Source organism: Struthio camelus, chromosome 9 (assembly GCF_040807025.1).
Source record: "Struthio camelus isolate bStrCam1 chromosome 9, bStrCam1.hap1, whole genome shotgun sequence".
Taxonomy (NCBI): domain Eukaryota; kingdom Metazoa; phylum Chordata; class Aves; order Struthioniformes; family Struthionidae; genus Struthio; species Struthio camelus.
In genome coordinates this window covers 17213030-17284050 of record NC_090950.1, presented here as the reverse complement: position 1 = coordinate 17284050, position 71021 = coordinate 17213030, and the positions used below count along the sequence as shown (strand labels likewise).

The window sequence follows — 71021 nt, the reverse complement described above, 5'->3', positions numbered from 1 at the left end:
TTATTATGTAATTTTTGCATGAGAAGAAAATATAAAGCACTGCCTCACAGGTGCAAATATGTTTTATTAAGGATCGTGTAATGACATGACTTGAAAGGATAACGGTATTTAAAAGTATGATATGAGAGAAACAGTCTAGTGATAATAGCTACAAATTTATTTTAGACCTGTATTTTCCACTCATTCATCTATCACTGACTTCAGCAGGGCCAAGAGTTCAACCCTGATGTCCTAATGATTTGGGAAAAATTGAGAGTACCTCAGCTTTAAAAATTTTTATTTTCCACCTATAAGCAGTACTTGAGATCAAGTATGTTTTCCCTGGTGAATCTGAAAAAAAGGCAATTCATGTATTTGCTGCCTTCTACAAGCAATTTTTCTATTTTCTTATCATTCTGTAACAATGAAAGATGCCACATTAGTGCATAGAGCCTTAATCTTAACCTGTCAGATGCATTCATTCCTATCACTATAAAAAATTGCATTTCACATTTTCTTTCCTTAGACCCCAAATTTGCAAACACTTAAGCATGTGCTTAATATTAAGTCTCATTTGATACAGAATGGGAAAGCAATGAACTGTACTTAAGAGACATCAGTGCTCTACAAATATATTTTATAGCTGTTTTTCTAGACTGCATTTAATTATTTTAATGCTAAATTGAACTGTTTCATCTCTTCTGCAATATACGAGAGAAATCTTGAAGCTGCTCTTTAGACTTCTTTTGATCTGGTGAATATTCTCTGTGTTTCTGAGAATTTCTTCGAACAACCCAGTGATTTAATTGCAGTCTTTTTCCTCTAGACTAGCAACTAAGCCAGAGTCATCCTACATTAAAGGCAAGGAAAATTGACTAGATTGATTTACAATAAAAATATTTATATTTAATATTAGTCTTCCTATAGTAGGTCACTAAAGGAATAATAAAAATGGTAGACTGTTGTTACTGCTTTAAAAAAGGGGATTTTTATTTAAGCAAATCATGTCAGCGTCTGAAGCCTACTGGATTATCTTCTAACATATGGTAAGTATTGGTTATGTGGTGTGCTGGCTTGCATTTCATTGTTGGAAAAGCATAGAAAACTGATTTTAGTATGCCTTTGCTCTTAGCAGCAGGGTATAATCATTTTTAAAAGAAATTATGGAATCAAGCATTAGCATACTGTGTAAATTTAGGATTTATGGAAGGATGTCATATATCACACACATATATTGCTTTGGGATGCTTAGGAAATCTCCGGTACCACATGTCACTGTTTTGTAGTTGTTTAAGATGGTAACTAAGCACATGCAAAGAGACAGCAGTCCTAGGACAGTCTTCTAAAAATTACATTGTTAAGTATTTAATAAACATACTGAAATGTTAATATATTATCCATTTTACAACCACTGAACTTTAAAGAATTTTCTTCTACTAATACGTCAGTTATTATTATCCCTGAGGGTATTAGTTAAGCTTCAGATATTTAGCACCTTGCAGCCTTGCCATTTTTAAAGGATTTTGTTCAGGTGACTAGAGGTGGGAGGTTCCGTCCAGGTGGAAGCAGGATCTCGCACCCACAGAAGAGAAAATTGGGTTCTCAAGAAGAACTACAGACAACTTAATTTTTTTTTTTCTGCACACAAAGCAAACAAACCTTTGCCTTTCCCGGCCTTCCTTCCCAATGATCCCTTCTTTTGTGCTCCCACTCTCTGGTACCGCTGTGAACGAGAATAAGCAGGGCCAGCCAACGCAGTCCGAGCTTCTTCCCATCCCCCTGGCATTAGCTCTCGGCTTCCTTCAGTAGCTCCTGCAAACTTTTCACCCTCCCAGCCCTTTGCCCCGCTACCGCTGCAGGCACCTCCTGCTGCCACCAACACAGGCGCTCACATCAGCTCTGGAGTGCAGTGGGAAATTTCCCATGGGCTTTGGATCAGGGCATTGTGTTACTCCTCTGCCAATGGCCTCATGCCTTTTCTTTCATGTCACCCCCCAAATTGACCATGTTTCAGGAAGTGACATTGTCTTGGTGGCTACCTTCACGCACCTCCTGCCGCCCTCAGCTGCACGTGGTGCAGAGCAAATACTTAGGCCTTCTACCCAGCAAAGCACTGGAAAACATCAGCGGGTTCTGGCCAGATCCTCTAAGACACATGCAACAGAGTAAATAGCTTGCAAATTTTCATTCTAAATAGAGAATGAAATTTGTAGTTAAAAAGTGAGAGAAAAGTACACGTTAGATACTTGTGAGCTTACATTTACTGCTAATGATAGTAATGGTTCATTTTAGATTTCAGGGGCATAATTAATCCACTAATATCAAAACAGAAAAAAAATCTATTTCAAGCATCCATTCTAAATACTTGGTATATACTTGTGGGTGCTCTGAAACTTTGTTTCAAAATCCGTCTCACCTCTATCAAAACAATTCAGAAGACAGACAAAAAAGAACTCTATCTTGTAGCCTTTCGCTGCTGCACCTTTTGGTCCATTGACTCTTTATAACTTATCACCTCCCGTTCGATCATTGCTATTTATTCTGCACTTATATCCAAATTAGGCTGTAAGTGTGTTCTTTATCCACACAGTGGGAGCTGGGCCACAAAACCCCAAAATTAAGAGGATTTATGATACACTGTTGGATTATGGCTATATGGAGGTTTGTAATGAAGCTACGGTGGTGAAAGATCCTGGCAGCAGGCTGCGAAGGGAGGGTAGAAAGTCAGGATATGCCCCTCTTTGCTCATTGCATTGTGGCCCATGCTGTGCTAATGACAACGAGCTGCCTGTTTTAGACACTTAGCAGTGAGAGACCAAAGTCCTTTGAGATATGAGACTAACACACCCCTTGGTTGTCAAGTGATAGGCAGAAAACAACACTGTAAGAAAAATAAACACTATCAATGCCTGGAGAACAGGCCACAAATGCTGAGGAGCTAGGATGAGAGAGCGGGAGATTTGGTCCGCATGAGGCTGCTCCATTTGGAGACAGAAAAGGGGTGGGAGACATTATTGATGCCAATGATGGCAAACAGCCATAATATAGGAAAGGCCATGAGCTGTTGTGTTCAGATAATGATTGCACAAAGGTGATTGCTTAGGGATAAGGGCATTTCACTGTGCATCAGCCCTAGTCTTCTGCCCTCAGCTAAGCCCTTGCTTGCCATAAGATAGAAAGGTAAATCAAGAACCAAAATGCTGTCCTGTTGAATCTCTTAAACTTTAAATTGCTAACTGCTTGTGGAAGAAACTAGCACAGCCAGAAGCAGTATGAATTATTTTAAATTATAACATATAATACCAGAATCAGCAATTACATCTGCAACTGGTCTGAGCTGCTTGAAATCCCAGAGGTAAATGTTTAAGGGTGAAATCTTCTCTAGTGTCTCATCATGTGCAGTACTAGCCCACCACATTTACAGTGAGTGTAGCTCAAATTTGCAGACATTTCCTGAGCAGTGATCAGCAGACTTACACATTTAAAATATTATTAGCATCAGGATATTAAAAACCCATGGACCTTCTGGAGCACTAAAAGGTGTTTTTACCTATAATCTTGTAGGCAGTGAAAAGGGAAAAAATCTGTTTGCGGTAACTGTTCTTTTGCTGAATTCCATTTTTGCTGCTTCATAGACAGTTATCTTTGTATGTGTTCAGTAGGTACCAAATCTAAGGATTTGGATTAGCCCTTAGATATAAGCCATCAGATGACAGAATCACCAGGTGTTGCATAAAGGCTGGTCTAGTGAAATTCCCTACTGGGCTAGAGAGGCAACTTGTAGTTCTCTAACTGCCTTCACTCTTATTCCCCATTGCTGTCTCTCTCCTTTTCTGTGTCCAGGCATGGATCTTGTGGCCTGCACAGAGTTTTCTGCTTGGGAATCAGAAGGGAACATTTAGTCTTCTAACCGCCAAACTCAACTGATGGTGTCCAATAATTACTGGAGTTAACCCTAAGGATAACCACCGATAAGAAATCCTGTAAACACGTATGATATGTGAGCTATCTGCATACATTACATCTAATTGTTACACAAAATAATTATTCCATTCAGTAATATTTTCTGGAATGGTAATTTCTCTACTGTGGTCTTCCAATGAAAGACGATACTTTCATCTGTGGTCTCTGCAGATGCCATGGAGGTAGATACATTTCTTTGCGTTAAATACGGTATTTTGTTCCTGTTACTCCACATATCTTTCTAGAGTTTTTGACTAACATCATCTAATTGTTACACTTTGTTAATTAGGTCTGATTTTGGCACTCCAGTGTCTATTTCAAGTCTTTATCTGACTTTTCTGTGGTGTATGTGCAAATGAATTTCATTTACTCCATTTTGTTAGGTGACACCAATATTAGACAGTTGGGTATCTCATGAAAAGGAAGACTTGGCCTGCAAATTCACCCTTACAGACCGACAGATTTATATCTATGGTCAAAAAGAAAAAAGAAACATTACTAAACCATTTTGAATTCCACAATTATAAAGCCAAACTCAACAGGGCAGTGGAGGCAGCAAATATAAAAGCAGAGTGAAAACAGTCAAAGCCATTTCACAAATATGCATATGTTTTCAGTTTTTCTTTTACACATGCCATATTTTTTAAATAGTAAAGTGCCACAGCTGCCACAGAAGAGGTACAAGATCCTGTCTGTGGGGAAAAAGGGGAAAAAAAGGCCCAAAGCAGAGTCTGGATCAGATGGAGTCCATCATCTGCTCTTTTAAGATGTAAATTTCTGGCTGAATATCAAATGTTCTGCAGCCCTGACGTAGCCTGTGACCTACCACCCGGCAATGTCCCTGCATTGACATTATTGCATATGACATTAATCTGTAATAACCTAACAAAGTTCCAACCTCTGCTGTTGCTCCACAGCCCAGCATCACACCTCCCCTGCTGGCCCCCGAGCCGGGTTCCTGGATAACACAGCTCTCCAGACAGAGCTCTTAGAACGACCATGAAGGAAGTTAGCCCAGTTGCAAGAAAGGGGACCCCAACTTGCAGCTAACGGAAACCCACTTCTGGACCAGATGCGTGCCTCCAATGTCTGCTGCTCATGAGAAGGGGTTTCCTTTCTCCTTGTGTCCCTGAACTAACCTCAGTTCCTCAGGCACTTTTTGCAAAGTCCTGTTGGTTAGAGGGTATGTTGATGGTCTAAGAGGGCAGTGCCAGAGCATGGTTCCCTGATCCGTTAAATCATTTTGAAAATGCAATTATATCTAATTAGTGCTCAGCGTTGGCTGTCTTCAGTGTTTACACTGGTTTGTTTCCATGAAGTGAGATTTCAGGGTTATTTATTACTGCTAATATGTTATGTCCTGCATTGACAGTCACCTTATGTTCACCCTTTTTTTTTGGTCAATTATCCTAATTTCATATATGACTCCTGATCTTTATCTACACATTCACTTCACTGAGCCCTCTGGGAACAAGCGTTTGTCCTTGCTGCTGGATGGGTTATATGGGTTGGACCGTAGAATAACTGCACAAGAAATAAGGACTTTGTTTACAAACATCTCGACAGAATAAGTTTGCTCAAGCACACAAGCTGTCCAAACTTCACATAAAACAGACCTCTTACTCTGAGGGAGAGTAAAGAAAAGCTGCGGCTCATGGTTGAGTTCATAGTTGCGTTTTCCACCAAGGGGAATATTTGATCCTCTCGGCAGGGAGCATTTACTTGAAAGATGGGTCTCAGTCACAAAGTGTAATTCAATTTCACTCTTCCAAAAAGTTTAGGATTATTCAGAACTTCCAAGTTTTGATCCTAGTCCATTCTAAACTTAGTTTAGGGAACAAGAGCTATCTTCCTTTGCATTTCAGCTGTCTCTTTAATACATACTCCTCTCTTTCACTGTTAATCATATCTCAGCTTCTTGCTCACAAGCGACATCAGCTCAAGCATATGCAATAAACTCATAATTCAGAATTACTTGGCTCCACAACACGAGGTAACCCTTAGGAACAACAGCTGCAAATTAAATGCTGTAATGCAGTATTCATATATATGTTATCCAATGGTATGCACTCTGATTTAAATCCCACTACTGTCAAATTATTTGAATCCTGAAATACATTATAACCAATGGACAGCCTATTCATTTTCAAAATGTTTTAATATTTTGGGTCATAACAGTCTTCAGTGTGGTTAGTTAACATTTTTAGAAATTGTTTTATGGTATGCTACATCAGCTAAGGACACTTAATCAGTTAATGTGAATTCTTATTTTTAACTCAGGATTATGGAAGCATGTAAAAAATTGCATATTCGGCAGCGGAAGTTCTCTACAAAAGGATAACTTTCACAATTCATTAAAAACTAATGACAGTTGTATCTTGACATTATGGAAGGATGAGATATTATGATCCCAGCCTTTCTACAAAAAACTTTTTTTAATGTTAGAACAAAGTAAAAGAAACAGATTTGACTTCATGAAGCTACTACGGTTGTAGGCATTCCAGTGTTATGAATGGGCTATACAGCTGGATTAGATCAATTAGCACCAAAACAGAACATTAAATAAGCTTTTACTAATATTAGTGCATGCAGTTGCATTCTGTTACAAAAGCAACATTTTAAAGGTGAGCAGCAGCATGCGTTCAATTTCCTTGTAGACACTGAGTGCAAAGTCAGAATGTGGAATGTAACATCTTTAGTAGTGCAATCAGTTCATCCTGCTTATTTTCCTGAAGCTCTAGTAACACTCTATTTTTGCTTTTTTATATCCTTACCTAGTAATGGCTGCTTAAGTGCCTTTATATCATCTGCAGCCAACACTTCAGTGAAATGAGACGAGGAGGGGTATGAAAAAAATTGCAGTTTCACCATAGTTGTGTAGCTAACAATTGTCTTATCAAATATTTTCTTTATCCTTTTTATTAGAACACATTAATGGGCCAAACATTCATTCACCCATATATTATGAGTTCAGGGCCACCTCCCAAAAAACCTTTTTTTTTTTCAAATATAGGCTCATGGAGCCAGCTACTGTCTGGATCCTGCAGTCCACTTTTATTCACTTTGAAAGTGGCACAATAGGTTCTGCGTTACTTTCTTTGAAAATAAATGAGAACTAGACTGATGTAAATGGGAGCAGAACTGGATTGTGTAAAGCAAGCACAGTTGTCATCTGCAAAGATCGAGAAACAGGGATAGGGCGGTCCATATTCTGCGAGATAGACTATGGTTTCGACCACGTTCTGCTAAGGTTTAAATAGTCTTCTGTCTCAGTAAAACTCTGTTATACACCAGGGAGATATTTGTTTACAGGTAGACTTCAAGACTGAAGATTTTAATAGTAAAGGTTGTTTTTCAGGAAAAAACTGAGACAATACTGATGTTTTTATGGATATTCCTTTTTTTCCCATATATATTAACATTATGCCTCACATTTCAGTGACTTTTATTCAAACTTGCTACAGCTGAGTTGCAAAATGTTGTCTTTGTCCTTAAGACCATCATAGAGCACTATATCTGCATTCAGATGCCTCCTGGTTTGTGGTATTTCAATAATAAAACAGCAGGATTGAAGGCTCATGATGAGAAATCTGACTAATTACCTGTTAGATGATAGATGGTTGTAACTCGGCAGTGCCAGTCACTGAAAACAAAACACTTCTAGATATCAGTCAGCTTCCTGACAAATTCAATTTCCATCACATTCAGTGGACAATGAACGTGAATTTTACCTCAGCAGCTCTATGGCTTTGACTTTTAACTTTCCAATATGCGTAATAATATTTTAATAAAGTACAGATTTTTTAAATTAAATTAGAATTTAAATACCTGACATATTCATATTTCAGGCTTACAGCTGGTGGAAATAATTAATGTTTCAAATCTATCTGGTATTCTACTGCACCATATATAAAGGTGTATTTAGTAGCAGTTTTTCTATTTTCCCTATACATTTTTATTTAAGACCAATTATTTACAATGCTTGTAATGGGTGTATTCACCCTCTTTTTCCAGTATCTTTATCTGTACATCAGTGAGCTGCGAGCATATTCTACATACGATTCAAAAAGCAAAGTGTCCAGTTATCACTATGACATACCAGCATGTCAGCAAAGTTAAAACAAAGTGGGACTGAGGCATGGAAATTGAATACGGGCTTGAAGAAACACCTCGCTCTCATTCCACATTGGGACCAATTGCACTGTTAACGTCTGGAAGATATGGATAAGTTTGTCCAACTCAAAATGAATCTGAGTTCACTTACACTGTTATAAGCCAGGAGAGGTCAGTTACAGTGTGTTTAACATCCAGATCAACTACGTGAGATAAGAATTAGGCTTCAGATGTCCCCGACCCCTTTGTTACGTTAGACATAGTAAACTGAAAGCTAAGAGGAAACATTAGTGGTGTCCCACACTGTTGTTTGCATGCTAGTATCACCACAACAGATCACCCTGATCAGAGATCCTCTGCCCCATGCATCATACACACATCAAGCAGGCATGACAGGCTCTGTCCAAACATCAACAATCATCACATATTGGGAGATACGCATTCAAATTAAATCATTACTTCTGCTTTATGATGAGTGGCATCAACACAACAGAAAATGCAGCAAAATCCCTATTTTAGAGACTGTGGCTCCCCTATTCTATCTTACCCAATAAGAATCTGCAAAAAATTAAAAAAAAAAAAAATCATCGTGCAGTGGCTCTTCGTGGAGCTGGGGATGTTAGATGCAGTTTTAACATGCTACCTCCACTGCCAGTGGAGAAGCACGGTCCAAAGGAAGAGCCACAAAGGTGTCTCACCAGCCCTCAGTGCAGGGGCTGCAGGAGGCTTTGTGCTTGGGAAATAGAATAGTTGTTAACTAGGCAACATCTGGGACGTGCTCCTCTCAAAGAACATAGGGGAAAGATAACTGTGTTAAAGTAAATGCCTGCCGAGGGTTTCCAGGGCTGGCCGTTTGTCTGCATACCCCATTTGATTGATTGGTGGGCTCCAGAAGGAGCCTTGTCTGCTCATTTCCTCCTACCAGGAACAGCCTCATCCTTCATCCCGAGCTTCCATCACAAGTCCCAGCTCCGCACAGGAGCCCTGGATGGTTGTGGGGCCAGGTACCGCAGGGCAGGCAGCCACGGGCACAACCTCCCCCACACCCAAAATGGGTGGCTGGCTGGGATGGGTATGCTGGACACAGGCAGGATCAGGCTGCGGGGAGGCCCACGTTCGAGGTAAGCCTCACTGAAAGACAGGAAACAATGCAAACAGAGGAAACAGTTGACAATCACTGAAGTGAGAGTAATCAAGAAAGATCCCCCAGCAGAGCCACTGCTCCAGGGCACAGGTCTCCGTTGCTCTTCCAGGGCCGCCTCGCTGTGGTGCTGTGAGCACCCCATTCCTGAGCAGGTCCTGAGCCCTGGGAACTCACTGCAAAGGCAAAATTTCCTTTGACTTCAGTGGGCAAGGCCAGGGCGCCAGCCCTAGAGCCCATCCAAAGCACCGCCGCAACTTCTGGTTTCCCAGGACCTTGCAGGTTGCGCACATATGGTTCCGATTTGGCTGCCTGGTGATATGTTTGGTTTGAATGGTTTTACAGTGGAAGCTGTGGCCAATTTGCTCTCCAAACCACATCCCTCTCTGGAGTTCAGCCTGGCATTTTGCAAGTCACTGTTATTTTCCAATTTTCAGTAATGCATGTTGTTGTTTCTAAATATTCAAGAACCATTTATACTTTCTGTTGAGAAAAATCCTTATTAGTGCTATCAGTTTTCTCTTTTTCTACCTAATCTGGCTATTGCTGTAAAAGGCACCAATATATCTATTAAATACGAAATTTAGTACATCAGTGAGAAATAATATTCTCAAATAGAGATTACTAAAGATTATGCTACCAAACTGTATACTTCATACATACATATATATATATACATATATATATACACATATATATATATAGAGAGAGAGAGAGAGAGAGATACACACAGGTAATCCAATGGCCATAGCTTATAAAATATTTTTTTGGAAAGCAATGATGGCTGTATCAACAAACACCTCTGTTTCTTTAATAATAAATTAGTAGGTTCATGTTGATATACTACATTTAAGTATATATTTATAAAATACTTTCTAATGATTTTTTCTTAATCCAACTGCTTGACAGAGGAAGTCTACTTAGCTTAACATTAAAAGATTTCAAGAGGACAAATGCCAATCTAAAAAGCTAACGTAGTATTTATGATTTTAGACGGCTGAGATATCAGTTAGTCTGCTTTATTACAGATTTTACAAATGATGTTTCATATAAGAATATTATTCTCTCATTGCTCTCCAGGTAGAATTTCCACTGGCTTCATTAAAAGGCCTATATGTAAAACAGCTGCAGAACGATGAATTGGGTCTTGGCAGGTGAAATCACTGCATTTTTATATCATTTGATGTGAAGATGTGGCAGCTATCTAATTACAGACATACAAGAACAATAAATAAAAGTCACATGGCCTTTGTTTCAATATAATAAAATTCACTTATTCTCTTTAACTAAAATGTCATTTCCCATTTATTTTCCCTTGATACGGTTGCCAATGTCCAATTTTTAGGCTCAGTGCACAACAGCGATAAGGTCAAAACTGGAGACACCATGATGTGATTAGCCCTGTCCTAGGCTACCTCATAAAAATGTCTTCCACACAGCACATGCTCTGTCATGCAAGAAAAATTGTTTACCAAAGGGTTCAACTAAACAGACAGTAGTATGAAAACGCAGATAGTGCCACCCTTAGTTTTAACAGTTTCCTCTCAACTGGTTTATACAAGGGAGATGTGAGGAAAAAAGAAAAGGTTTTAAAATGGGTAAATAGAAAATAAAGCTAGCCTCTCAGAGAATCAAAAACTGAGGTGGGTGGTCTGCCAGCTCAAATAACAGTTGCAGATGACTTCACGAAGAAGAGGTGTGATTCATCAACCCCATAATGCTTGTGCTGCGCGATATATTCCCTACTTCAGAACAGGCACCAACCCAAACAAAACCTGACCTGATGAGGTTCGGTTCACAGAGGTCCCATCTCTCCATGAGAATAGGCGGAGTTACAAGCATCAGTATCAAGGACTAATATGGTACCATAGACAGAGACTTTATTTATCATGCAGGGAGTGAAAACAAAGCTTTCTAATAGATTTATTAGTAAAAGAGAACTGAAGAATCTAGCATGGACAAGCTGCATGTTCCCCACGTCTCAGCTGCCAGGACTTCCTGCCCTCAGGCTTAGATATATTTATCTGGTTATAATTCAGTAAAGTTGTGTGATTTCAAGCCATTCCAAACAAACAATACATCTAGGATATCATTCAAGGATGTCCTGACAATGCAATATTTCACATTTCAGTTTAAAATAAAAAAATGAGATGCTAATTGAATGTTCTCGCAAAGATTAGCTGTTCTGAGACATTGTTTTTATTAATATTATTTTTTTAATAGTTTAAGGATTGTAAAAATTAAAACGATGACAGTTTTAGCTGGATGAAATTACAGTAACATGTACATCACTGGTAGACAGAGAAAAGCATATGGAATATATATATATTCAGAGCTTGATTGTGCTGTTTCATTGTATTCAAAGGCCTCTTTGACTTCACTGGAAATTTTACATATGTGACAGTTGCAGGAATGAGTCCTCAAATTGTATAGAAATCAAATTTCCATGTTAAAGAGATCTTGTTTCTAATTTTACTTGGAAAATCAGTTTTTCATATATTCCTCCCGGCCCCTACAAACCTCCTTATTTTTCTAGCCTTTCTAAACATTGGGGCTTTTCATGAGTGAGGGACACTGGAAAAAAAATCACTTTGTGTTTACTAGGGACAAACATGCCACTAGAACAAGTGTTTAGTGTTTAGAGTAGTGTCAGGAGTAAAGAGAGACACAGGTAATATCATTTGTGCCCCAACGCTCAAAATAAAATATTAATGGCAGCATTTCTTGAGAAATCAAATTACTAGGAAAGAAATTCTAAAAAATATGCATTCTGCTGTCTTGTCGAAAGCCCTTGCACAAACTGTGGTCAAATTAATGTCCCTTTGTCTTTGGCGCACATACTTTATGACTTTGAGAGAAGTTCCCATGTAAATGTCTGAGGTTTTCTTATTTAAAAGTAGTCATATTTTGCATGTATGCACTGGCATGTGAAAAAAGTATGACCATCAACACTGTCTAATGGGTGAAAGTCGGTTGTCTACAGGATTCACGAGAAAGCCTGCGTACTGTTTAGGCCGCACTCAAACCTCCAGAAAGATTAAACTTTAGCGCATCTTGAAATGACTTAAGTGCACTGATGCCAAAGGGTTAAGTTTGATCTGCTAAGCTAGTTTATCTCTTTTGATTCCACCTCTTCACAGTTCTTTTAAATCCACTGGTTTCTCTCCTCACTGTTGCTTTCTTCTTCCTTATCTTTTTTCCCCTTATGGGGTCAGCCCATGCATTCTGAACGAAGGCTCTGCTTATAAGTTTAAGAAGGCCTGTGTTCATTCCTGCTCAACCATTAGCATTGCTTGTTGGATAACTTCAGTTCTCACTAACGTGCAAATAAAAAAGTTAGGGTCCATTCTAATATGATTTCCCCCTATGTGATAAATTGTGGCTACTATGCCTCTAAGAAAAGAATAATTATCTTAAGTATAACTCATTGTCTCAAGTTCCCAATACACATTGTATGATCAACATGAGTCCAAAAAAAGCAAGTTTCTAGATTACTACTGTTTCAAAAAGACAATCATGAATTAAAGGAGGGGAACATTATGACTCATTTATCAATTTTCTGTTAGTTAAATTCAATTCTACCTGAACAATTATTCATTAAAAGATTCAATGACCGGCCAATAAATTAAAAAACATTAATATATTTTATATACATTTAAATCACGTTTCAAGCAGGTTAATAATATCCCACAAGCCTCATAAGCAGCGTAGGAAGCAGCCTTCATTTGACACCTTGACTGCATGACACCGTTACAAGCCTACTCCAGCTGAGGCTATGAGGGAGCTAAAACGTTCCTTTCTCTCATAATAAGGACACCAAGAAACACAGATATTTTGGATATAAACCTGCAATTGGATGAGCACTGTTAAATGAGGAAATTCAGTGCTCCTCACACAGTGCTTAACATCTTGCAAAATGCTAGTACACTGACTTAAAGTCAGAGCAAGAGTCTCTCTCTTACTCCTGTCTTTACAGGTCACCCATCTCTACCACTGTTACTATTAAAGTGATATAAATAAATGTCTTCCATAGCCATAAATATTTTTTTCCAACAAGCTTTTTTAACTGTTATCCCACACTTGCAGATAATAACCCACTCTGGCAAATTTTAAGGACAGTTTTCCAGAACTGATGCAAACGATTAAATCTAAGATCCTACAGCAATATAGTAAATATTCATCAGAACTGCCTTTGCTTTTATACACTTCCCAAGCTTCAAAATAGCTAAATGACTCAAACATGTTACAGTGGTAACAGCAAAACAATTATGGTTAGTGGCCTGTCGCTGCTACCATCCAAACTTTAGCTCACAATAATACAAAACTCTTGACAGGCCATTCATGGATCAAACTTAAAATATAAGAAAAAAAGAGAAACGGCTTTAACAACTGAAAACTTATGGAACTGCCAGATGACAAACCAACATATGGAACAGAAAAAGAAATGTACAATGAGAAAAAAGAATACGTGCGTTGCATGTAGGTTTTCTACTTACACGTATAGTTATCTCGACACTTCTAAAAAATGGTACATTTCTTAAAGGAATGGTAAGAACTGAAGAACCTGAGGGAGCGTCCTCCTTCATGCCACCAGCTCAAACCGAGCCCAGGAGAGAAAGAGGTCAGTTCAGCCTGACAGCGTGTCTGGTGGCTGAGCAGCAGGCAGCACTTGGGGCTGCACTGGACATCTCAGAGGAGGATCTGGGGACGTGTTAGGCAGCTAAAGCTACCCTCCTCACCAGGACCAAAGTTACCTGCTAGGGTAGGGAAAATTTCTCTCTCTCATTTGTTATCAAACATTACACCAGAAACAAAATAGGTAGAAAGATGCAACTTGGGGTTATTCATACTACTCCCTGTAGTCACCTAATCCAAGTGGGCTTGCTCCATGGACAGGGAAAGCAAGAAGGCATGGGAGGGAGAGACAAGCAGAGGGAGTAATCTCCTTCAGAAAGCGGCTTACAGCACCCAAGTTAGACTCCTACTCGAACCTGCCCGGGGTGAGCTTCTCTCTCTCCATCAGCTCTCAGGAGATTAGTGAAGGTGGGCCCAGCTGTGAAGACCTTCCCAAGGCAATGGCACCTTCCCCAGGGTTTCCCCTAGTTTGGATCAAGCTGACCCTGAATACTCCACGATGTTCTCAGGGATTATCTCTGAACCGAGGGCCCCCACTAAAGGAAAAACAACTCACCCACCTTCTCACAAAGGATTTGGTGTCAGAGTGCTACAACAGGAAGTTGACTTAACAAAATTTAACTCAAAAAAAAAAATGCATGCCATACTTCCATGTGCTAGCATCCAATGAATTATTAACATAAAAAATTAAAACTAATATATGGTTGCAAAAATAAATGAATAAAGTATATTTCATTATGCAGTATCCTTCATTTTTATGGTGTTTGTTTGATTACTCACTAATTTGCAAAATGTGGTAATGTGCAGAATGCATCCCAGTCATTAGTGAAATCATACTGTACTTTAGTCAACAGGCTGATGAACTGACGTGTTGCACCAGCAACTAAAACCCCTTATAAAAAAGAAGAAACAAATTAAAGGATCTGATACTTGTTTTATATAAAAATCAGTTTACAATATTCAGATAACGAAGAGTAACCACTGAGTTGCTGCAGAGAGGCCTTTAGTATGATATTTATTTAGTATTATTTAAGCAAATAATAATCTGACCAAAGTCTACTCTGATTTTTTTTTGCACATATTTTATATTTTAGTGTCTCTGATTAAAACTGGTGAGAAAATCTAGATGACACCCAGAGGGTAAATATAACTCAATATGGATCAACAGCATAAGTTCAAACACCCAATTTTAAGAAACATATGTTCTCTTCAACAGATATACGGGTGTTACCATTGGCAGTGCTATAAATAAACATTAAATCCTCCTCAGTCAAAATAAGGAGTACTCTAAGGTTTCACTTTCATCAGATAACAATAACACCTCTAGAAAAACATTAAGTACAAATGATAGCATATTTATTATTTGACAAAAACTATCTCACAAAATATTTTGTTTTAATTCCCAGATGATTTACATAATAGATTATAACAGCTGCTATAACAATTCCAAAGTTTTTTTTTCTGAGAACTCTTTGAATCCTGTCACACTAAAATGTTTTTCCATGTCTTATTTTTTTAATTAGCATGTCATGAGAAAATACCTACACATATTTTCCTATAACCACACTAGCCCAACAAAAGTGGAAGAATTCCTAGGTCACTTCTAAGTCACCTGTTGAACTAGGATTCAAAGAAGAAATATTTCTTTCTCACCAGCCTAGAACCTGCCAGAGGGCAGTGCAAAGGCTTTGCAGAGAGCGTAGGGGTTGCAGCGCAAGGCCAGAGCAGTGTCGTGTCAGATACAGCTGGATTTCAGAATTTTAGTCAGAACCCTAAAATAAGTGGGTCTATGCCTAATTCATTCTCAGGCAAAATTCCTCTTGAAGCAGCATTGGGCCTTTTGTTTAATTCTGTTCACGTGCAAATTTATTTGGGGATGAACAAATAATTAATGTATCAAAAGGTTCCTTGGGACATTCCGAAAGTTGCCGTGTAAAATTACTGCCAGGGCAGCGCTGAGATGCTGCATTATAGAATTAGCTCATAAAATAGTATCATGTGTAATTGCATTCATGTTGCCACTATCTCTTTGTAAATCTCTAGAGATTTACAGCACCACACACTGGAGCAAGACTATCTAATATTTATAATGTTTCATTATTTTCATCTACTTAGAGCAAAACCTATAGACTTATATAAAATCCAGCATGATGTGTCAGAAATAGCAGTGTCCACTTGCAGGATTTATAGCAGTACACAAAACGCAGGCAGACACAATACCACAGTAATTGCAAGCTACCAAACAGCTGCATGGCATTTACTCAAAATACTTTATGCATTTAGCACACTTATTGAGCGGAACTTGAAATAGGCTCATTGTTTATTTGGGCATGGCAGAGGGGAAATTTTGTTTCTTTACTAGACCTTCAGGATATAAACAGATCTGGACTGTAAAGCCCTTTCATCATACTTCTACAGGTAAAAATAATATTTTAACTAATGACAGCTTTGGCTAGGGAAAAGTTGAAAGACTTCAGAACTTTTCCTACAGTTTAACTCAAAAGTCTTCTTTGGAAGAGGACAGCTAAATTGTTTTTGCATAACTTTCATATCAGAAGTAGATTGTTTACAGCTTTTTGAAACATTCAGGATTTCATACTAATGTTTTCTAATTTATGACCAGAAAAAGCATGAGCTTGTAGCTTTCTGATTTTTGTCATCAGTCATCATGCAAACACTGCACTAATAGTAAAACCATTTCCTTGCATGTGGTGTGACTTTAAAGTATGTCTCCAAGCTTCATAAAGAGCATAGCATTGATGTCAATGGGAGGTTCGCCAGAATAAGAAATGAAGAATTTGGCCCTTTCTCTGCAACTACTAACAGCACTGTACAATACTATGTTGTTAAGATTTTTAAATTGAATGTGCTATCAGACCCAGGATACAAAGGAACCTGAAAGCAGGGAGTATCTAAATATGGAGTTAAGCTTGTAAAGGAGTCTGTAAGCCTCATGTGACTGAGGAGAGAAAATTAGAAGTCCTAGTGCTGGTGAGACATTCTAGATGAGCAAGTTAATATATTTTTAAAGGATATTTTTTGGTTTGTTTGTTTTTGTAATAGCTGTGCTTTTTGCTACAGACAATAAATATTATGAAAAGGAGAAATATTATATTAAACAAGGTTTGTTCCTAAGCTTATGACTCTAGTGGGAACAGACTAAAACCCATTTATAGCATATCCCAATAGAAACACTCCATTTGCTATAGGAGTGTTTACTGCACCTGAGTTCTCCTAGCAGAAAACATCATTTTCACAGTCAAATTCCAATATTAGAATATTAGCAGGGAATTAATTATTAAGTGATGTTTGTGAAAGAGTGAAAAGCCTTGGGGGGGGGGGGGGGGCTCATTGCCGTTGCTTCTTGGCAAATAAAAAATTAGATTTGGTAATCTGGTCAATTTTCAACTTTTAGTCATGTGACTGAAAGAACCATTTTACTAGAAAAGGCCTGACCAACTCTTTTAGGTAGCTGCTACATTCGTATGAAAGTATATCTTTATCTAAAAGAACAAGAATTTAAGAAATATCCTAAAAACAATCTACGTCCACATAAAGTGAGCCTTGCATGTATTTCCAGCAACTCCACAACACCCGTCCAAACTCCCTGTAGGTACTTATATCTAAATAGAGATCTCTTTACCCCTGAGATGAATCAGTAAATTTTAGTCTAGTTCAAGACTGCTAGTGCCTGTAAATAATGTGCTGTAAACCAAAGCAAAATTGGAAAGAGATTAAAAGTGCTGTACCTGTAAAGTCCTTTATACTGTGCCTGAAGCTTGTTCCAGCTCAACAGGAGCCTCCCATTGATTTAAATGGGTATTGGTTCAAATTCTTATTTCAGAGTTCATGTGTTTCACCAGTTTAATATAGTTACAACTCCTGGTGGCCTTTTTTATTGCTGTTCATAGGAACATTCAACAATTTGCTATATGATAAAAAATGTTTGTGGAAGCATGAACCATGTTGTACATAGATCAAACATACAGACTAAACAACTGCTACAAGTAACGAGCGGAAAACTGATCCAGCATCAGAAAAAATATTTTTCTTTTAATTTTAAAAATTTTCCTAAGTTTTTTTTAAGCCAACTAGCCAGGCAGTTCTAGATGCTTATTTTAGGAATACTGACTTCAGTGGAGGTCCCACAAGCAGAAATGGTAAATAAAAACAAATAACTAAATCTATATGGAACTGAAAATATGACTAACACTAAAATTGCTGTAAGTTAATAACCTGCTCCACTCACCTACATAAAAGATGATTATTTTGATTCAAATGGAGACACTAAAATTAGGTATGTAACTGCCTGTATTATAGCCCCACTTCTTAAAGCAAACCTGCTAATAATCAAAAGTCTAAGGGTCCAACAGCTTTCAACAAAGCGTAAAGTCAAGACAAGAAAAATGCAGACTTGCATAATAAAATATATATTTTTACGGATATGAAAATCTATCTTAAGTATTGCAATGCTGACACTGCATTTACAAATTATTGATTTATCAATAATACAATATATTTGTAATGTATCTAGATTTATATTGCAGAGTAGAGGGAAATAAATTTCTGTTCAGTGCTCATGTTATCTAGCAAATTATTGTTTTCAGGATATTTTGTACATGGTAGCTCTTTTAAATAATATGCAGAAACTACACTTGCTCCTTTAGGATTTTTTTTAATACACAGTACTTTAAAACCTAAAATTCCAGTCTAATCACTTTCCCTTACAGTGCTTCATGCTGACCTTGATGTAAATTTTCACCATTCAAGTGTCAAAGAAAGGTGAAATTTTACATGCAAAATAATAGCTATTCCCAGAAAAACATTCTTCTTTCAGAAACATTACCTCTAGCTCAAATTTATTTCTAATGTGTGAGCTGTTTGAGATCTGTTGGTATACTAGTAGGTAGCTCTTCCACTTTTTTGGCTATGAATTCTAAGTAAAATCTACTTGAAATAAAATGGAGGAAGAGATATTCAATAACATTTGTGTGGAGTTTTTTTTAATCATTATCTGAGGAGACCATTTTACATTCTGACTGCAAATTATGGGCAAAAAATGGGCCTTATAAGGAATTCTGAACCTTACACCATTTGGTTTATATTTTTCGAATGGATGGTAAGTGTCTGGCACATCATTCATTTCCTTCTGGAAGGTGCAGATTTGAGGACATGTTCAACCCTGCTCTAAGTTTAGAAAGTTTCAGAATAAAAGAGAAGTATTCCCAAAGTCCCTGCCCTCTGGCCTGTCTTTTAGATAGGGAAGTTTCTGAAGGCATTGCTCAACATAGACTGACTGAGGAGGGGGAAAAAAAGGAGAGGAGGCAGAAAATGACAGAAAAGCATATGTTTTTGCATTTCTTCCGAGTTTATTCAGAATTATATCCATCTGGGTGAAACAGCCAACTCCTCAATAAATTAATGGTCTGATGATTCAGGGAAATGTAGAGTTAGGTTCTTAGTTGTAAAATGCATATAAATGAAGGAAGGCGTGCATAGAGGTGAATCTAGTTTGGTACACTGCATACTTCTCATAGATTAATTTGGAAACAACAATTTCCTCCCTCTCCCCTCCCCCCCCCCCAAAAAAACAGCCAATGTTACAGCAGTTTTATTAAAACCCACCTTCAAATGAAGGTTCAAATTCAAAAACTCATCTGTGGAGCGCTTAGGAACCTGAGCAGAGGCATCATTTATTAGCAGAGGCGACTCATTAGAGAGGGGAAGATTGCTGTCGGCTGGGCGCTCGGTCCTGGTTTGAATGGGAGTCGCAGCTTGAGGAGCCCAGAATCGGGCCCTCTGTTTTGCCCCTTCTTCCTTTCCCTCCCCGCTGCAGGGAGGGTCTGTGCCTTACCTCCTCTAACAGGGAAAGAAGGACATTAGCCTGCACTTGGGGGAACGCTCCGTTGTCTCTAAAACAGCCACCCCTGGCCCGCCTGCGCGAGCAGAGCCGCAATGTCAGTGGATGCTCAACGACAGAGCGGTTAAAACCTGCAACGCGGTTTCTCTTTTTTTTCCCCCTCTCTCCCCGTCTTTTTTTTTTTTTTTTGGCAGCAACTTCTGGGCATTGAAGCCCTCTCCGGAGTTTACCCGCGCCTTGTCGTGAGCGCAGGGCCCCGCGCGGCTTGCCGAGCCGAGCTCGCCGGCCCGCCGGGGCCAGGGCCGGGGCCGGGCCGGGGCCGGGCTCGCCGCGGCCCCGCGCTCTCGCTGCCGCCCGGGCGCTCCGCGCTGCGGCAGGTAGCGCGCCGGCGGGGCGGGGCGGGCGCGGAGCGCCCCGCGTCCCAGGCTGGCGGCGGTGCGCGCTTGGCCGCTGCCGAGCGGGCGGCTCTGCGGCCGGCGTTCATTAGCGTGCGACTATCGGGCTTATTTATAACGGGCGCAGAGCGGCAGGCGCGGGGCGCCGTGAACTTGGAGGTGCCGAGCAGCTCCCGGCGCCTCCGTCGGGACCTGCCTCCGCCGCTGCTCCCCCCTGAACTTTGCGAGGCTCTCGGGGCTACCGGGGGTAGCTCTTGCCCCGGCCCCTTTCAGCAGAATCTAGACGCCGAGGATCGGTTTACTCGGAGGACTCTAGTGTCTAATTTATCCAGTCCTCATTTGCAAACAATCTCCTGCTAAATTATGTCAGCCAAAGGTCAGCCGGACTCAGCAGTTCTCTTCATTTTCTTAATTTTAAAACAAAAAAAAAAAAAAAAGGGAGGGGGGAGGTTGGTGGAGGAGGGCGGGGGAAAGAAACCAGCAAGTTATTCAAATTCAACCTCATCTGAATAATCGTGAATTTGATCCAGTCAGAGCTGCAGACTGTACATTAAAAATAAATGTCCAGGAGGCATTTACTCTAGCTGATTCTTTTTTAAATATAGAGGTTTCGAAATGCAACGTCTCTCCAACCCCTCCCCCAAATATGGAGTGAGTTTTCAGGTATTGCACAAATCTTGCAGAGTGGTATCAGTGTGTCTGCAACGCTTAGTTGAATGCGTGAACCCCAATCATAATTGTATGTTCACAAAGCACATATGGCAGCTGCATTCTTTGTATAGTTTGTTATGGTCTAGTGTGTAATGTAAATATAAAGATCAGACTCAAAACACAGGCTCACTCTCCCCGTAACAACCAAAAAAAAAAAAAAGTTGCTTTGCAAACTTAAAAAGAATGACATTAGTGCCATGCTACTGTCTGAGCCAGCAATGATTATTTGGTCTGTTTGCTCCCTTTCAGAGTTAATACACGACAATAGTTTTACTCTGTGCTGCTTGACGTGAAACCACTGGGGTTGGGCAATTCTGCTCCAAACAAATACAACTTCTACACCCATCCCTGGAACAGCGAGCCGAGAGCTGAGCGAGTTTTGCAATGGAGAAAAGCATCACTTACCCCGGCGGGATCTAGATCTCGGCAAATGCTGCCAGTAGGTCTGAGAAGTGAAAAACTGGAAGGGAAGCGCAAAAGGCAAAAAGTTGGAAAGGGGGATTTGTGTGTGTGTCTGTCTGTCTGTGTAAGCCAGAGGGAAATGCGAGCACAGCGCTCCCTGCTCTCCCTGGTCGCCACCAAAACAAAGATCCAGGAGTTAAGGGAGCAAAGCTGTGCCAGATCTACACACACAGCTACTCAGGGCCAAACCTCAGCTTCTCACTCACTCCAGCTAGCGACAAGGGTTAATGCTCCAGAGGGACAGGCTAGCCGGCCCCTGCCACTATTGGCTAGGAAAGAAATCAGGTTTAAGGTAAATTTGCAGCTGCTTTGCAAGTCATGAAGGGATAATTTTAAATTGAATGTAATGGTAATAATAATAATAGTAATAATAATAGGTCCATCTTGGTCCAGTTTGCTAAAAAGTAAAGGCACCTCCTCCCTTCTCCTGCCTCAGTATCGGGCGGATGCTTCCCGGTCCGATAGCCCCCAAAAAACGCCCGCAGCCCGCGATTGTCCGAGACCAGGAGGAATTTGGGAATCCCTGGAAAACAAATACCAAATACAGATGAACTCGGAAGAGAGGGGAAAGGGGGAGCGACACAGCCGTGAGCACCAAATACGAAGGTTCAGCATCCCACTTAGAGGAGATCAACAGTTTTCTTGGGAGTTAAATGAGCTAATAGGGTTTCCGTATAAATATAGTGGTTCAGGTGTGTGCCTGGGCTCACGTGTATTTCAGCCTCCTTTTGCACCACCTGGAAACACCCGGGTACTTCCTATTTGGCTAGAGAAAATAATAACAATAATAGAAAGTCTGACTGGAGGAAAAATATATATATATGTGTTTATACACATTCATACACATCTATGTAATCGTCGGAATAAATGGTGCCCGCGGGGAGACCCTGAGCCAAGCTTCCACTTGGGGAACCGAGGTCAGGATCTGCTCTTCCTGCGGGTTTCTGAAATGAACAGGCGACATGATGGACATCGGCTTTATTGCCGCCTCTTGTAGTTGGCAGGGGCGAGCAGCGAGTCGCGGGGAGCGGGGGGGTGAGAGGCACCCAAGGTGTGGGGCTGGGGCCGTTTCCCAGCACTGCCCCGGCACACACACCGCCTCTGCGTGCTGCTTAGCTCGAGCCGAGGAGGAACGAGGAGGTGATGGAGGAGGGTGGGCTGCGGTGGGGGGGGGGGGGGAAGAGAGGCTTCAGATAGTGAATTGTCGCTGGGTGATTTCAAAGCAGCCTCGCTCCACCCATAATGGCCATTCTGGTAACTTTGGAAGTGGCTGTTACTGGCTGAACACGCAGCTCGGGGCTGAGGGCAGGGGCAGCCACCGAGGGGGACCCGGGCGGGCCGGTGCCCAGGTGCGTCCCGGACCCTCCTCGGGGTCTCAGAGAGCTCCCTCCTCCAGTCCTTTCTACTGTGCACCGGGCTCTGGAGGGAGAAAAAAAAAAGCCTCACCTCATTAGCAAGACTGAGAAGCACATTTCTGATAACATGGGATGTAATTTTGCCATCATACAAAAGGCTTTAAAATCACTTTGTGCCGCTAAACAATGAGTGCTGAGAATTATTACTATTTGTTTTAAAAAAACCTTGCAGCCTGCAAACGGAATAAAAGCCAAGACCGTGTATTTGTTACTCGGATCTATCATGTGATGTCGATATATCAGCAATAAAATATGATGGGCCATATACAGTATAATGAGATTTTACTAAAGGGAGAAATGCAGGAAAGGAATCCATTACAATAACCTTTCTCTCTTCCCACGAGACTATACTTTTCTGCTGAACACGCCAGTTACGTTTTGCCACATAATACCATGAAAAGCAACTCAGCTAGCGGACATCCGATATGAAAATTATTATAGCGAAGGATCCGGTGATTTGCTAAAGTACCCGTTAAATTAAAGATGTTGCATTAGTCCAACACACCGGACGAAGGGAGGAAGGGCGAAAGTCCCTTCCCGGACAGTCCGATGCGCGCAGCGGGGCCGAGGGGCTCCTTAGCGGGGGAAGCAGGCGGAGGGGCTCTTCCCCGGGGCGGGGTAGGGGGGAGATGTTGAAGTGCCGGACGCGGGCCGGGCTGGCGGAGCCGGGGCGGAGGGGGCGCGGAACCCGGCGCTGGGACCCGCTGTTGGGCAGCGCGGCTCGGGGGGCGGGAGGAGCTGAGCTTCCCGGGCCGGGCCGGGGCCGGCGGGGCGGCGCGGGGCAGCACGCGCGGCGGAGCGCGGGCGCGCCGGTACCTTCCGCGGGCGGCGGGGAGGTGGGAGAGTTATAAATATTCAACAGCACGTGGAGCCGGGGCGCCGCGCCGGGTGCGCATGCGCCGCCCGCGCCGCTGCCGCCGCCGCCGCCGTGGTGCGCGGCGGGAGCTGCTGCGCGGCGAGCGCCGGCGGCCGCGGCGGGCGGGCGGGCGGGCATGGCCCTGCGCTCCGCCGCGTTTTCTAGGAAACGGCCCTTACCTATCGCTGCCCCCTCCACCCGGCAGGGGCGACAGCAAAAAGAAAACACGTGTGCGTGCAGTGTGGGGCGGGGGGAGGAAGTGTTCGCTTGCTCATGTTGGGGGCTCCCTTTTTTTTTTTTCCTCTCTCGCTCTCTTTTTTTTTTTTCCCTTCAGTCTTTCTCCTCCTGTGTCTTCCATGGGGTTTTGGAAGTGAGAAAGATCCAAAAGAATCTTAAACTCTCCACCCGTGCCCACTCGCAAATTTCAGATTTTGCTTGGAAAGACTCGGCTAAGAGAAACGTTGCAGGGACACCCCGGCGGGGCCTGTGGGGCTGGGGCACGCGTGTGCACCGCGGGGCATGCGCTCTGCCTCGCTCCGGCTGCCCCGCGACAGCTAACGCTGTGCGTGGGTCCCAAGATGTAAACACATGCACAAGCACAGATGCACACACGGAGCATTTTTTTAATAGCAGTTTCATAGCGAGGTTGTATGAGCCTATATATCTAAAAAGTAATTAATTTGATTTATTATACTTGAAAAATCATGTCTGCAGTACGGGCGTCATCTGGAAACTTCATGCTATTTTATACTATCGTTCTAAAGCCGAAATAAATGTTACGAATTGATGACAGCTTCCAGCTGCATGATAAAAATAGCCCCTTCGCTTCACAGGATCGTGTTTCTTGTTATCGAAGATGAACCAAATCTGACCCATAGAGTTAAGCAGCGAAAAAAAAATAAATTGATATAAAAGACTGGCTATATTTAATATGCAGTGCACCCTAAAAAGTAGTTTGTTTGTGACGAAATGGAACCCACCTTAAAACGTTCAGCAAAGTTGAAGAAATCTACCCTGTGCCTCGTTCAGAATAAGAATTTCAATTATTCATCTCACTGGATGAATTTGAAAAACATACCCATTTTGTTACACACGCTCCATTGTATAGTTGCAATTGCATTAAATAATAGAGGTTACATGTGCCTTCAAAAATATACCTCCGCATAAACACATGTAGCTGTGTCTTTCCAGAAGCACCACTGTTTATATACATATATAAATATATATATAAAAATACAAAATAAAACCAGCAATGCGAATGGCGATTCCTGTGAGCATGTGTGCATCTGCAACAAAGAGCGGGTGTCCTTTGGATCGTATGCACAAAACAGACAGTGCGCGTCCTCCCTGCAGACTTTCTGGTGGTTTCGGGGCACGCAGGATGCCGGCCCGCCGCGAGGCGCGGAGGCCGGGCGCGCTGCCGCCGGCCGGCCCCTGGCCGGGCTCCCCGGCGCTGCCCGGCCGCTCGGCGGCGGCCAGAGGCCGGCAGGAGAGAGCAGCCGCACGGGGACGGGAAGGGGAGCAGTCTCCGCGGGAGCGGCGCGGCCGGGCGCGGGGCGATGCCGTCTCTCGAGGGGGCACGTGCGGAGCGGTGCAGCGCGCCCGCGCTTCGCACATACGGAGCGGGGCGGGAGGGCGCCTCCGCGGGCAGGGGTGCGAAAGGGGTGCCTGTGTGAACGGGGATGATGAGCATGTGCGCAAATGCACGCTGTGCATACGCACATTATACAATCGCGATACAAAAAATGCCTAAAAAGCAGCTACGGGGATATTGTTCACACACTGTTTACACTCTGAGCTCTAGCAGTAAAATACACACCGACTCGTTTAGCATCAGGTCACTTGAAATACTCTACCCTGTATTAGTAGCTTTTTATATAGGAGGTGATTTTTTTTCCCCCCTCAGTCCTGCCTCCTGGAAGTTGTCTTTTCAACGAGATTTCGGCTCCGCACAGACTGTGCTGAGTCTCCTGTCGACCTGGGCGCAGTCTCATGCATTTTCTGAGGACTAGCCTGCACCAGGCACCGGCGTTTCTAACATTTTGCGCTGCTTAAAAGTTGCTCGAAAAGGAGCAAGTGCTCTGAACGTGGGAAAACTTATGAAGTTCAGACTGTTTACCAGGGTGGCCAGAAAAGCAGTAAATAAAAGTCCCAAAGTTACGTGTACCAGTCGAGGGACTGCTTACTTTCCTACAGCCAAAGCGAGAGAGATAAGCGAGGCCAGCGCGGAGTGCGTGTCCCCATTTCAAACAGTGTCTGCTTTAAAGAAGCTAACTTTGCTTTATGAATGCCGGCCTCGTCTTTTCAAAAATTCAAGCGATCATTCACAAGCCATTAAAGCGACCTGAAAGACGAGTCTTTCGGGGGGTAAAAAGAAGCACCCGATTATTGTTTTATAACTTTCTGCGCGCACCCGAGCAGCGCGCCCCCCGCGCGCTCCCGCAGGCACAGCGGTGCTACCCTGCCTCTTCCCCATCGCTCTTCCTCGGCCGCGGGAGCTTCCGCGGACGCGGGAGCCTGCGAACGGCGCCGGCAGCAGCCGCACGTCGAGCCCCGGCGTTTTGGCTACACCAAAAAACACAGCACCAAACGGGGCGGGTGGCTGCCAGCGCGGCCTTCCGCTAGTGCGCAGCCCTGACCCTGCCCTTCGCAACTAACGCCCGTGTATTTCGAAACCTAGCAACCCATGAAGAAAAAGTACCAAAAATCATCTCAAAAGCCAGACGTTAAAGGGACAAACAAAGCAGTGGAGCACGTCGAAGTTCCAGCGCTAGGATTAACGTGTCCCTTTGCAAGCCTTCGTGATCAAATCCGAAAACAGTGCATTGCTACAGGAGAGTTGGCTTCGCGACTAGCTGAGCATGGAAACAGTCGATAGACTCCTCACAACCTCTCTGTCTGCAAAATGCCCCTCTGGCTGACGGGGGGGGGGGGAGGGGGAGGTATGTTACAGCACTGCTCCTTTCTTCAGAGCCAACAGCATGAGTGTGGTGTGGACTTGAATCCAGCGACTCCATCCCCAGTGATGGTCGCTAATTCAGAACATATATGGTGTGGCGATCAACCAGGATTTCACTCTTCCTCCCACCCCCCGATAGGAAACAACAGCAGCAGCAGCAGCAGCAACAACAATATCCTCTATGCTGTAGGACGCTGAAACAAACCTCAGACCAAAAGTTTAAGAGAATACTCGTTAACCAAGTGCTCAGATATATGTAAGTAACAGATCGGTGTTGAGCGGCCGCTGGAGACTTCACATAAGTTCAAAGAAACTTGCAATATGCATCTTTAAAATATATTGCCCACGCTACGTTTCTCCTGGTTTACTTGACAGGAGGATGGCTCACACCAGCTCCACGATTTTTTTTTTAGCTACGCTTAGGTTGTTTTTTAAAGCTCATGCCAGGACAAACCGACGGGACAGTCAACCTGAAAGATGCACAGAGCGTGACATTTTCGACACGCTAAACATATTTTCCTGGCTCTTTTTGCCCGCTGGATTACGTTTCTCCAAGTACCAACAATTTCTGCCTAGGTCCCACCGGTCTCGAACTTTTTTCTATCTCGCCAAACCCTGCAAGGTGGCGCTCTTTTCATTGAAAACTGATATTAGGCTTATAATAATAACATTTAGTAGAAAGTAAAGTTAAACCGACCCCTTCTCCCGCTTTCTCCCGCGAGCAGGCGGCGATGCCCGGCTGCCAGCAGCGGGGCTTCGTCTGACCCCGTCAAACTTCGCGGGGGGAAGGAGGGTCTTCGGGGCGGCGAAAAATCACCAAAGGAAGTATCCCAGCGCTACAGACCAGTAAAAATACGTGCGTTGTTTTGTTCCCGTGTCCCCGGGCTGTGCTAGGGCCGGTTCAGACCCCGCCAGGAGCAGCGGCACGAAGAGGAGCCCAGGCTCGCCCCGCCGCCGCCCCCTCCCCCCGCCAGCGGTTAATATGCCTATTGACTCGCTGTACACATAATATTTCTTTAAAGAAGCTGTTAAAGTGTCATCTTGGTCTACTGGAAGGTCAGTTTGTGCAATTCACTCTATGACATATCGCAAGCCCTCGCAGCTTTAGCCAACCTCATGATTTGTGTTGTCTGTTGATACGTTGTCTGCTTAATGGGGCGATCATGCAGGCTACAACCAGGAACAAAGCCCAACAGTTCCAACAACCGTGGCTAAGTTAGTGGAAGCAGTACAGCTTGCAAATCTATCAAACTAAACTGCAAGGAAGACAATCTGATTTAGAGAAAAGGCGTTCTGCTACAGTCATTAAGCACAAGTAATTTAGATTTTTTATATTGTCTTCTCATTTACAAATTTACTGTATCAACGCCAGCCAATGGAACGAATTTCTTAAGTAAATGAGAAATAAATAAAAGAGATAGGAAGATAATCAAATTACATAAAATAATTCTTATCCCCTAGATTTATTTTTTTTAGAAAGCTATTAACACTGGCAAAATTATAGTAATAATAATAACATAACATAAGAAGTAATTGATTTAAATTAACATCACGTTTTAAGGAATATCAGCAAAAAAAAAAAAAAGGAAAGAAAAAAGAAAAGGAAAGAGAAAAAAACAAAAAAACACCAAAAATATACCCAACAACAACAACAACAACAACGGCCTTCGTGAACCAGTGCTGTACTTCTTGGAGTAAAAGGCCCAAGGAAAGTCATGAATCCACTGCCTGAGAATTAGTTATGGTCATAAATGCTTTAAATTAAAATAACAACTGAAATCTCCTCTGTTTTAAATCTCCTAATATATGTTATCCGAATTAATTTAATTTAGGGACCCAGTCTATGCAGATTCATGGGCAGTGTTGGGGTGAAGTAAAGCACTTCTCATGTAACAATTCCCCACATTAATATTTATGTAGCATATGCAATCTATTTCTGTTATTTTTATGGTTGTTATTCTATGTCTGCAAAGGTCATTTAAATTATACTGCGGCCGAAAATTTGTTTCATAAATTTTGATATAAATACTAATTACACACTATAGTAATGCCAGCAGGGATCCTTTCATTTATCACATTTATATCACCTTCGCTGCTTTAGTGATGACATAATGGAAAGCAGTGAAAAACTGGGACAGTTTTATTCTAATATCCTAAAGCTAGTTGGAGTTGCAGCAGGTTGACTGAGCGAATAAGAATTCCTACCACAATTCATGGGATTTAAGAATCTTTAATAAGGTACGAAATGTTACCAAACAGTTCTGTAAACTAAATTTTACATACCAATTCTTCTAGCCATAAATATTGAATATCTTGTAACATGTATAACCGGACCTTTACATGCGGATAAATATGGAAATTAGGATTTATATACATTATGTTCTTGTATTTGCCAAAAGCAATGGACAGATATAGTTTATATCTTTTTTTTTTAATATCACTTTACATAAACAAATGTAACAGTTTGACACGCAGATCCAGGCTTTCACTATACGAATTTCTTGACAGGACGTGTAACAACATTTTACTGCACTACTTAGACTGGACTTTGGGACGAAATGTTGCACTTTATACAAAAAAGCACATTAATACCAATAATATTCTGTTAGATCGACGTTTAGACTGTAATAATACAAAGTAATTCACATTTTGGTACACATTTACTAGAACATTCTTGCCATTCAGTACAAATAGTTGAATTTCTACCTCTTCCCTCTGCCCCCCCACCACCTCCGCCCCACCCGCCGCCTCTCCCTCCCTCCCTCCCCTCCCCCCACATATATGCAAAGACCACAACTCCACATATCCCCTTATTCAACTTGCGATATAACTATTTACAAAATCAAACAGTACATTTTTTTTGAAGCTAATAATTCTGTATTTACAAGAGGGGATGGGGGGGAAGGCCGCTGCCCGAGCAGACATGCAGTTGGAGATCTCTAATCAGTGGTTTCCAGTAAAGCCCTACACAGTTGGCATTTGCCCTGGTAACCTTGTCTTCTTACGCACTCTACTAACCCCTTCACCTACCAAGCCTTGGAACAGAGCAGAACAGAGCAGTCAAAAAAAGAGCGAAAGAGAGAGAGAGAGAGAAAGAAAGAAAAAAATAAGAAAGAAATGAAAAGAAGAGAAATAAAATGAAAAAAGGAAGAAAAAACAAAACAAAAAAAAACCAACAAAAATGCATCTTCATTTTACTCAGTCCTGGGTCTACTGGCAGCATTTTATTTTTGTTTCCTTTTTAAAATTCTGATTTCAAAGTGTTCATTATTTTTGGAGTCTTTTAAATAGGGTATTTGTTTGATCGCTTGGGGGGTTTTGTTTTGTTTCGCTTTGTTTTTTTGTTGTTTTGTTTTAGCGTTTTAAACGTACCATTCGTTAAAATTTGATGTAAGCGTGCTGTGGCTGGACGTGTGGTGGACTGCGGAGGAGGAAGGGGATAAGGAGCTGGCGGTCTGGTTTTCTGTGGATGGAGACACGATGGTTGGAGGGGTGGAGGACTCGTAGCCTGAACTGGCGGCGGGAGAAGGTTGGGACCCCTGCGAAGACGATTCATGGACCTGCAAAAGAAACGCGGGCACAAATAGCGAGCGGAAGGCGAGCGCGGCCCTGCGGCTGTTGTTGCCCGTGGTCCGGCGCAGAGGCGCGGAACAACGCGCCCGAGGCCAGCGCCGAGCCCCGAGGCGCAGCCCGCGGCGCCCTCCGGCGCTGCCCGACGCTGGGGCCGGCCGGCCGCCGCTGCCCGCCGCCGGCAGGGAGGCAGAGCCGGGCACTGCCCGCTCGCCCGGGGGGGCGGCCCCGATCCCGGCCGCCTCCGCGCACCGCCGCCCTCGCTCCCCTCGGCAAGCGCCTGCACAAAAGGCTGCGCCGGACGGGCCGGGGCAGCGCGGCCGCCGGGCGGGAGACGGAGCGGCCCGGCCCGGCCCGGCCCGGCCCGGCCCGGCCCGGCCGCTCCGCTGCGGCACCCGCGCCGCCGGCCCAGCCGCTCCGCTCCGCACCGCGCTCCGCGCCCCGCCGCCCGCAGGCCCGGCGCCCCGCCGGCCCCCGCGGCCAGGCCGCGCCGGCGCCCCTGCGCGCCTTCCCCCTCGGGGCGTCCCCGCGCAGGGCCCGGGGCGGCGGCCCCGCACATACGGCGCCCTGCATTTACCTTCATGTGCTTTCTGAGGGAGCTGGGGTGCGTGTAGGACTTGTCACACATTTTGCAGAGATAGGGCTTGTCGGAAGTGTGCACATGCATGTGCTTTTTGCGGTCGCTGCTGTTTGCAAAGCGCCTGTCACAGCCCTCGAATTCACACTTAAATGGTTTTTCACCTATTGCAGAAGGAAGGAGAGGGGAAAACGGATCTGATTAAGCAGGGCCGGCTGGACCTCTTATTGTCCCCATAGCACTGCCGGACCGAAGCCCTGGGCTCCATTTCAAACACTTGCAACTTTCTAAGTTGAAGAAGGCTCAAATCCCCAAATCTTTCTACTCTTCTCTGTCTCTTCCGTGCCTCCGACCCTTGCTCAGCGCCTGTTTTGGAGGGGGTTTGGCTAAATAACTTTTTTTTTCCTTTTATTGAGGGGAGAGTTTCCTTTGCAGCCTCGGCCCTGGGCACGTCTCCCTCCTTGCAATGCTCAGAGCGAGAGAGCAGGCGTGATGGTATTTACACACGATCCTCGGTGTCTAGTTTCCGTTTTTATAGCTCATTCTCGTGATATTTTACCCTCCCATACACCCCAGCCCCCTCCCCCGTATTTTCTTGCAATATTGAAAATTATCCGGCCGGGGAATACAATGCAAGGGCAGCCCCACCAACCCTCTGCGAGACCGCTCCGGAAAGCGCCGCTGCCTTTCCGCTCGCCGGCGATGGGAGTGGGGGGAGAGGGCTCTCCCAGCTAGGGGCTGCATTTCCACCGCCTGCGCCTGCGAAAAGTTCTCAGGGATCCCAGCGCCTGCCTTTCACACAACAACGACACACGAACGCGTTGGGCTCGGTTTGTTTAGAATCGCTCCGCAGAATTAAATATTTACTAATCCCTGAATTGCTGAGGGGAGGCGAATGAGCTGCCTGGAATATTTAGCACAATTTCTCATCCTGCCACAGACAACGCCGCCGAAGAACAATTAATTAAAACCTATAAATTTAACAGGACAGGTTGCTGTGATTTTTTTTCCCCCTGCCCTCACAATTCCGGCAGCAAATTTTGCCTTTCTCCCCCTCAGCCTCGTCAGGGATAATTTCCTTTTTGTTGCTGCCGCTGGCGTGGCAGTGACCGAGCTTATTTTGCAACAGAGCTCGGAGCCTGCCTCTTAGGAAATATAAGTCTCCCTGGACCATATTCCCCCGGCCCCGACCCTCAGCAAAGCAGCCCCACGGCCCCACACCCCCACGCCCTGCATCCCGCGCTGCCACCCGAGCACTCGGCGCTTTCACTCACAGAAAGAAAAGCTACAGAGAAGGTTACTGTACCTGTATGAGTTCTTTTGTGTATTTTGAGGTTCTCTGATCTGGCAAACACTTTGCCACAGCCTGGGAAAGGGCAGGGGAAAGGTTTTTCACCTGTGTGGACTCTGATGTGATTTACAAGTTTATATTTGGCCTTGAAAGGTTTCCCTTCTCTTGGACACTCTTCCCAGAAACATATGTGATTGGACTGCTCGGGTCCTCCAACGTGCTCCACCGTGACATGAGTCACCAGCTCGTGCATCGTGCTGAAAGTTTTGTTGCAGGACTTTTTGGGGTTTGACAATTGCTCGGGCTCAATCCACTTACAGATGAGTTCCTGTTTGATGGGCTGCCTCATGTAACGAAAGAAGGCCCCTGCCCCGTGGTGGGCTGCCATGTTCATGTTCATGTGGCCGTAGCCGTGCAGCTGGGTCGACGCGTAGTGCTCGGAGCGGGGGCTGGTGACCTGGCCGTACTGGTCGGGTCTGCCGTACATGTCTCCGGAGAAACCCAGGCGCATCTGCCCGTTCACCACGTTGGGCGAAGCGTGGCTGGTGGCTTGCTCGTGCAGCCCCGGGAACAATATGTGTCCTGCGGCGTCCGTGTGGCCGTGGGGTCCGGCGAAGCTGCTGGCGGCGGAGGCGAAGAGGCTGTGCTGGGCGCTGGCGGCCGCCGCCTCCCCAAAGCCGCGGTTGCGGAACAGAAAGTCCCGGGTGGAGTTGAAAGCGGCGCTGGAGTAGGAGCTGACATGGGTCGGGTGGTGGTGGTGCCCCAGGGCCGCCGCCGCGTAGCCGGGCGCCTGCGAGGTGAAGGCGGTCTGGCCGGCCGAGGCCAGCTCGTGGGTGCTGGGGTTAATTTTAAAGGCGCCCATGCCGTCGGCGAAGGGGTTGATCCCCAGCCCCACTTCTCTGTCCGTGACATCGGCCGTGGAGTGGTGGCGAGACGATCCGAAGGTAGTGACTCCTATCGCGGGATACTGCGGTCCAGCATCCAGAAGCATCTTCCCAGCGGCGATGCAGCAACCAAAAAAAAAGCACGCGCGCACACACACAACGCGGAGAGAAGCAGCAGCAGCAGCAGCAGCAGCAGCAGCAGCAGCAGCGAAAAGCACCCTCTTTGGAAAGTCGGCGACGATCACCACCAAAGCAACCACATCAAAAACACCCCCTTCGGCATCAGGGAAAAAAAAAAGCGAGGGGAGAAGAAAAAAAAGAGGCTGGTGTGAAAGAGGGAAGAGATCTTCGCAGTTGCAAATAATAATAATAAAAATGTGCCCCAAAAATATTCACTGTCCCTCTGCTTTAACTTCTTAGGGAGGTTTAAGGGGGGAGGGGGTTGGGTGGGCTCAAAAATAAACTGGCTGCAAATAACAATAACGGAGAGAGATCAACACGGGCAGCAAAAAAAAAACAAAAAACAAAACAAAACAAAAAAGAAACTTCCTTCAGTGATTTTTTTGGCTATAGGAATGTTGCAAAGTGGCCGAGAGATTGTTTCTCTCTCCTCTTCGAGCTTCCCCACACTCTCCCCTATTTTTTTTTTTTGCCCTTTTTTTTTTTCGCTTTGCAAAAAAAAGGCGCAAATCATGCACAATATTGTCTTTTGCGGTTTATCTTCCTGGGGAGAAACTTTCACCTCCTCAGCCGGGCGGTGAACGCGAGACTGATAGCGGCAATCATTCCTGCAGATAAATGAATTGAAAAGACGACACCGTCCCCCCCCTTGATGAATGGGAGACGGGGGCGGAGCGACGTGCCGGCGGACGTGGGCGCTGATTGGCCGGCCGCGGCTCCCCCTCCCCCGCGCAACTCCCCCCGGCCCCGCCAACGGAGGGCGCGCAAAGCCGCCTGCGGGCGCTGATTGGCCCGTCCGCCTCATCAATCCCAGGTATTGTGAGCGCTCTGACATCCCTCCTGACAAACAGCGTTTCCAGGAGTAGCAACTTTTTTTTTTTTTTAAATAAAGCCCCCTCCCCTTCTTCTTCTTCTTTTTTTTTTTTTTTGCACGAAAATATTTCCAACGCATCTTTTTGTGTGTATGTATGCTAAGGAAAAAAAAAAAGCCCACAGATCTTCGATTGCTATTACGGTTTTTTTTCTTTCTCCCTCTCTCTGTCTCTCCCTCTCTCCAGCACTGTAATACTAACGATGATAATGATGATTTCTTGGTGATCCAGAATTTTTAAGATCACTAGACAACTTTTTAGGCTGTGGAAAGAGAAGCCCTGTAGTGACTTGCTTCTTTTGAAGTTATTGTTTCCCACTTGTTTAAAACCGAAGCTCTCCAAGAGTAGGTGCCGAGTGCATTTGATTTTATTTTTAAACAACTAGCGTGATTTCTCTGGGTAGCTGAGTCTAGCCCTCCATCAGTTTTCTGAAATAAATCTTGTTTTCTGCACCCCTCAAAACGCAGGTGGGTGAGAACTCTTAACTTTCTATTTGTTGTTGTTGTTTCGCCTCTTTTTTGTTATTTTCTTTTTCTCTCTCTTTCTTTCTCTTTCTTTCTTTCTATCTCTTTCTTTTCACAGTCTCGTTCATTCAGGTAAAACTGTAAATTTCCCAAACCTACATTGTTTCCCTTCTGCGGCATGAAGCTCCCGGATAGTTTTGGGGTTTTTTTTTTTGTTGTTAAAAAATTTATTTAAAATCCTCGATAGATAGGAGCAATGTAAATTTTCTGACATTCAAACCTTTTCTAGTTCACAAATCAGTCACCCTTGTCACAGTTATTGAAATTCCTCAACTTGCCACACCAGGACGGTGGAAAAAGCAGGCGGTGTCTTTGTTGCTGACCAGGCTTTTGATCGCCAGAGAAAATTTACTTACCTTCAGATGAGTGAGCAGAAAAAGAAATAACACTCCCTTTGATTTAGTTAGAAAAATGCAGACATTTGGATTCAGTGCAAACATACAACACTTGGTTGTTTTCTAGATGCAACCCTCGATTAACCTGTCTTTCCCCAGCTCAAAGTCTATTGAAAAACTGCGGATAGTTCCTTTTTGTTCTCGCTACAAAGAGCCATTGACTATATATTAAAATGATTGTTGAAAGGTATAAGTATGGTATTTAAAAGCAGAAAACCTTTGTGTCTTAATCAATTAGGCTAAGCAGCATTTTTACAGTATTTTAAAAGATGCTTCGGCACCAAAAAAAGAGATTTCATTAAAGTTTTAAATATATATATAGTATATGTATACGTGTGTATAAATACACTAACGTATGTGCGCGTGTGTGTGTGTGTGTGTACATATACAGAACTGGTAAATTATTTATTTACTCAGTCACCTGCATATTCATTAGGTCTAATTATTTTCTAGTAACGAAAACACAAAAAGGGAGCTAAGACTCGGAATCCTTCAATTTCGCCTTTGTTCAGTTCTTCACTCGGCTTATTCGCAACTAAATCTGAGCCCCTCAAATTCTTAGTGCTAAACAAAGAAACTTTTTACTCATCCTTTCTATTTAAGGGCGCTAGGAAACAATCCACATCGCAGGTACTGGGGGATCAGACGAGCAGGGATATTGCGCGAACACTACTCGGTTTACAGCTGCACATTTGAAGAGGCAGAAAGTAGCCACTGCGTCTAGAAAACAACCGAACAACAAATAGACTTTGATATGCCTTGAAGGAATGTTTCGCGGCAGTTTATCTGCAGATACAGTTTGCATGTGCTCAATGCATGGCGATGATTTTCAAAGCAGTTTTTTTATGGCATTTCCCTTGGATTTTGGGAGGTTTCACATTTTTAGGACAATGATGGACTGAATCTACACGTTTGCATTTATTCTGTAAAATCCATTCGAAGAAATTGCGATTGCAATAACTTATAGCAACAGGTATAAGCGCTCTACGTGCGCCCGTGTGTTTGTGGATGTGTTCTTCAGGCGAATGTTACATTACTCTCTGTATTTGCTTCTAAAATTACTCGCTGCAAAGGACAAAGTTGTTAGCATTACTGTGAAATCTTGAGGGCGATGGCACTAAGAGATCCAGAAAGTTAGATAGTTCACTGCTAGCCAGTCTCCAAATGCAGGGGGGAACCCGGTGATCAGTTCAGGTCCGTACAAAATATATGAGAAGGCAGAAGAGGGTATTTTTAGGAAGCGTATCTAAATATACAGTGTAAGAGTGAATGTAAAAAAAAAATGTTGTGGGTTGTAGAAGTTATCAAGTGGGATTTGCGGCGCGCTCTCTGCAGGAAACGAAAGCTGCTCCAGTTCAAAGCCACATGCACCAACGTGACATATAAGCCATTAAAATATCATCCTGACGGCTCATTTCTGCTTCATCATACACTCCCTAACTGCTTCCAGAAAGCAAGAAAAGAAGAAATGAAGGATGACCGCCTCGATGGAAGCGCCAAGGAGGTGGTGGGTTCTTCGGGGGGGGGGTATTGTTTTCTTCTTTCATTCCTTCCTGCTTTTCTCTCCCTCCTCCCCCCCCCCCCCCACTTTTATTTTTGCCAGTTCAGAAATGAGAGGAAAGCTTCAACAGGTCGCAGGGGTAAGTGCCTGGGAGGAAGGGGTGACTTGGCACCAAGGTAGCTGGCTGGCCCCCACCGCCTTCCCCAAGGACAGGGCGAGAGCCCGCTGCCCATCGGGGGGGGGGCGGCGGGAGGAGGCTCGGCCGCCCCGGGGAGGAAGGGCGGGAGCCCGGCGGCCCCGGGAGGCAGAGCCGCGGTGCCCCGCACCCACGTGGGGCCGCCCCGGCGGGCGGCGGCGGGCGGAGGGAGAGGCCCCGGCAGGCCCGGGGGCTCCGTCGAGGGGGGCTTCGGCACCCTCCGCCTGGCGCGGGGGGCCGCGCCCGCCCCTCCGGCCCAAGGGGCAGGCCCGGTCAGGCAGCCCGGGCTACGGAGCGGGGCTACGGAGCGGCGGCTGGGCTAGGTGGGGAAGGGCAAGCTGGGTGCCGCGGGAGCGCCGACTGGGCCGGGGGGACAGGGCCCGAGGAGCGCTGACAGCGGCGCCCCCCGTGGTGAGGCGCCCCGGGGGCGCGCTGCCCTCCGGGGGAGGGCCGGGGGCGCCGGGCTCTGCGGCATCGCAAGCCCCTCTCTGTAGCCACCAGCGGGAGGGAGGGAGCCTGGTACCCACCCGCCGCCAGGGCTGGGGCAGCTCGGCGGAGCCCTCGGAGGGGCTGGGAGCCGGCCCCGAGGGGCTGCCTCGCTGCCGGCGGGGGGCTGCACCCGCGGCTAGGTGGGCATGGGAAGGGGCAAAGCTCCTAAATCGCCCCCGGGGGTGACCTCTGACCCGAGCCTGCCCCAGGCACTCGCCGCAGGCAGCAGCGCAGCGCCGGGCCGGGCGGGACCAGCGCGGCTCCCCTCGGAGCACCCCGGGGCGCCCCCGCCCTGTGCTCCACGGCCTGCCCCGCACCCCGTCCGCGGCAGCTCGGCCGGGGCAGCCGCAGGGAGCCGGGCCGCCCCCTCCTGCTCGCGGAGCCCCTTTGCTGCGCTGGGCTCGGGGCTCCTCGACCCGGAGCCGCGGAACTTTCTTTCTGCACCGAAACCTTCCGGGGCGAACGCTCCCTTCTCCCTGTGTCTTTGCACGCCGCGGAGAGTAAAGGCTGGCGTGACAAGCCAGTGACGGGGGGGGGGGGGGGACACGGAGCGCGGCTGCCGCCTGCTCAGCCCGGCTGACACCCCCAGGGAGGCGCCCCCAAACCGCCGGGGGCCGCAGCTCCCTTCCCTCAGCGGTGGCGGCGGCGCCTCGCCGCTCCCGGCGCCGTTCGCTGCCGGCCCCGCCGTGCAGCACCTCCGACCGGCTGCAGGAGCCAACGTTTGGGCAAGGGCGGCCGCGTCCCGTCGCGGAGGCTGCGCCCAGCCGGCGGGGGGGGGAGGGGGCCGGAGGGCGCTCTGCGCCTCCGAGCTCCGCGCTCCGCCCGCGCTCCACCTGCGCGCCCTTAGTGCCGTCCAGCGCACGCAGCGGCGCATCCTCCCTCTCCTACTCCGCCAGCGGCACTGCGTGGAGGAGAAAGGCGTGCGAGGTCGAGCCAGAGTTTTAGCCAATATTTACTCTCAAATCCACGACTGTTTTGCCTTCTTTTTTTTTGTCAGCTGGTAATCATTCGAAATATTAAATGCAGCGATTTTTTTTGGCGAGTTTCAACAAGTTTTGGCGAGTGCTTGGGAGCTGAGCGCTCATAACTCCCCCAGCTTCTTCATCCTACCCAATAAAGCACAGCTCCTGCAAATCTCTCGCTAACGGGGCAATGTCTGCTGCTCTAGTTTGATAAACGTGAGAGCATGAATGGAAGTTGACTAGTAAAAATGAATTCCTAAGGGTTTCCTCCAGTTCTTTTTATTTCGGCAGTAATTTTCATCACAGCGGTGAAAATATTGAAGACATCAAATTATTTGTGATAGAGTATGCCTATGATTCCCTGATGAAGTTTCATAATTAATATCATCAATTATTTGTGTTAGTATAAATTTTATTTCCCAGCCCTGGAGTCCCAATAATAATAACAGCAATAATAATAATAATCTCATTAGAAGAAACTGATGTCAGATTGCTGTCCGGCTCTCACTATTGCGAAATACCTGAGAATTTCAAAGGCATCTGCAAAAATTCGGAATCGGACGTTATATCAAAACTCAGATCTCCATTCAGGGTTACTCCTGCCGCTCAAAGAAAGATGTGCAAAGTTCTGCCTGCAGCAGTGGAAGTACTCTGTCTTGCAGAGTGCAAAGAGCAAGCTGAAAATTATAGGCAGGGAGAAGTGCCAGAGTGGTACTATACTAATCCTTGCTGAGACAACAACTTGCGTTGGAGGCTCGCAGAGAGTCCGAAATTTAATTTCAGAAGGGAAGGGTCTGTGAACAATATAGTCCAGTTGGTAAAAACCCGCCATACAATAGCCTGCCAGAAGGTGAATGTCAGATCAAAGGAGAATTGAAAAGATGTCCTTTCATATTTTTTTTTCCTAAATCAGCCATGGAAACTTCATGACTCCATAAAACATGTGCTGGTTTGCTGGGGACACAGCCTCCAGTTTTCTCTCGGAGAAAGCTTGTCTTCCCCCACCCTCGCTGCCTCGCTGTTTAACTCTTGGTTTCTCTTTTTTTTTTTTTTTCCTCCTTTTTGATTCCATGATGCTCGAGTCATATGGCACCGTACTCATTTCATATCTCATACAAATGGTTTTGCTCTTAACGTTCCACCCTCTTTCCAAACAGGAACAAAGTCAGGAAATGAGGCACAAGACTCCCCTTGTAATGAGGAAAAGAAAACGACTTCACAGAAACGTCCTGGAAAAGTCAAGTAAGTTAAAATATGTCTTTTTTCAGTTCAAAGGAAACACTATTTTTTTCAGCTTAGTGTTTAACGTACTTGCATAAACACAGATCAGCGACACAACGCCCCACCAGCAGCTGCTTAATCCTGCTCAATGCCTATTCATTTGGAGGTTCTAGAATTAATATTTGACGACTCTCTCATTGAAACAACAACCCCTGACCCCATGTGATTGCACTGTCACATTATTCTATGACATATTCATCTTGAATTCATTTACGGACGATTTGATTGGAATGAGGTTTGACATGTATTGGATCCTATTAAAGAAGAAGACTTTGATCTTGTTGATGGGGTTTACATGATATGTATCATCTTTACCAGGGATACCAGGCTTCCACAATGTGGTGTCTAAGTAGTTAGTGACTGACAGCTTATCTGACAGGAATACCTTAATCTTGAGGTATTGAATGAAATATTCTATTTAAAATAAGCATATGATTTGCTTGTCCTAGGGTATCTCTAGGTCATAAAAAGTGAGCGACAAACCTAGGCATAAGCTTCTGCCCGTTTGGTAGCTGAATTCCCATTATTCAGGAAACTTGAAATAAAGAAGTCCTGGTAAGTGGGAACGGGAGAGGAAATAGAAACAAAGGGAGAGTGTGTTCTCGAGCCATTCAGTGTCTTCTTGCCTCTTCTCTGAGGAGATGTTGAGGTTACGGAGAGACTTTCTTGAACTACCTCTTGCTAAACAGCAGTGCCTTCTGCCAGGACAGCTAGAGGCTCAGGTCCTGCCCCCTGCCCTTGTGTCAGCCGCTAGCCTCGCTGATTCCTCCCTGCCAAATGCGAGTTTGATGGCTAAAGAGGATGCACAGGATGACTTCTCGGTCCTCTCTATTTCTGTTCCTCACCTTTCTTTTCTCCCAGTAAATATTAGGATTTTCAGGTTAATCCCTTCCCCTCCTCTCTTCCGGGAGTTGAAGCCTAAAAGTTAACCCGTGGAGCCTGTTATCTCGGCGTTTCAGGACATTCCCTCCCAGCTCAGGGCAACTACTGGGAAGTTCCTAGCTGGCCCATCAAGGAAGGGAATTCTCCGAAGAAAGTGAGGTGGGAGAGCACAGGAGTGAAAGGCAGATTTTGCTCTCTCAGAGGATCCGCGGGCAGGATCTTTTCCTTGCACGGAGCACGACTCTAAGGAAGAGCAGGATTTGGTCCCAAGTGAAAGAGCACAACATGAGCAGCCCCTGGTTTCCTGGGGAAAGCTGCTTCGCAGATCAACTTCACAGCAACCGCTGTCTCCGGCAAAGGTAGATGTATGGAGAAGCACCTTGCTGTGTGGATAAATTTATACCAAAAAAAGGCAAAATACGGTGGATCTATAGTACTATTCCCTGCACAGAACAAGTGGGACTGTGCCGGTCCCAGCGTTTACTGCAAAAAAGCGTGCGGTTCATTTTCGAGCTCGCAGGCCAGGGGCTGGGTGGGCAGAGCCGGGGCCGAGGCTTGGGCTGCCCGCGGGGGTCACACGCCTGGCGGAGCCTCGCACCCTCGGGGGGCGGGCAGCGTCGCCAGGGGCCCCTGGGCTTGCGGGGGCCCCGGGCAGGGCGGCGGGCAGCGAGCCCACGGCACAGCCCCGACGTGCGGACCGGCCCGCCCGCCTCCCGGCACTGCTCCGGGTTGGCTCTGCTCTTCTTTCTGCCGAGAGCGCTCCCGGTCTCTGCTCTGGGGCAGGGTTTGCTCACTGCCCGGCTTCCTTTATTTCGGCCCCGGAAGGAGGGCCGGGAAGAAAGGGTGGTCGTGACTCGGCTTTGTCTGAGAGAAGAATCTGGGTGTACCTTCCCACAACATGTCATGTCTCTAGAGCAGGCAGTTTTGGGGGCCAGGGGCTGCAGAAACTGAGACCCGGGAGATTTACATGCAACACCAAGCTGCCTTCCTCTTAATGCTGATTCATCCTTCTGCGGATCTGGCGCCCAAGAGGACACCGTGATCTCTCTCAACTTCTCTTCCCTTAAAACAAGATAGCACTATCTCAGCAGTGGTTCTGCCCTAACATCTGGGTTTCAGCTTCAGGTCAGGATATTTCTGCTTCATTGCTTGTGCAGTCCTGCCTTCTCCCTGGAAAGGCTTCGGTTCATCCTTGAGTCTAGAGGGGAAGCCAGACAGGTTAGAAAGGAAAAAAAAATTGGCCCTGCATAACCTGGTGTTGACACATTTGAGAATTTGCCCAAGAGCCAGGCTTATCTGGTCAAATATGGCTCATATTCCTGCCAAGATGCAGGAGACCTCGGTCACCCCTCGAGTGTCAGGCATACGAGTTCAAGCTGCCAACGGGCTGCAAAAACAGGCGTGCAAGTTTTCAAACCGTTCTGCCAGATATGCTGAACTTCGCTTATTTTGGCCCTGTTCTCCTCCTCTTTCTCCTTTCTCCGCCTTCCCGCGGTCATGTGCGCGGCCCCCGCCCGCCCCCTGCCCACTCCCCCGCGCGCGGAGGCATCCCCCGAGGAAGGGAGCGCATGCAGGGAGCGCAAAGCCCAACTTCACCTAGCAGGGTGAGAGAGACACCGAGTGCCAGGTTCTCATTCGTTGCCTGAAAAAGAGAGCGAGAGAAAGCCCTAAGTGAGGGGCGAACAGAGAGCCATTACTGTCTCATGAGAAACCATCACAGTATTTTAAATTAGCTTAGGGCAAACCGGTTATAACATTTTTTTAATTGATAAACTGTTCCAGATGTTTTCTCCCTTGACTGAGAAGTGTCAGAATTGATGGATAACAAGTATGTAGAGATGAAGTATTTTAAGGAGGTATGAGGAAAACAGCTTTATTTGGAATTCACACTCTCAGTACGTTTGTAAGTAACAGATTCATACTTCCTAACGTTTGTCTCTTCTGTGCACTCCTATTGAGATGGTCATGAATAGGACTGTCAAATCCATTTCCTAGAGCAAGTAGACTTGAAAGTTAAGATATTGTGAGGATGGTGTGTGGTTTAAAATGCCTGCGTAAACGTGTTATGTAAGGATGGAGAGCTAATTGCATCATTTGTCACTTTTCATCATCTCCACTCAGAAAGATATACACAAGAACGTATCTACAGCTAGCTACCTAAATATTAGTTTTCTGTTTCAGAAAATATGGTGAAAGCCAGCCAGAGCCAAAATATGTAACCGCAGCCAGCCCAGAGTATGCGAAGCTGAGATAAAAACGTTCCCTCTATGATTATATATGTCCAACACTTTAATCGTACCGTTTCAGATCATTGGCTAGTAGCCTCTGCTATGAGAATAACTGGGTTGAAAATGCCAAACATTTGCTTGTTTTACTACTTAACATAAAACTGATCGATGGCCGATACTGCTAAACTTTTACGGAAACGCAAAATTCCACGCTGAGAGCTTCACATGGCCCTGCCAAGGGCGTGTGCCGCTAACTCCCGATCCCGAGTGTGTGATAAAGCATCTACTGGCAAGTTAACAGTAAGTCCATGTATTAAAATGCAGAGTATCTGACACGATGGTTAGAGAATTAGTTGTTGCTTTATTTTGTATGACGGCAAGTTTATTGGTGGAGTCATTTTTTTCCAGGATCTGAGTTCTGTGGTAATCCTGTGGGCAGATATTTACAGTTGTATTTTTCTTTCTTAAAGCGGATGCCCTGTTTCTCCCATCTTTTCCCAAGTTTCCCGTTTTTTTTTTGTTTTTATGTTCACAATCCTACCTCTTAAAAAGTAGATGCTTCCCTCTGTGCTGAAGCCCTAAGCTTTTTAAAACCTACAAGGCCTCAGTGCATAAAGCCTGAAGGCTTAACCTACACTTTTATCATTAGCAAGGTAAAACCTGCAGACCATGTTCTTTCCTTCAGGTGAGCAGCATCCAAATATGTGTAGTGTATGAATGTATTTAAATGCTTTTTCTTTAGCCAGGGAAGGGATATTACGTGGAACTATCCTGTAAGTGAGAGAGAGAGAGAGAGAGAGAGAGACGGAAAGGGAGAGACTCCCTCTTCTGGGTTAAACACTCAGATTCAGGCTAAACATCACGATTTCTCGTATTACTCCAGCAGCCAATAACCAGATAGCTGCTAAAACTTATCAAATGACGGCAATGGGAGTCTTCCAAAAATCCTTTGTGAGGGATCCTGCAAAAATACAACGGTCCGAGCACTAGGCCAAATGTGCGATGTGAGGTAGCAAGCTGGCGGTGCCGTTCAGCCACTCTTTTTGAAAAAGAGAAAGCCCAGCTATCTGCCCCGTCAACAAGTGTCAGAAAGCTACGCGCCTGCCCAGCCCCGCTCCCCCGGCGAGCTCGGCCGCGGAGCCGGCCTCCCGCCGCCGGACACGGGGCCGCCAGCGAAGAGGAGCCCGAAGCGCTGCGGGGGCGGCACGGCACCCCCGGGCCGCGGGGCTCGGCGCGCCCGAACAAAGGGCCCCGGGGCCGCGCTGCGCACGAGCGGCAGGAGCGCGGACGGCTGCGCGCTCCCCCGCAGCGGGCCCCTTCCCCGCCCCCCACCGCGGCTTTGTTCCCCGGGGCCGCGACCCCGCGGCGGAAGCTCGGCGACGGGGCCCGGCGAGGCCGGCGGGGGCCGGGCCTGTCGGCGGGGCGCAGCGCGGCCGCGGGGGGGGTTTCCCGCGCCCCCGGATACGGCCCCCCGCCGCCGGGACGGTTCTCCCGCCCGCTCGCTCCCTCGCAGGGCACGGCGGCCGGGGCAGGGTCAGGCGGCGAGCCTCCGCGCCGAGCGGGGAAGCGGAGCGGAGCGGAGCGGTGCGGAGCGGTGCGGTGCGGTGCGGTGCGGTGCGGTGGGGCGGCGCAGGGGGCAGCGGGCCGGGGGCGCCGTCGGCGGCGCATGCGCGGTCCCTCCCCCCGCCGCCGCTCACGGAGCGATAACCCTTTTCAGCCTGCAGCGGGACCTGTCATCGGTGACGTCACGACGGCGCAGCCAATGGGCGGGCACGGCCACGGTCGGGCCGGCGGGGCCGGCGCGGTCGCCCGGAGGCGGCGCGCGGCTGCCCGCGCCCCGTCCCGCGGCCGCCGCTGCGCCGCGTGGGACTGCCCTGGCCCCGCGGAGCGCCGCGGGAGGGAGGGGGCCGCGCAGCCCCTCGCCGGCCCCGCCGGCTGCAGCAGCCACCAAAAACACGCCACCGAAATCCCAACAACCCTCCCCCCCCGCTGGCAGCGCCGCCCGCGCGCTCCGCCGACGGGGCAGCGGGACCGGGAAACTTTAAGCGGGGGGAGAAAAAAAAGTTTTTTGTTTTTTTTTCCCCTTCTCTCTCTTTCTGTGTGTGTCTCTCTCTCCTCCCCGCTGTCAGGTGACTTTTTAGCGTTAGAAGCTAATGAGCATGGATGCTCTGGGGATCCCAGTGATGGACCCTGCTGCACTCTCCAGGCGGAACACGGCGCTGAGATTAGTAGACTTGGCAGGGGCTCCTCGCCACTACCACCACCACCACCACCGCCACCGCCACCCCCCTCAGAGCATGACGGGCTTCCCGGGCCTCGCCGGGCACCCCCACGCCGCGGCCGCGCACCCGCGAGAGCCCGCCGCCGAGGCCCGCCCGGCGCCGCAGCCGCTCCGGCCAGAATACATGGGGCACCGCCACCATCCTCCTCCTCAGCATCACCCCGCGGCCCTTAAGCTCAGCCCTGCCCCTCATCCCCACCATCAGCTCCACCACCACCACCACCACCATCATCATCATCATCATCATCATCATCATCATATGGCAGGCCAAGCTGAGGTGGTCTCTAGTCAAACGGGAGCGTTTGGCCCGGCGCAGTCAACAGCAGTCCCTTGCCCCGTCTCTCACCCAGCCCAGGCTATTGTAGCAGGTAGGGACTTTTTCATACGCAGAGACCTGCCGGCCCCAGTCATGCCAGGGCTGACCGAGCAGCGTCCCGCTGCAAGTTCTCACCACGGACTGTTTGTCTCAACAACAGGTAGCTGTCCCGGACACCATGGTCACCACCACCACTCAGAAGCTGGGAATCCCTCTCTGTTCACTGGACTCCATGAGCAGCCTCCCCATGCAGCTCCAGGTGGCCATCTAAACGGACAGATAAGACTGGGGTTACCTGGAGAAATGTACGCCAGGTCTGAACATTTCACTCAAGTACCAGCCTCCAGGACAGATCCTTTTGCTGCTTCTTCGCTTCATAGCTACGGTGGCATGAATCTGAACGTGAATCTGGCTCCACACCACGGCCCTGGTGCCTTCTTTCGTTACATGAGGCAGCCCATCAAACAGGAACTCATCTGTAAGTGGATTGAGTTGGACCAGACTCCCAAAAAATTATGCTCGAAAACTTTCAGCACGATGCACGAGCTGGTGACTCATGTCACGGTGGAGCACGTTGGAGGACCCGAGCAGTCCAATCACATATGTTTCTGGGAAGAGTGTCCAAGAGAAGGGAAACCTTTCAAGGCCAAATATAAACTTGTAAATCACATCAGAGTCCACACAGGCGAAAAACCTTTCCCCTGCCCTTTCCCAGGCTGTGGCAAAGTGTTTGCCAGATCAGAGAATCTCAAAATACACAAAAGAACTCATACAGGTCAGTATGTAAAGCTCTCTTTACTCTCTCTCTGTGTTATTCAGCATACTGTTTTGCTTTGTTTTGTTTTTAATGTATCCTTTGCGTTGTTATTGACTGCACGCCAAGTACTTCTGGAAAATAAATTCTCAGATTTGTTTGCTTCTTTGCCATTTTCGGAGGGGGAGAGATAAGAAAAGGAGAAGAGAAAAAAGGGAGAGCGAGAACAAATCTCAGAATTCACGTGCCTATTTTTTCTGGTTGTGCGGAGAGACTGTTGTAATGTTTATTCGGGTAGATCTGTGTAAATATTGAGAGATATAGCTACTATTTCTGCTTATTCACACAGGCAAGGTTTTTTTTTTTGGCGGTTTAAAGTGGTTGGGGAAAAATGAAATTATCGTGCAAGCTCACAAATTAAAAGCGAACAATAGAAGTTACAACTTGTCTAGTCAGTTTTGACTGATGTCGCTGAGATGCTGCTGTTCTAACATTGTGAGAATAACACAGCTGCGACCTTTTCGTTCGACAGTTTTGTTTTGGTCAGAGGGAGTTTCAAATGTTTGATCTGAATAAAAGTGACATTTTTAATGAGCATTGCCATCCAACGACTCTGTGCATTCGCAAATATGGGGATTTGCAAGTTTTGATTCTCGGGAGGATAAAAAAAAAAGGAAAGGAAAACGCGGTATTGTTTCGGCCTGTACATTTTGAAATGTCATTTGCAGAACTCTTAAGCGAATTTGAGACATGTGTCAGAAACATCTGTGAATTGTAGTTAACAGAAAGGAAAGTAACTCGATGGACAATCTGGCAAAACTATGTTCGAATTCTTCCGGCCAGCAAAGCATTTATAATTAATGAAATTGCACGTAGAAAGTTTTCACACTTCCAGGAGCAGCTTGTGAAGTTGTATTAATTAGTTTAGCAGCCGGTGTTTGTAGTCTGTAGCGCTAGCTTTTTTTTTTTTTTCCCTTGAAGAAGAAGATAAGAAATAAGCCCTTTTTGGAAAATTTAATCTGTTCCAGTGTAGGGTTTTCCACCTCCCACCCCCTCCTGTACAGTCTTATGCACTGCTAGGGAAACTACATAATCCTATTGTAAGATCTGCTTACAGCCAAACGATTTTTTTCGCCCTCCAGTTCATAAAACTCCCCTTCCCCCATACTCGCTATACGGCCTGACCTTAGAGGAGTTGCATTTTTATGATATAACTCGACGTGATATAATATGCATGACACATATACTAAATTCGTACCGCTATCGTCTAAACATAGCACAGAGATTTTACAGTAACCATCACTCGTCACCTAATTATTTTTCCATTGCTCTGTGAGTAGTTCATCTGTGTGTAGGGGGATGCAATATCAAAGTTGTGTTTCTCTGCTATGTTCTCGGCCCCCTTTTAGAGAAGAAAGGAGTATCCCCGGGTCACACAACTTGTATCTGAGCCAGCTTCTTGTCGGTTCGGAACAGGTACAGCCATTAACCAGGCTAGCTCATCCCTTAATGACAGTGTTTTCCTTAAGTAAACAAACTTTTACTGCTCTTTAACGGCCTCACTGTTTGAAGTCTCTGAAGCAGAAAATGGTTAAATTCTTAGTGAAACTGACCTACATCAGAGAGGCAGGTTCAGGGCAAAACAGCGATCGGAGGTTGGCGTTTATTAAACACAATCCCGTGCGCCCGTACTTTTCACTCTAACTTTCGCAGTGATTAATTGCCGGACTGCGAAAACTCCTGCGGGGCCTTAATGTTTCCACCGTTTGTATTAAACGCCCCGAAGTTGTCAAAAACGAAATGTTTCTGAAATCCTAACAGAACTCGCCACGAATTATTCATGAGGCCAGTTGAGGATTCAACAGGAAAATTATTGCCTCCTCAAATATTAATGACGGCGGATTTCTGCCAGGCTGGGGAGCGGGGCAGGGGGATTTGCGGCGAGGGGGGCTTTTCGCGATGCGGTGGAGCCGCGGGCCGGCAGCGCGGCGGCGGAGGGAGCCGCTCTCGGGCCGCCGCCGCGGGCCGCGAACAATAGCGGCGGCGCGGGGCTGCGCGCCCGCCTGGCCGCCGCGCTCCGCGGCCCCGGGGCCGCCCCGGGGCCCCCCACCCCCCGGAGAAGTTTGTAAATACCTTAATCCACTCCCGGTGATGGGGGATTAGGCCACATTTTCCAAGCTGAATTTCCCTGAACAGTTTTTTTTTTTTTTTTGCTCAGCTACAAGTGTGGTTTTAAAATGGCGGTTGAGCTCCTGCGCTTCTCCATCGCCTGGTTGAACTTTCTGCGGGTCTAGAGCTCGGCACAGGCTCAGGCTGCAGCAGGAAGGACCTATAAAATGTCCTCTCCCTCGCGGATAGAGATTTCCACGTAAGAAAACCTGCTCTCGCGAAAGGAATTCTTGCAAACGGTGCGGATGGCTCCTCTTTATCGAGGCGTCCAGAGAATGCAAACCAGGCAGCTGGGAAAATGCTGCCCTCTTTCCAGTTGATATCTGACAGTACGGAGGGGCTTTTCCGTGACTCTTTCACGGGGTTAAGCGAAGTTAATCATTTTTCAACTCCTGAGAAATCAGAAGGCGCTGCAGCCCGGTTTTACCTGAATGTAACTCTCTTTGCACAACCAGAGCGCTTATGAGGATGGCTTTCCCTGGGGTCTCCTAACTTACTGCTTGCTTGTACTACACTAATATCCTTGATTTGTTGTCTCAACTCAGACGCTGAAGGTCAAATTGTTTCCTTACGTGAAACTGTAATTAGATTATGTGCGTGCGTGTGTCTATGCATATGCACTACTATGTATCGAGAGTATTTGGCTACAGGACCCGCATCATTTTCTGAGAGACCTTATTTTTAACCTCTCCCCCCTTCCCTCTAACGCCAGGTATTTAGCAAACCTCTGTGCAAACGTTAGCAGTACAGGACGTGAGGCATCGTCGTTGATTCTTACAGTGGAAAGGACATACTTTAAACGCGGAGCCACGAGCTTTTTCCCACCCACCTTGCATAAAGTGCATTCATGTGAAATATTTGGGATGCCTTCCTTTATTTCGCTGTGCTCACAACAGAGCACGAGGTGGGCTGGTTCCCTCAGAAATTTAATCGTGACGAGCTGAGGGGGAACCCCCCCTCCAATATAAGCAAAAACAAAACCCGAAGCTTGTGCAAATATTGGAAGTCCTTTCGACCATATACGCCATGATGGTGAACACGGTGGCTTTGTTTGCACTTCATGTTTAAGGTTCAATGGTATATTTTCGTGGTGTCTTCTGTGCCCTGCTACTTTTTTTTTTTTTTTTTTTTTTTTGCTTTTGATGTTGGGGGGGAAGGCTATTTTCACACTTGGTTGCTGCAGGACCTGGGTGTTCCTTCACAAGTGGTTTTTGCTGTTTGCTATTACCAATGACAATAATGTAGTCAGCATTTCACTCCGAAATGTCTGTGGCATGTTTCCTTGAAAACACATCCCATATATCGTGTGCCTTGCCCAGTGCACAAAATCTAAGGTTAAACTTTCACACGACTCCAACAACACGATTATATTTCTATTATGCTTAACGTCACATATCATATTACCAGACAAATTAATCCCGATTGCAATTCCTTCCATGACTGACTAGGTTTAAATGATAAAAGACTCTTACCCTCCCGACAGAACCGGGCACTGGCCTAGTCTCTTTCCTGCTGAAGCGCTATGATTTTGCACCCCACAATCAATGTCTTTTTGAAAGATTTTGTGCTTTAACATGCAGTATCAGCAAGCCGGGGAGCGAGTAAGGGGAGGGAGGGTGGTGCAGATCTTCCACCGGATTGTAATCAACGCAAGAATAGAGTGGATGAGATGTGATTTACCGAGGTTATGAATAATATTTCCACGTGCACCTCGGGGAGTGTGAGAAATGTATTTAACGTAAGAACATTCCCAGGGATAAATCACTGACCGCTCTTTCTGCAGGACAGCGCAGTGTGCAGAGGCAACACGCATTGTTTATCCGGAGCTAGCACTTGGCCTCTAAGTTTTCCTTATCTGTGGGCTTTGTCTTGTGCACAAAACCCCACGGTGACACACAGGGCAGGGGAAGGGGGAAGGAGTGGCTTGAGGCTGGCCAGGCAGGGCGCGCTCGGTGCGGGGCTGGCGGCGCAGCCGGCTGGGCGCAGGGCGGCGAGGGGAGGGCGGAGGGGCGGCGGTGTTGTGTGCGGGCGACGAAGGACGGGGCAGGCGAGGCCGAGGGAAAGCTGAGCCCGCGGAGCTGCCCCGGGAGAGCCGCGCCAGGGCCCGGCGGTGCCGCGGCCCCGAGAGAGGAGCCCGGCAGGCGGCGGACTGCGGGTGCCGGGGCGCGGCGCCCCTTGTCCCCACGTCTCCCTCCCCTTATTAATGCCTCTTCTCGCCCATTGCCTCCTTCAGGGGAGAAGCCGTTCAAATGTGAATTCGAGGGATGCGACAGACGCTTCGCCAACAGCAGTGACAGGAAGAAGCACTCGCACGTCCACACCAGCGACAAGCCGTACAACTGCAAAGTGAGAGGCTGTGACAAGTCCTACACGCACCCCAGCTCCCTGAGAAAACACATGAAAGTGCACTGCAAATCCCCTCCTCCCAGCTCCGGCTACGAGTCCTCCACGCCCTCCCTGGTGTCCCCCTCCTCGGACTCCGGCCGCGAGCCCCCCGCCTCGTGTTCCCACGCCGAGCCCTCCGCGCCCGCGCAGCCCGCCGCCAACCTGAGCGAATGGTACGTGTGCCAAGGCGCGGGGGCCCGCGGCCCCCCCGCTCCCCCCTCCGCCCCGCCGCCTCCTCGCCCGCCTCGCCCCGACGGCGAGCCCCGGCCCCGCTTCTAGGGCCAGGGGCCGCGGAGCGGAGCGCGCCGCGGGCTGCGCCCCTCGGGCGGGCCGAGCAGCGGCCGCGGGAGGCCCCTTGCCGAGCCCTGGGGACGGGAGCGCCGCGCGGGGAGGCGGAGTGAGGGGCAGAGGCCGGGAGAGGCTGTGCGCGGCCCCACGGCCCCCGGAGAGAAGACACGCGGTAACATGCGCCACACCAGCCCCACGTTGCAGTCTGTGTCCCTGACACCAGACACACGTGCGCGCAGCGTCCGCCTGCCCCAGGCGCTTTCGCATCCTTTCTCCACGCCACACACCCCCGCTCGTCTTGTTCCGATCTGTTTACAAGCTCACTCATTCGCTTCCTTTCCTTTCCTTTCCTTTCCTTTCCTTTCCTTTCCTTTCCTTTCCTTTCCTTTCCTTTCCTTTCCTTTCCTTTCCTTTCCTTTCCTTTCCTTTCCTTTCCTTTCCTTTCCTTTCCTTTCCTTTCCTTTCCTTTCCTTTCCTTTCCTTTCCTTTCCTTTCCTTTCCTTTCCTTTCCTTTCCTTTCCTTTCCTTTCCTTTCCTTTCCTTTCCTTTCCTTTCCTTTCCTCTTTCTTATCCCTTCTCCTCCCCCGAGGAACCAAAGTGTTTTAATGCCGATTTCTAGCTGTACAGACTTTTTGTTGTCAACAGTATCTTGTGGAAAGTGCTTCTGTTCACCCACTATTTTCTGTGAGAGTGTTTTTTAAAAGAAATTTATATACATAAACTATTATTTGTTGCCGAATTGTACAAAATAGATCCATTAAATTCTTTGATTAATTAACCCGTTCAGTGGACGTTTCTGTAAAAAAATCATTACTTTTCCCTCTTACAGTATATAAACATAAGTGTGTATATATATATGTACACATATATATATATTTTCCCCTCCCCCCAGTTGTCACTTATAAAAAAAGGCCCAGGGGTGGCTTAATGATTGATTGTCCATTTTAGTTTACACTAGTAATGACTTTTAATACCTAAACACATCCGTCCCCACCCGAGTGGCACCACTGTCGGGCTGCGGGCGCTGGCGTGTCCGGGGGGCGGCCGGGGGGGCTGGCCGTGACGTCACGCGCGGAGCCGCGGGGCCGGGCCCCCCCCGACGGGACCTGCGACGCCCGCGACCTCCGCACGGGCCTGCCCCGAAACGCGCACCGTTTGCCGCGTAAAAAGCTATCGTCAGAATAAATTTCCCTAACAGGGAAACAACTCGCTTTTTGCACGTTCCTCCGATTAAAGAACTTGAAACTAAACCTGTGCAAACCTACATGGTTCGGTCCTTTAATTGAAGAAAGAAAGAAGGGGGGGGGGGGAAACAAACAAAAAAACCCCGAACACCCCCCCTCGGGGTAACTTGAAACTGCCGAATGGCACCGTTTTAATTACTTTAATGATGTTTAAGAATACCAGATAGTATAGGCAAATAAATAGCTTGGGTTGCTGAGAGAGGTTTCTATGGCTCGCTACCTGCAGACAGAGGGCCTGCTGAAGCAGGGTCTCGCCATGCCTTGAACCCGACCTCCCCACGCAGGTAACCAGGGCTAACGTGTGTGTGCGTGCCCGTGTACACAGACACAGACACACACACACACACACACACACACATACAGACGCACACATACACGCTTACACCCGCCTGTGCGTACACAAAAGCTACAGGAAAAAAATGAACTGGTCAGCGGTGAAAAACATGCCCTCGCCGAGAGCCTCCCCTGCTGCTGCAGCTCCGTATTCCTCCCAAGGCGCCAAATGGGGGATTCCCATTTCCACCCGCACAACTCAGAGACGTTTTATTTTTAAACGTCTCGTTCATTTCGCTCGCGTTGTAACAACAACATGTCAACACAGGCAGATACACTTAATGAATTACCTAGTCAGAGAAAAACGTGTAGGGAGCCTAAACTATAGGACAATTGTTCCCCTTTGACTATACAGCCCCTGAAACTTATGCCGTGGAAATTGAAAGGTACGGGAGCCATCTGCGGGGAGAGAGGATGTTCCCATCTTGTCCTGAGATCTGTTTATTTTTTTATTTCTCTATTTACAGAAGTGTTTGGATGTGCAGGCTAATCACCTTTAATTTTTCATTTGCTTGTTACAGATGTCTACCCCGTTGCTCTCAAGGTAATCTAGACAGACGCAGCTGAAAGCCTGAATCTTATGCCTTAGACATCAAAGAAAGCTCGCACAAAGAAGTATTTCTTCACAACGGTGAATCTTCATGGTAAGTTAGGATTTCTATGGCAATAGGCAAGTCATACTTAAATAGTGAAAGGCGAAGTCTGGAGCCCGTCCAGTCTTTTCATTAAGGACATAATATTTACGTCTAACAGGCCCTTTTTCTTGTGTATACAAGTATATATTTTTGTTTGACGCGAACTAAATCATTTTCATTTAATTTCCGGTAAACAAAACCCACGCGAATAGGGCACTTGTTCCAGATCATAATAAAAATGGATAAGAATGTCAGGAAGAAAAGGCCCGCTTGAACCGTCGCCTCAGCCCACTTTTGTTTCTGCTTTCTGCCGGGATCAGAGAATGCGTTTGGGATTTGAGGGCGAGTTTCTAAAGGCAAGGAAATGGTTTTTAAGGGGGAAAAGAAAAGGAGAAAGGTCTAATCAAGCTCGGGTTGTTCAAAGGGCCTGATTTTGGGGTTGAAAGTGTGAGTTTTATGGTGCATCAGCATGCCACGTTAGGATCGCTATGGTAATGAGGAGAGCAATAGCAAGCGGCCTTCAAAGGAGGCACACTCCATTTGAGACAGTCTATTAAGATACATTTGCACTGACCTTTGGTTTCATGCTAGCTTAATACAGTCAATCTGCTCCTCGCTATAGATACACTTCCTGCACCTAAGGCACTTCTGCGGAGCTGGGGTTTGTCTGGCTTCGCATTCACCCTAAGGTGGGCTTGGCTCTGGCATTTTAGCCTCGCTCTTCTTCTCCCCAAAGAAATAAAGGGCTGCTAATGAGGCTTAGGACGAGTTCTCTTCCCCTCTCACGAGCATTTCCGATCAGCTTATCGCAGTAAAACCCGATCACAAAGCCTGAGAAGAAGTGTTTTTCTGCCCCCCTCCTCCATCCCCCCGCCGCCTCCACGGGAAGATAAGACAGAGAAAGAAAAAGACCCTTGGGCGGCCTTCGTCCCACGGAGTAGGTGTCCTGAAGGACGCCCCCGAGGAGCTGGGAACGGGCCCAGCAGTGCGCCCCACGGAAAGCGGGGCAAGGCCGGGGGGAGCGGCTGGCGGCCAGCCTGGCCCCCGCCGCCCGGCCCGGCTGCGGGCAGCGAGCGCGGCCCGGCGGCGCGGCGACCTGACACCCGCGCGGCCGGGGCCACGGGCGACGGGCCGCGGGCCCGGGAAAGTTAGAAGTCCATGTTCCAGTAATTGTCTTGTTGTTTATTTTATCCAAGTACCCTAGTGAATAGGGGAAAAATAAACACGGTGAAAAAAAATTCAAACAGTTGAGTCGTCTTTAGTGCCGGCCCTTGTGGTTGAATAAAAAGGATGGTCCAATTTCTATTGAGCTGAGAAATCTTTGAAGTGGGAGTTATTATCTGAGAAATTCCTGCTTGTCGTCCTAACAACGCTGATGAAACGTAAAAGGTTCTTTGTCAGCGATTTGTTCTCCTCTCTGTCAAACTCACCCTGCCCGTTAGCTTTAAACCGTTTCTAAAGAGATAAAATCAAACTTTTAAAGATAACTTTAGGGGCCCAGACGGTGCAGAAAATACCAAACTATCGAATCCTGTGTATAGACATACATCTGGATATATGTGACTGTGTCTATGTGAAACTCTATCTGTGTATAGATCTCCATAGATGTCTGTAGGACCTTACTGTTCGAAAGTTGAAATGATGTCCATTTTTGCGTTTTATCCTCTGACCTTTTCTATCTAACACATTATTCCCACACATATGCTGCACAGAACGCAATTCTTGAGAAAATGCAGAAGTATTGGGTTTCATTAACACTAGTATGTGACCAACAAGCGTTTTCTTTCCAGTATAATGAATGCAACAGCATACTCTTAAGAGTAAAGGCTTTGATCGTTTTAACCTTCCGAATACCTATTAAGCATGTATGTACTGCAATGTATCGAAGTTGTTAACGCATTCAAAACGATGGCTTCCATATGCTCCCATATTTTATTGTCCGTAAGTGTAGAGATAGTCCAACTACATCTCTTTTGTATGTTCGTTTTATAAACATTACAGTGTATACTGAAACGCTTCCCTAATAAAAGTTCATTTAGGAGTTTGTCATTGGAGATCATTAAATGCTCTGTTTGTAAAACAGTTTCCTTGAGGTTGCAACTCATCAGTGCACTTCTATTTTAGTTGCTACAGAATGATCTGAGCCCAATCCTGCCATTCTAAGCAACCCCATTAATGTAATGGAACTTTTCCTGGGTAAAGACTGAGTCAAACTGCAGTGGAGTGGGTATTATTATTATTATTATTATTATTATTATTGTTGTTGTTGTTGTTGTTATTATTGTTATTATTGTTATTATTATACCTGGAGTTTGTCATATTTATGGGAGAACCTACCACCTTCCTTGTGAACTGTACAGAGAAGAAATGCCTCTGAAAATGTAACTGGTAAAAACATTTGCAGTGTTGAAGTCCTATATTTCTCTCCAGACTTCTTATATTCCGCTTTTTCCTTCATCACATGTTTGGTACTGAAGGAATGTTCTGTTACGTGTTTGAACATACTATTTATTTTTAATATTTGGATTTTTTTACAATAAATATTTATAAACGTATCGATTCTATGGCTATTTTTACAAGTATGTGCACTTTTATATATATGTGATTGTACTGAGCCATTCCTAAAATACTGTAGTCGACGCTGTATTTCTATTGTTTTTTCCTATGAGTTGAAAAATACCCCTTACAATCAGTGTACGTTTAACGTGGTGTACAATCAACAACTAACGTGTGTTTTTTGTTGGTGTTGATCATCCTCTAATGTTGTTCGTTTTAGGTTGTCTTTTTCATTAAAAGAAAAAAAAACAAAACTCCTTGACTTAATTTCTGAGATAGTATTTTTCAGCTCAGAGGCTTCAAGTTTAGCAGTAATGAATTGTTCTCTAAATATTGACAAAAGTGCGGAGTGTGAGAGTGGAGACCAGTGTCACTCGAGTTCCTCCTAACTCAAGCCCCGTCCCTTTGTTTTCTCGCTGCTGGCTATCTCTGCACTTGCATGTTGACTTCTTCGCATATAGTCTGCAGTTTTCAGGTCATAATATTCTGGAAATTGGGGATAATTTCCAGCCAGAGCTGACCCAGAAGCACTGCTGCTCCCCACCGTCCCGGAGGGAGTTGCTGTTTTGGCAGGGTGGGTGAGGGATGGCATTTTTTTAAAGAAATTTTTCCCAAAATGAATCCCTATTACACTGACACTTTTTGTTATGTGCCTAGGAGGATCTAGAGCATTTTTTAGCAGAGAAGATCAGCTCGCCAGCTAAAGTAATCTAAAGGTAACCCGTTCTGCCTTGCATACTCCACTAACTGGTTTTAATACGTTGCAGGGTTTTGCAGCTCCCGAACATGCCCAGAATTTTCTTCGCTTGACTTTTTAAGCCTCAGCTTTGCAAATTTGACGGATGCATCAGTCCTTGGCGCAGAGCAGTCCTTATGGCACGTCTGGCGCCCTGCGCATGCGCACTGCCTTTACTCCTTTTTTTAAAAGGAAAACTTGAAAGAAGTTGCCTAACACAGAGATGACAAAAAGTTGGCTTTGGCTGGCAGGAACATTGTCAGTAAAGAATACATTTGACTACAGAAAGAGAGAGAGATAAAGAAAGAAAGAAAAGAATTAAAGAAAGAAAGAAAAGAATTAAAGCAAGCAAGAAAGAACGAAAGGAAAACATTTTTGCTGATCTGTAAAAGACAAAAATGGCGCACAAAGGAAAGAGGGGCTAACAGTACATGCTAATTAAAGAATACAATTCTATGGTCTATAATGATTGAGCGAAGACATGTACTTATTACACTTGACTGTCAACAAGGAAAGGAATGTCCCCTCAGACAACATGGTGAGAGACGTGTGGGCATTATTAGTGGTCCTTTTATAGACATTGCCTTTTCTTTCTCAATACTGACAAACCATTTTGGAGGGAACCATCCCCTGTTGCTTCCTATCATCGATCCCCATGCAAGCCCCTGCATTGTGCAAGTGCATTAATTAAAGACCATTCATTTAACAAAAGAACATTGTATGTTCAGGAAAGGAAGATTAGAAATATGAATCAGTAAAACCAAGACCCGTTTCTGCTGCGTTATCTAGAGAAGCAGAGGGGAAGTAGGTGCGGCGTGCGGTTAAACACACTTCACCTCACGGGCCGCGGATGGGGGCTGTGCCACTATTTAGGCTCCTGGGGACAGAGCCCCTGAAATGGATTACAATTGGAAAACTGGACACTTGCTTTCATGTGTCTGTGTGCGCCGGATTGCTTAGCCCTCCTCCGGCAACCTGCCCGCGCAGAGGGCGGAGGTGCCGGCCCGGCCCGGTATGCCTCGGCCCAGCTCGGCCCAGTTCGGCCCAGCTCGGCCCGGTCAGACCCGGCGCTGGCCGCCTGCCCCGACGTGGCGCGGCGGGGCCTCTCGGGAGCGCCCCCGGGGAGCGCCCCCCGACGGCTCCCCGACGGGCTCCGCGCTGCCGCCGCTCTCGCAGAGCGCAACCCCCCCCCCCAGCTTCGTCAGAAACACACGCCCGCAACGCGCCCAGCCTCCGCGTGCCTGTGCGCACCTACACGCACGCACATTTGTTATGTCAACGGGATTTCTCCAGCTCTCTGTGTGCATACGCACGCCCGTGCATAGGCACACGGACGTGCACACATTGCCCTCCCACCCGTCCTCTCGGTGTCTAAATTTTTTCCAATCGGAAGCAAAATCACGCTCGTCCTACAAAGCCCGTCGCGACACAAGCGTGACTTATCGTGAGAAGGTGGAAGGAAAGCGCTGAGCCGCGGAGGTTAGGCGGGTGTGGGGGGAAGGAGAGACGTCGGATTCCCAGTATCACCCACATGACTTGTTAAGCGGCTCCAGCTTCTCTAAAACCTCTGGGCCATATGTTAGTTTATTTACACCCTTTGTCTTTTTGTGTGTCGCCTGGTGAAGAATATTCCTGGGATATAATGAAAGTAAGCTAGAGTAAACAAACAAGGGGAGCGCCTGCTTAAGGGATATGTAACATTTCTAAGATCCCAGCAGAGCACGCCGTTCCCATGGTTATAATGGGGCCAGAACAGCAATTAAAGCTTTTAGTTAAACCCCCCCCCCCCAGATTTTTAATGCTGAATGATACATTGACTCTATTCTCGTAGATGATTTAGAGTTTTTGCACGATTACACCGGGGGGGGGGCACAACAAAAGTAACCAAAAATAACGCTTTAACTGAAAAAAAAAGGAAAGCACATTAAGGTGTTCCTAATGATGCCAACCGCTTAGAGAAACCTCTGCAGTTTTCGTGGGAGACTGAATTTGTTCTCATCTCCTTCGTCACTTCGCGCTAACCTGGTACGAGTCTAGCACCGCGCTCTCCCGCCTGTATTAGGCAACGAGATCCCGCGACTTCTAGCACCAGCTCCCGGATTGGAAATAGCGCATCAGGCTTGTTTTCTTCTGATCGCCGCGATCCCCCCGGCCGGGCTGGAACACGTTTGGCTACGATGAAACATTTTCCCAAAACAAGTTAGAAGTCCTAGCAAATTCGGGTGATCTTTCTTTTTTTTTCTGCAAGTGAATGTTACCCAAAGGATCGGATCGTCACCGCTGCAAAACCCAGGTCACGGTGCGCGGCGTCGGAAGCCCTCCCTGTGCTGCCCAGGGCCGGCGCGTCCCGCTGCGCGCCGTGCGGGCTGAGCGCGCCGCCCGCCCCGCGGCAGCGGCGGCTCCCGCGCCCGCCTGCGGGGCCCCGCTCCCCGCCTCGCTGGAGCCGGCGCCCCCTGCCCGCGCCCCTGCCTCTCTCTTCGGCCCCTGGGGATACCTGCTCGATCCCGCCCTGAGACCCAGACAAAAGCATAGATGTCTTCCCCACTCTCTAGCTGTTTTGGAAAGACAAAAAAACTATATATCCTCCAACTTTTGACTAGTCACTGCTGGCTTAAATTATACTCCGCTCTGGGGTGGGGTGGGGGGGTGCGGGGAACAACAGTGAAGCAATGGGAGCTCTTTGCTCCATGTCGCCAGCTTCTGCGAGCGGCTGGCAAAGAGGGTGAGCTTGGGCAAAACTGGGCTGCCCTCTTGCAGCCCTGTTTCCTCACCCTCCAGGGGCGGGGGGAAGCGAGGCTGGAAGTCCTGGAGTGGGGATTCAAAGGGAGGTTTCAAGGAGGAGATTCTTTTCTCCCTACCTGAGGAGAGATTAATCCTCGCATAAATTTTGATAAAGATCAAGACCTTGCTGGGAGGAAGGAAAAAAATCGGCAGGAAAAGAATGAAGGAGTCACTGGATTGTTATTGTCCGGGAACCAGGCCACCTTTAAAAACCTGTTGTAGAAATACAGAGACTCCTTTAAGTGTGAAATATCATTTCATTGTAAATAGTCAAAAAAGAGTCGGTAATCCAACTTCCGGAAACTGTTCTGAATTATTTCAGCAGACTCTTTTAAAAGGGGATTAGCAGGGCTTTAGGGGCAAAATCCTTCTGTTTTATTCAATCTCTGATTTTATGTTATAATTACTAGATGTAAAGACTCGCGAATTAGTATGCAGGCGTCGTCCAGACATTATGCAGGTGCTATTCTAATCATTCAGCTTTTTAATTAAAGAACGAGGTAAGAAAACAGAATCATAAAAACACTTTTGTGAGAGCTGAGAAAATCGTGAGCGACTGCATGAATAAAGCCTTTATACCTTATCCTGACAGGTCAGACACCAATTGCCTGACTTACGACCTTTTCTTGTTGAAACAATGGTTAACAGCTTTCTCACCTTGTTCCCATTATAGCCTTTATTCTCGCAGAGAATTTATGGAAATGGCTCTAAAATGCTTACACTAAAGAGGGATGCAAAAAGGTATTGCAATTTTAATTGGTGCGTGTCCCGTACAAAGATACTTTCTTTAGGGTTGTTCACAAACGGAGGGTCCCATTAAGGCTACAAAATTTGGGTGGATCGAAATGGCTTGAAGAATAAAATTCTCCTCCAGGAGAGGAAGGGAAACAAACAAACAAACAAACCGAAAAGCCACCCAAAGTTGCTGGGATGCCCCGGCAGCCGCAGAGGCCGGGACTACGCCGAGTTTCCCCTTTGTTCAGCTCAGCAGAACGCACCCTACTCCTTGATCTCGCAATGCAAACTTAAAGTCGTTGTGGGCTTTGTTATTATTATTTAATTTCTTTTCCTTGCCTTTCCCCTTCCCCTCCCCCCCAGCCTGGCACTACTGCATCACGTGTATTAACATATGAATGAAACAACCAGAGCCAATGCACTTAAGGTAATACCTATGCTCCTTTCTCGCCTGATTATCTTTTTATAGAAAGTTACATTAACTAATGACATTTACATAAATATGAATAATTAGTAAGGTAAGCAATTCTGCTCCGACGGGGGAAGGCGGATTAGAAAAGTGCCTGAGACCGGAGCCCAGTTTTCGGCTTGGCAGATCTGGTTGCTGTTTTGCCCTGGCACCAGGAAGGAGGAGCAGAGATGCGTGCGGGGAGGAGGGGAACTGTCACATTTATATTGTTTTCTTTATTCAAATGTGAAACTTTTATCTTGTGCCCCTCTTTTATCTCCCCTCCAGACCTCCAGTTCTGAGCAGAGTTCAGCGGCTGTAAATGATAGGTTCCCAAAAGCATCAATCCGTGCTCCTCTAGTACTTGGCGGAGAACAATGCAAGTATTAGGATATCAGCAGCACTCGAAATGATCACGCGTTAAATTATTTTGCTTTCACGGATGAGGGGGCTTTTTTCCAATGTAAATCAAGCGCTTTAGTTATTAAGTCTGAACACTAATCTCCAACAACCTTTACATAATGTGGCAGAATGTGCCACACCACTTCGCACCTGCACTCTGAATAGAGCCGCCTTTTCAATGTAAGACACGCTTGTTGCCCCTGGGTTCCAAAGGAGTTGTGTGAATAAGTCAAGCTTTTTGAATACCCCTACTCGCTTTCTCTTCCTCCTTTGATCACAGAAAATGTCTTCTAATTTGTCCTTTTTCATTGTAACAACGTTTTCAAGTCTCTTTTTATTTTCCAAACCACATATTTATAAAGAACATAAATCGCCCCAGAAAACAAAAGTTCTCTCCTCGCCAACTGGCCGCGTAGCCTATGATCACTTTGTTATTCACAAGGAGAAGAAGGAAGGGGAAAACAAGGTTCTCGCAGACTGTTGCTTCTCGAGTTTCTTCTAAACAAACGTTCAACTTTGGGACCAGACGCGGGGGGAGAAACACGCTTGTTCCCTTTAAAAATAAGGGCAGATCCGTTTGGGGATCCCAACATGGGGATCCCTGCTCTCTCTAAGCTGATGGCCAGCTACGTTTCAGTCTTTTAGGCATTAGCGATAAATGGGGCAGAGGAGGGCAGGAGAGGCTGGCACCTCTCCTTGCCCACTGCAATGGCAGTAACCGCCGTCTGCTTTCTGAGCGCACCAGCCAGATCAGGGCGAAGCCAGCTGTAGCGAGGGCTTTGCACACATTAATTTTTATCCGAGCTGCCTACTTTAACGACCTTCAAGGATAATAAACTTCAATTTATAAATCCACGCAAGACGTCAAAGTTAATAGGGAGCAGAACCTCATCGTTCCTGCAAAAAAGGCAAGCTTCCCTCCCCGACCCCCCCTCATCCAGCACTCGAGCCCTGTTTTCCCACTGACCCTCTTTTGCCCCGAGGAGCCGGCCCGGCTGCCCGGCCGCGGAGCGCGCAGCGCCGGTCCGCCTAGCCGCGGCCGCGCTACCGTCCCGGCGCCTCGCCGCAGCCTCGGGCTGGAGCCCGGGCAGGGCTGCAGCCTCCTGCCTCCGCCGCGGCCCCTCTCAGGCGCTTCCGAGGCGCTTTGCCCCAGCGTCTGATAAGGAGCAGTAGGTTAATGGCATTTTAGTTAGGTTGGTCTCTCTGCAGGCTAAGGCCAGCCTAGGAGTTTCTCACTCCTCCTTCTCACAGATGGGTTTCTGGACGACTCTTTAACATCCCCGTTCATTAGCACGTTAATCAAGGCTGCAATCCCAGCGAAGAGGTGCCCGTGCTGCAGCTAAAATCGCTTCTCGAGCGTGCACCTAGGTACAACACTGAGCAACGCCCGCTCCCCCCTCCGACGGGCTTCCTCCACCGAGAGGCTGTTTTCTTACATTACCGTAGGCTCTGGGTAAGAAAACCAACAAACCCTTCTAATGCAGTTTAAAACACTTTGATGTCTTGCCAAGAAACACACTTCCTTCAAGAGACAAGTCAACATTTGTTTTTCACATTAAATGGCGTTTAGTTGCCACTGAAAAAATGATGCTGAAGGACCACTTTTTAATTCGATGTATAACAACCGCGGGGGTCTAAGAGAAAATAGCGGCGAAAGCTATAGACACAAATAACTAAATTACCAAAACGTTAGTATATCTCCCAGGTTCATTAATATGTAACAGACTCCCCAGTTAATCTCCAAAAGCCAGTGTTCCCCCTCTAAAATAGCACTCTGGGACGAATTGTACAGGAGATCAATCACTGCTAATGCAGTAAGGTTTACTGCAAGGGGGAAAAAGCTATTTACACCTTCAAATAGAAGCTTTTGAGATTTAAGAGTAAGGGTCATACATCACCAAGAATAAATGATTATGAATTGGTAAACGCGCCCTCCAGCCATTAGCAATGCGACGCGATTTATCATTTCTGGGTGTTTTTCTTTTTAAAATCATCTGGCTGTTTGAAAAGAAAAGCATGACGGAGAAAAAAAACACCGCGGGAAAGTTTGTTTTTGCATATACTATAAGTCATTAAAACATGGCTATTCAGAAACAAAAGGGGTCACTTATGAACTGCTTAACGAGAGACAATAAAACCCTTCTATTGTACACTTTTATGACTAAGCGATTGGTGGGCTCCTCAGAGCTGTGCCTCCAGTCGCTTCTGCCTTTTTTCCTCCCCTTTAAAGTTACAAACTCGTCAGAGTTACAAGAAATCATTTAAGCCCTAGCCATGAAGTACCCGCGTCTTTCCGTTGTCTTACGTATATGGAACTTGAAATACGGGGGACATTTTGCCAGTTTCCAACAACCGCCAGCTGTTAGCCAAGACGCTGACAAGCACCCCGTGTAAGGACTGGACGGGGAGGACCTGCCCGATACCAGATGTAGGGTGACAGGACAGGACAGGAATGCTAGACTCGATTACAGAAATGCGACAAGGGCTCATTTGGGCTCGTTTGGGTGGAAAACCCTCTAACTCAGGTCGGTGGAAGCCGGCTCAGCCCTCCAGCGATATTTGGAGAGCTTTTTTGTTTGTGTGTGCGTCGTTGGCTTTTTTTTTTGCCTAATTGAAATCGGTTCGCAATGCCAAGCAAACCTTTTTCCACTTAGACTGTGCTCAGGGCGGTGGGAATGTGGCTCATCAAATTAAATAATCTATAATAAAGCACATACTTCAGAGCTGGGAAAGAATGACAGCGGGTTGTCCAAAGGCGGGCGGGGGAGAGCTGGAGGCACTGGCCTGTGTCTCGTGGAGGCCTCGGGCCGCGGCTCCCACCGCCGGGCAGCGCGCCCGTCCACGGGCCCCGCGCAGGGACCCGGGCCCGGGTCCTACCGTCGCTGGGAGCGCGTCGCGGAAAGCGCGCAGGAGTGAGCAAGCGAAGGGGGTGAACAAAAACAGGGAGGGGGAAAATCATCTGCCACCTCATCGAAACCTCCATTGCCTCATAAATAACTAGGCGACAGGCCAAGGACGGCCGCGAGGATGGCAGGCGCTGGGTAGAGGGCTGGACCTTTCTGGACGGAGCCCTTGGAAACGTCCAAACCAGGGCAGTCCCTTAAGTCCTCTCGGGGAGATGCGCTAGGGACCTCAATTTGGAAGGACCTCCGGGGAAAATGTAAAGGTCCCTAAACTGTTACATCCCGCTGCCCCAATATGTCGGGTTTCAATCGTGACAAGTGTCTGTTTTCTTAGGGTAAGAGATTTAATATGTCTAGTGAAAGGGTCTGCGGCAGTGACACTCACAGCAGGTAGCCAGCTCTGCTAGGGGGCTTTTTAGTCCCACTTCTAACACTCCTAACATATTTGCAAGATTTGGGAATAAAGCGACTTGCTTGTAGACTTGAGGAAGGGCTGAGATTTCTGGTTTGTTTTACAAGCTCGTTACAGGCACATTTGGCCAAAGGGGCCTTTTTTATGTAAAGACAAAGACAGAGAGCCCGTTCTGGGGAATGCGGGGCTTTTACAAAACTCTGCTCGGTGGGTAATTGTCTACTGGGTGGCTTTGAAAAAAAAAAAAGGCTAGGCACGCGATGGGTTTTCTGACCGTTTCCCTTGAGTGCAAATACCTTGTTCAAGGCACCTGAAGGCATTTGTCAGGCGATGCTGTCCCCTCTCGGTTTCTGGCCATCTCCATGCTCTCCGCGGTAAGCAGCGAAGCTCTCTTGCGCCAGCCGCGCAAAGCCGCGGAGCGGAGGGGCGCGCGTCCCGCCGAGGGGAACCCGCCCGGCGCCCCTCACCCGCGAAAATAGAGGCAACCTCGCCCTGAACTTCGCTGGGGCAGGAGCAAAATTTCGCTTGCTAAGAGGAGAGGAGACTGTGGAAATCTCCACCAGGTCCTGCCCAGGTGAAAGGAGAGGGGGGGAGAGAAAGGCGAAGCCGTTGCCCCTGGCGTGGCGGCCCGGCTGCACCCCTGGGTCATCGGCCGCAGCGATGGAGCCCTGGCGGCACGGCGGGGTTCCTGAGTGCAGGCTCGTGGAGGCATCGCCTCCTGCTCTCTCTGCCCATTACTTCATTGATAACAAACTAGTAATTTCCCTTTGTCAGGGGAGAGAACGGTGGCTGACTCCGCTCCTTTCCTCCCCAGCATCCCCGCTGGAAGGTCCACTTCTTGGTCCACCAGAGGGGACTCAGATGCGAGAGCTTTTCCTCAAAAATGCTCTCCTCTTTTAGAAGCCTATTCACAATGCTAAAGAAGGAAAAAAAAAATATTATTAGCCGATCTAGTTCTCTGGAGTAGATTAGATTTTCTCCTTGAATATCTAATGTTGCAATTCCAGTTCCAAGTACACCCATTTCCTCTTTATTACATCATTCTGCATTTTATTTCTATGATTTTATGTTTTACTGCTGTTGCTTTTTCCTGCAAAAGTCTATATTTTCGACGTTATAGAAAGTCTCTGAAGATCCATAAGATTATTATTTATCTGACTTTTTGTGTCTGCAAGTGCTGTATACATTATATAATTGCTTTAAAATGTTTTCATAAATTACATTCAGAAATGTGTCATAGTAAATTACCTTTGTAATAAAATGTAAAAAATGCAAATGGCTGTTGTCTTTATTACGTTTTAAACCATTGGTTTATCTGCACTATTTCACTTGTCAGTTGCACAATATGTTGTATAAAGGGAAAGCACAGTTTGATAACAGATAGATGGAACCTCGTGTGTAATCTAGCAGGCACGTACAGTTTGGGTCATTTCCTTATCTCCCGCAGAAAAGACATTATCCCCCTCATATTTACATACTTTTCAATATTTGTCAAACAATCATAAATTATAAATTAATGAAATGTTCGACAGTCTTCAGAGATCAGACTAATGAAGACATTTACCTTTTTGGTGATTTGGAGTCTCATCTTTGTAAGTTTAATGACATTTAGACTCTCACGGTTTATTAGGCTTTATTAGATTTGTCCTTCACTCCTGCTGTCATTCAGATGTCTCTGCATAAACATCACCTGCTTCAGGTACAAGAACAAATCGACTTCTTCCAGGAAGGCTCCGAAAGAGGAGCACCACCATTTCTGGGACCTAAGAGCGAGGGGCGCGGAGCGGCGCGGAGCCGGACCCTAGGCGCTGCGCAGGCCGCGCAGGGCTCGCCTCGCCCTGGTGAGGGCTGCCAACCCGCCGCCCGGGCAGCTCCGGCAGCCGGCAGTGGTGAAATGCCCTCGCAAGCCAGGAAAGCTGTTGTCCCAAAGACCATACCTCCAACAAAGCCACACGCGTTTCCTTGTGCCCCAGTCCGCGCCCAGGCAGGGGCAGCTGCCAGCCTCGCTGCCCGCTCGCCCCGGCGGCCCCCGTCTCCGGGGCCTCCCGATCCGGCTCCTGAGCGCGCCCAGGACGGCAGCGCCGAGCACTTTATCCCAGGGGGTTTGATTCTGGAAAGCGCCTGCGGCCGCGGGGACGCGCGGGCTGGCAGGCTGTCCTGGCGCGGGGACGCGCTCCGACGGATGGGACCTGCCTCCCCGACACGAAATTCAGTTGCCCTGGAAGGTCGGCTCCAGCCACCCCTGCCGGTGCCGGGGGCGCGCACATCGGACCGCACCTCAGCGCGGCGGTGCTGTCAGACCCGGCGCCATCCGCCCTGCATCAAGGCCCGGGCGCGGGGCCGCCCCGGCTCCCTGCCGTCGGGTTTCCTCTCCGCGGGCCCGCTCGCAGATTCCCGACCCGCTCGCGGGCCCTCGCCCCGCGCTGCCTCCACGCTCGCCCCCGTGCCTCGACGCCTCGCATCCGCGGGGCCGCGCACGGCTCCGCTGCCCTCCGCCGGCCCGGGCTGCCCAGCGGGCCGGCACCGCTGGCGCTGCGGGCCCGGGCAGGCCGACTGGGACGGATGCTGCCTCGTAGCCTTTGCACTTCGTAAAATACAGATCAGGTCTAAACCTCGCGCTCAGTCCCTCGAACATTATTTGCAGAGGCTTCCAAATATTTCCAAACAACGCTTTTTTAAAACACAATGGAGAGTTATAAAAGCGCTTGTTGGTAAAGTGAGCATGTGTTCTGCAATCATCAAAAATTGATATGTACCGCCAGTAAAGTAATTATGCACCATCCTGAGGATACGAGAACAGTACATTGTTAATCCACTTGCACACCCGTTGACTTGCAGCATCAGGCTGCAAATAGCTTAATTAAGTCATACACGTGGAATATAACCATATTGTTACATTGCATTATGCACACTATATCTCAATTTATTGGGGCAATTAATGCTAGTGATAGACCTCGGGCAAAAAATATTAACCGCAAAGCACTAAAGTTGCATTCTAGTGACATTTGCAGTACAGGGAGTAAACACTGAAACAAGGCAGAACCTTCCGAGAACTGCAAGGACTTGCGAGGATGCCTGCTGCCCTCAAACCCATCTTCAGCAGGCACTTTGGCGAGCTCAAGGGAAAGATCTTCGCAATACTCCATTTCCGAGCGGTGTCCAGACTTTCGAAAACACCCTGAAAGCCAAATCCTCTCACTCCCCTTGACTTCAGGGAAGTTTGTGCCGGATGGGAACTCTGAGATCGGTCCCCAGAGGGTGATAAGTCTAGATCAAGGGACATCGGAGACAGCGTGAGGTTTAGGAAGGGTAACTTAACGAGGGGAAAAATGAGCATCAGCATTTCATATGCGGTGTGGAGCTGAGAAGACCGTCCCTTCTAGTACTTTGCACACCCGTGAATTTGAGCACACGCCGGCGTTTACACACTGGAGCCAGGCTCCAAGCCAGAGCGCTCCATCGGGAGCTTGCTGCCCGTCGCGCCCGGGAGCCGGGCCGGGCCGGGCCGGGCCGGGCCGGGCCGGGCCAGGGCAGCGCGCCCAGCGGCTCTCCCGGGCGGGAGCCGCTCTCCCGGGCGGGTGCCGGCCGCTGAGCAAGCAGTGCAGAGCGAGGGGAGCAACGAATGAATCGTGGCCAGCGCCGAGCAGTTGGCGAGGGTGGGGAAGCCCAGCCTGGCAGCCGGCCCTCAGCCCCCTGGCCCGGCTGGCCGGCACCCGGCGCCAGGCAGCCCCGTTCTCCTGCCAAACTCCCGGGCGCCCCGGCATCATCCCCACCAGGGAGGATCGAGGGGGAAGCTCACGTCCAAAGCGAGTAAAGCACCTCGCTGTTTACCTCCCCTTCCCTGCGGATCTGCAGGCGCTGAGCGCTGGCCGCCGTCCCCAGGGGTGAACCGGTGTCCAGGAAGGCTATGAGACTTGACCAGAGCGGTTTCTAGCGCGGCGGGGACAGATCCCGTGCACGGGGCTGCTCTTTCCCTGCTAAGCTGATGTTTGGATCATTTGTGGGAGCAGGTCGCAGGTGCACTTTCGGGAACACCTGGGACTGTGCCGGGCGAGACACATTCCTTTAGCTGGGGAACGATCCCAGTTTCTACAGAGCCACACGGAATCGACATTGTTTTCCAAGGAACAAAATATCCCCAAATCAAAAACTATTTGTTCGACTAATTTACCTGCCTCCTCCAAATTTTGTTAACGCCCCTCGATTCTGCTCTGTCATTCACATCTGGATGAATTCTCTTCAAGTTTACCTAGTCTGCGCTCTTTGGGGGCGCAAAGGGCAATTTCCAGGTCTTTGATTTAACGGATTTCCAGTGCGTTTTGGGATAAAGACATCCAGAAGGTAGCCAGGATCTCACTGGATGTCTCTCCCACCCACGTCTAGGTGATTCACTGAGCGCAGCCCCGGCTCCAGGCAGGACACGGGTCAGACCTGAGCGCCGGGCTGCAGAGGGAGCTGCGGCAGGACAGAGGGTGCCCAGGGGGCACCCGTGTCTGCTCCCGTCCCGGGGGCCGCCGCTGCTCAGCCCCGGACACACGCGGGTCGGGGTTGCTCTGGAGCTCTTTTTTTTTTCGTAATTTTTCTCACCAGCTCCTTCCACCCTTTCCCAGCGAAGCGGTCCTCGCAAACAGCTGCACCAGCGAGGGAAACGAGGGCAAACTGGTTTCTCCTCCTGATCACTAGCATTGCTTTCGCCATGGTCATCTCAACAGCGACCGTCGGGGAACAAGTCCCAAACACCGCGACGACTAGGCGTTAGGAAACTCAAAAGTTTGTCCTTTGAACGGTGACTGTACTCAGTGCGCAATTTGCACACCCGTATAGACACGCAAGCACACACTCCTTCCCCTGCCGTACAGCAGGCTTTCGGCAGAGTTGCGCGTTATTCCCCTTGCATTTCGTTTAATCGTTTACCAATTGAGCCCAGTGTTACATTTAAAATACCCTCAGCACCGGGAAACAGCCGGCTCATGCGGACCCCTTCTCCTCCCCGGTCCGGGAGGGCATCTCGGCCCCCAGCGCCGGGACCGCGGTCAGGACGGACAGCCTCTTCCCTCCAAGCACCCCCCGCAGCGCGGGCGGCACCTGCGCCCCCTGCGCGGGTGCGGCGGCTCCCGCCCCGCCGAGGGACGCGCCGCCCCGGCGGAGCCCGCGGACCGGCCGCCCCGCTACCTGCGGTGTGGCCGCGGGGGCTGCGCTCCCCCCGCGCCGCGGGGCTGCCGGGCACAGGTGGCTCCCGGGTCAGGCGCGGGGCGCGGAGCGCGGGGCGCCCGCCCTCGCGCCGTCGGGGCCCCGGGAGAGCCGCGCCGCCCTGCGCGCCCGGCGCCGAGCGAAGCTGCCCGGCCCGGCCGGGCCCGGCCCCGGGGCAGGCGGAGCTCAGTCCGACCCGCTCGGTGTCGGGTCCCGCGAAGCGGAGGGCAGAGGTGAAGGGCAGGAGATTTATCTCCCGCGTTACGCACTTGCAGGCTGGCTTTAATCCCCCTCGTCTGGGGCGCCACGGACACTTGCTTTGAAGAATGGGAATAACTAAAATAAGGGGAGAAAGGAGAGGGAAGCCCAGGGGCGGAAGGGCAGGCGCGCTCTTCAGCACTTACTTCTCTAGCAAATTACTCTCCCCTCTGCACACGCCAACACTGACATTTCGCCCGGACCAGAGGCATCAAAAGCTTCGTCCTGTTATCAAAGCAGGTGACACAGCCTCAGACAGACGCTAAGGGACCAAATCTGCCTTCTCTTGCAGCCAGGAAAACTTTCTGGAAGCTAAGGGCAGCCTCTCAGTGCCACTGAAATCAAAAGAATTGCAGCGGGTTTTAAGCCAGGAGAGAATAGAGTTTGCTCGGGGCTTTAGGACTATTTATGGATGTTTCCTAACAAAAAATAAAACCCACATCGAACTCAAAGCCCTGCCTCACAGAGTCCCTAGTCTGGGTATTTATTGTTATCATTCATCACTGTTATTATTTAGATATATTTATTACTCAGGAGAAGATCAGGAGCTGATTCACAGCAGAGCCTGTGATTGCGATCCCTGCAGTCCTTCGACTCGCCCTTTCTGGTTATGGCCGGGAAGCCCTCCCTGGGGACGAGAGATGAGGTGCTGGTAAATTAAAAAGTAACACCTTGCCCTGGGGCTTTGAGATGCTGGGTCTTCCTAAAACCAAAACCAGCAAAATCCTGCCCTGTCCCTCTTTTGAGAGGAAAGAAGAACAGTTCGCGACACTGCAAAATTTTACTTTGTTTATTTGTTTATTGAGATTTTTTAATAGGGGAAGCAAAGTATGATAAAGATGAAAAAAAGCTACAAGCCTTAAGGACTGTAAATTCAGGGGCTGGATTTGAAGCGGGCAGACTCTGACTACCTTTGGCCATCTGGCTGGTTTAAGCTTTTGCCCCCATGCTGTATGATTTTAGCTTCAAATCTCTTCCGTTGCAGTGCGGCTTTTATTGAATTCATCAAAAGCAAACTTTCCCCGAGTTTTTTTTTTTTTTTAAGAAGGGCTAAAATAATAAGTCGACCACTGTGACATTCTCTGGGCTTAGGCCATTTTTCATAACGCAGCTGATACGCTTTTGTGCAGCTAAGGCGACCAAACAGATGAATAACGAGAAAAGTCTCTCAAAAACTAAAGCTTCTAGCTTTTCCATTCTTTAAAAAGTTAAGTAAAACGAAAGGTGCATGTAAAAAACAACCACTCACAAATCCAAAAAACAAACCCCATCACGCCAAACATCAGGGCAATACTTTTATACCTCTGAATGCTAACGATGCCTTTTAAACAACTTACTGCACACACGCACACACACACACACACACACACACACGCACACACACACACACTCACACAAAACTTTAAAGCTTGTGAAACTGCCCAGGTGGTGTTTATAGGACCGTAGCCAGTGGGTTGTAAAGAAATCCGAGACATTTGAGGGAGATTAGACTATTTAGAAATATATGACAAAACACTTTTTTTTGGTTTAATTTTATTCCTCTTCTACTGTATCCACCGTGTTTAATGCAGGGCTTGGAAAGGACCAAGTTGTCTGCAGCACTAAAGAAGAGTCCCACAAATTGTGATGATTTGGCAGGCGGGGGTAAGTTTATTTTTTAAAACGTGTTTTCTCATGTGTGTATGCTTGTGTTTAAAGTCTGCGCTGCAAAGGAAATGTGCCCTCGTGATTTTAATGTCATTTTAGCCATAAACCAGTTTTGTGCTTAGAATCACGTCTCTAACGTTGTTGATGTTCTTCCTGGAATTTTGTCAAAAAAAAAAAAAAATCCAGATTCTCTCAGCGCCAGAGCCATGCAGCAGTCAGACCCCACA

The 71021-nt window shown here is 47.4% G+C and overlaps 2 protein-coding genes across 11 annotated transcripts; one reads left to right on the top strand and one right to left on the bottom strand.

The window, feature by feature from the left end:
• Positions 1-28703: 28703 nt before the first annotated feature.
• On the bottom strand, positions 28704-33613 carry ZIC1 (Zic family member 1). The gene is made up of 3 exons (XM_068954654.1): positions 31943-33613; positions 30637-30800; positions 28704-30049 (listed from the first exon to the last, which is right to left on the bottom strand). The coding sequence occupies exons 1-3, from the start codon at positions 32916-32918 to the stop codon at positions 29852-29854; spliced, it is 1338 nt and encodes a 445-aa protein (XP_068810755.1). The 5' UTR covers positions 32919-33613; the 3' UTR covers positions 28704-29851.
• Positions 33614-33929: 316 nt separating this feature from the next.
• ZIC4 (Zic family member 4) lies at positions 33930-56961 on the top strand. 10 transcript variants are annotated; one of them, XM_068954549.1, is made up of 6 exons: positions 33930-34330; positions 35394-36289; positions 39088-39172; positions 44451-45693; positions 50075-50399; positions 52613-53808. In XM_068954549.1, coding segments are annotated over exons 4-6 (1545 nt in total). In that variant the 5' UTR covers positions 33930-34330; positions 35394-36289; positions 39088-39172; positions 44451-44474; the 3' UTR covers positions 52614-53808. The 10 variants fall into 10 exon arrangements, 6 of the variants coding, with proteins under 6 accessions (XP_068810650.1, XP_068810655.1, XP_068810651.1 ...); XR_011142859.1 differs by lacking the exon at positions 33930-34330 and adding an exon at positions 56050-56961 and having other exon boundaries at positions 34385-36289; positions 52613-52735; XR_011142857.1 differs by lacking the exon at positions 33930-34330 and adding an exon at positions 54851-55281 and having other exon boundaries at positions 34385-36289; positions 52613-52735.
• Positions 56962-71021: the final 14060 nt, after the last annotated feature.

What these genes read in the sequence shown, in the direction of transcription:
- ZIC1 (XM_068954654.1), bottom strand. Translation starts at nt 32,918, where the DNA reads ATGCTTCTGGATGCTGGACCGCAGTATCCCGCGATAGGAGTCACTACC. An exon ending in ACACAAAAGAACTCATACAG is followed by an intron (nt 30,801 to 31,942) that starts GTACAGTAACCT and finishes CTTCTGCAATAG; the next exon opens with GTGAAAAACCATTTAAGTGT. An exon ending in CCCTCAGAAAGCACATGAAG is followed by an intron (nt 30,050 to 30,636) that starts GTAAATGCAGGG and finishes TTTCTTTTGCAG; the next exon opens with GTCCATGAATCGTCTTCGCA.
- ZIC4 (XM_068954549.1), top strand. Translation starts at nt 44,475, where the DNA reads ATGAGCATGGATGCTCTGGGGATCCCAGTGATGGACCCTGCTGCACTC. An exon ending in ACACAAAAGAACTCATACAG is followed by an intron (nt 45,694 to 50,074) that starts GTCAGTATGTAA and finishes TGCCTCCTTCAG; the next exon opens with GGGAGAAGCCGTTCAAATGT.